This window comes from Phocoena sinus, chromosome 3 (genome assembly GCF_008692025.1).
Source record: "Phocoena sinus isolate mPhoSin1 chromosome 3, mPhoSin1.pri, whole genome shotgun sequence".
Lineage (NCBI taxonomy): Eukaryota > Metazoa > Chordata > Mammalia > Artiodactyla > Phocoenidae > Phocoena > Phocoena sinus.
Window position 1 is genome coordinate 131,442,877 of NC_045765.1, and position 71,092 is coordinate 131,513,968.

Genomic DNA, 71,092 nt, shown 5'->3' on the forward strand with positions numbered 1-71,092 from the left:
TTTCTCTGTGCACTAATTAAGAGGGCTCTATTTAAATGGCAGAGCTGTCCTGATGCCAATGATGACAAATCAGAATCATAAAATTTTGAACCTGGAGGGAATTTACAGATCATTTAATCCAACCCTTGCATTTTATAGGAGAGGAAATAGAAGCTGTCACACATCTAGAGGCAGAACTATCACTCCCACCCACCTGGTCCAGGGTTCTTCAGCCTCAAGAAAATCAGCACGACTATGGGCATTGGGGGATGCTGAAGATTACCAATATGGATAATGTATGTAGTCTTCAGCGGTACATATGGCTAAGGCCATGGAAGGAAAATGAGACAGCCCTCCATCCTGAAGGAAAGATAAAAGATGGCTCATTCTCAGGAGTGTGTCTAGCCAGAGTTGTCCAGAGACTGGCCAGAGAAGCCCTGTGGGCCTAGCTGGGCTCCCAGGTATAACAAGACTGCCCAGTGAGTTCTTAACCATGAGCCAGACACCATGCTTAACACTCAATCCTCACGGGCTGGATAAACCTCACAACCCACCTATGACATCAGCATCATTATCTTCATTTTACAGGTGAGGAGACTGAAGGTGGGACAATTAAGAGATTTGCCCAGGGTCACATACCAAGGTCACTTATTAATATCTGAGCTGGGATTTGCCTTCACGTCTCTCAAGGTACCAAGCTTATGTTCTTAACCAGGGATGACATTTGAGTAGAGCCTCCCTGGGGACACTGGTGACAGTCTGCGGCCTCTCTGGGCAAGCTTGCGCTGCACTTCTTGTGCTTTTACATTTACATTCTCCTGCCAGGAGAAATTCCACATGCCTGGATCGGCCCGGCCTTCCGACACCAGGCACAAGCTACACAGAGCCAGCCCTGGGTGGGGTCATTCTCTGTGCTAATACATTCCTTGTGGAGAGACTTTGCATTTGTTTAGAATTTGAACGTGAGAATGGTAAAGCTGGAAGGACCTTAGAGATTTGGTGAACCCTCCATGTTTTAAGAAGGAAAAAACAGAGGTCCAGTTTGTGTTTAAGTCTTACTCATTCATCCAACACGACTGCCGGTGCCTATGCACCAGGTATGCATTGGGGATTCAGCAATAAACAGGGGCTCACTCTGGTGCCTTAAAGCCGAGTTAAGTTGGGTCCTACCTCCACCAGGAACGCTTCTCCCTCCAGCCTCCATTTCTCAACAGCGCCCGCTCTACACTCAACTCCACTGCAGAACTCGCCCGGCAAGGCGGGGGACGCGTACTCTCTGCTTACCGACCTTGCCTGGGCGCTGGGGCCCCGGAGCGGGCCCTCCTCGGCCGCGCTGCGGACCCCGGAGCCGGGCAGAGCGTGATGGGGCGCAACAGCTGCGGGTTGCAAGCGGCTCTCCCCGCCCCGGCCCAGCCCCCCGCGTTGGTTGGGGGCGGCGCCCCCTGGGTCGGCTCCGGGTCCCGGCCGCGGACGGGGAGGGGCCGGCGCAGGTAGCTCGGCTGCCGCCCAGGAGCGAGCCTGGGGCCGCTGCGGCGGGATGGGGTGGCTCCGGGCCCGCCGCCACGTCCTGCTCGCCGCCTGCCTGGGGCTCTGCGGGGAGCGCGGGGCGCTCGGAGGTACGTGCCCCCCAACCTCCCCTCCCCGTCCCTTCCCCGGCCGGCCACGCGCGGAGCCCGCTAGAAGAGGGGGGGCGAGGGCGGGCGGCTCGGGGGGCGTGGATTCCCCTGTACTCCGGGGGCCTCGGGAGACGCCGCGGCCGGGTGAGCCCTGCGGCGACCGCGACTTGGACTCTCAGGCAGGGCCTTCGGGCAGCCGGGGTCGGGGTCCGCTCGGCTCTGAGCAGTGCCTCTGGCTCCTCCGCGAAAAACTTGCGACTCCCGCCCCGCGAGGCCCGGCCCCTCGGGTCCCGACCAGTTCGCGAGCCTCGGAGGCGGGCCCTGCGCCGACCTCGGCACGGCCTTCGCCGCGGATTGGGGGTTTCAGGGCCGACTCTTGGTGTCCCTCGGACTGGCAGAAGGAAGGCTTCCGGCTGTCCTCCCTTCTCATCCTTTTCAGCTCCTACTCGGGCCCTTTCTCGGCTGCACGTGACTGTCACGGGGGCCTTAAACTCCTCGCCGAAATTCTTGGGTGGCTGGCCTGTTGTTCCCTAGATCCCTCCACGCGTACGCTTATATTTTCTGGACCTGCTTCGCTGGAAGTGCTTTACATTTCCATGGCGCTTTTCAGAGGTCAAAGATGACTAATAAAAGCATAGTTATTGAGACTTTTTACATAACTGAGCTCGACACTTGGACGTACCCCCCTGCCCCCGCTCTCTGAGATTTACTTCAGTTTAACAAAAGACTTTTCGAGACCAGAGAACAGACTCTCAATCAAAGGCCTTGTAAATCTTTGTGGCATTCGGATTCAATTCTGGACGCTTATTTACTTCACTTTAGGCGATTTCACGAGGAGCTTTGGAGTAACATTCCGGTGGTGCGTGGAGGACGCCTCGCTCTCACCCTTGCGCGGCCCTCCTTCCGGCTCCAGCAGCAGCTCTGCGCCAATCCTGATGTTTGGGAGCCCTTCCGAGCTCCTCCCTCTTTATCTTCCTCCTTTCTTCCTGGTTCTTCCTCTGCCCCCTCCCCGGCCCCTTCCTGGCCTGGTGTGCAGGGTGGATCGGGTACTAGGGCCCACGCGTGGGGACGCTGTGACGGTGGCTTTGAGAGGGAAGCTGCCGGTTGCAGGCCGGGGAGATCTGAGAGGGCAGTGAGTGGCATTGGGGGACAGACTGGATGACGATGGGGCCTGAGCCAGGGATCCAAGTGGTCAGTGTAGAGTGATGGAAAGCCCATGGCTTTGGAGTTAGGTGGACTTGGGCTTTAATCTGGGTGCCACCATGCATTCTCAGAGTGACTTTGGAGAAATTACTTTACTTCTGTTGGTCTTGATGTTGCATTTGTAAAACTGGGATGATAATCACTTCTTCAGAGAGACTTGAATAAAATATGTGTAAGACCTGCTAGGGAACTACTTGATAAATGCTCATTTCCCTCCTTTCCTACTCATTACTCTCCTTTCCTCTTCATCTGTGCAGTTAACTTGGGCATGAGGCAAAGAGCAGCAGGTTAGGTATGCATTGAGGGGTACAGAATGTGGTTAGAGGAGAGTTATTGAATAACGAATCACATAGCATATATAATTTAACATATATACTGTTCTTCACCCTTGGCGCTAATAGCATGACAAATATCAGATACCGAGGTCTTACCAAAAGCTGCTTTGGGGCACTTTTCTTGAATAGCCAGTTGTGTAATCTAAATTTAGGTTTCTTCCTCACCTCCTTGGGTGATTCAAGCCGTTGCTTTGAAGACTCTAACTGTCAAAGACTCAGGTGAATGCTGCTTTCAGTCCTTACAGGACACAGGGTGATGTGTCCTCAGGGAGTCTCACCACAGCAGGAAGTCACCTTTGTCTGGTAAGCAGATTGTCTCAGTAAGAATATCTGTAGCTCGCACCCCCAGTATATCTCTATTTGTAAATCAAGTCTCAGTACTACTGTCACTAACGATTTTCTCAAGGTATAATATACTCTTAGCTCTAGACCCATGTTGTCAATAGTTCAATGATTTCTCATTTTTTGACTACCTTCTTATCAGATCTCGTTAGTGTATTATTGCTTTGACCTTGTAACAGGGCTAATGAGCTTGTACAGAAAGAGGAGAAGGGCCACCACCACCAGTTCCTTTGCATTTACTGGTCCTTGCGTTATTTGTATATATCTTTAATGTATGGCTTGTTTGTAGGAATTGTTTTAATCAATTGATCCTTTTTGTGAGGGTTTGTTTAATTACAGTGAGATAATATAATTGTAGACCCAGTTAAGCAGGCAAACCCGCATGTGGTGTGTCACTGAATGGAGAAAGAGAGAGGGAGTGAGGGCACCACTGTCCATCCTTCCACCTTGTAGAACTCGCGCTACTCCCCTAGGGAGACTTGTGTACCCAGCAGACAAGACACACTGCCAGTCTCACATGCCACCTGTGGCGCGATGCCAATCAGTCTGTAAAGCAGAGATGAATAAAGCCTCAGTTCTTATGTTTTAGACTAAAATAACCCATGAAGTTGTAATTACATTTCCTTCTGGCTCTGCAGTGACTACCTTGGCACGCCACTTTGTCATTTCTGCCTGAAGCTGTGGCGCCCAAACCCAAAGGCTTCCGGTGGCCCGAGAGCCACGGTGAGCCAAGCGACGGTGGTGTGGCAGGAGGTGACGTGGAGTGAGGGATCTGGGAGCTGGAGCCTCCACACCCTTCACAGTTGTTGTGCTGTGGGAATAAATAGGTCCCAGGATGGCTGAAGTGGCTGATTTTTCCAGGGAAGTCAAAAAGTCCAGGTTTTTAGTTAAAATGTCTTTTATTTCAATTTAAAAACTTTAATGTAAAAATAGAACTCTAGAGGCCATACAAAGCACAAACAAAACTCATGCCTTCTGCTTCTGGGGTCCTTTCTAATGCTACTGCTTTATTTACCTCTGTATTCTGTATACTGAGTCCAGTACCTAACAATGATAGGTGCTCAATAAATACGAGTGACTGAGTGATAGAGCACCCCTGGGAATTGTGGTAGGCAGAATAGTGTCCACCCAAAGAAGTTCACATCCTAGTTCTTAGAACATGGAACATGTTGCTTTACATGGTGAAAGGGACTTTGCAGATGTGATCAAATTAAGGATTTTGAGGTGGGGAGATTATCCTGGATTATCTGATTGGGCCCTAAATGCAATCATACGAGTGCTATAAGAGGGAGGCAGGAGGGTCAAAAGAGATGATGTGATGGAAGCAGAGATCGGAGTGATGTGATCACTGGCTGGGGCCCTAAGCCAAGCCATGTGGCCGTCTCTAGAAGCTGGAAAAGACAAGGAAACAGATTCTCCCCTAGAGCTTCCAGAAGGAATGCAGCCCTGCAGACACCTTGATTTTAGCTCAGTGAGCTCCAGAAATGTAAGACAATAAATGTGTGTCATTTTAAGCCATTAAATTAGTGGCAATGTGTTATAGCAGCGATGGGAAGCTTATAGAGGGAGTGTCTGTCCTAGTAAAAGAGATCATATAAAGGGCCATTTAGTTCTGATGGTCAGAAGATGGCAGTGCCATCAGAGAGGAATGAGGAGCTGGGAGCTTTAGGGAAGGTTTTGTTCCTGTGCACAGTGAGCCTGGCTCCAGCACTCACTCCAAAGCCTGTGGCCGGGCCTGGAAAACTCCCAGACAGAGGGGTAGCAAACATAAAAATGTATAAATGTCACATGTGGAACATTTATGATAGGACACAGGCTCTGCGGTCACTAAGGAGGGAGTCGTCAGCTCAGCCAGGGGTGGCTGGGGACCAGGACAGCCTCACTGCTTCATTCCAGGAGGTGCTACAGCAATCTACAGCATCTGCAGGAGTAGCTCCCCCTGGAGTTGTGCGGGACGCAGTCTGCCTGACCATTTGCAGCAGGCCTAGAGACTGCCCCATTGAGAGGGGGTATGGGCAGGGCAAGTGCTGGTTTTCTCTTTGCAACCTGAGCAGCTGGCATGGAGACTGATGTTTGGGGGATGAATGGAAAATGAGAGGCCGGTGAATCCTGTTCTACATTAGCAAGGACTCCAGGGCTGTGGATTGCTCAGGCTCCACCTGGAAACCTAAGATTTCCATTGTCACGGTGGCCCTGGGCCTACTACCGGCTTCTCCCACACCCTCCCAACTGTGTCAGCAACACATTTAGCATAGAGATGTGATGCCAGGGACCCCTCCCACCCTTCCAGTCAACTGCCCATCCTGCAGCTGTGGAGCAAATATCTATTCGCTCATTGATTTTCTTTCCCAACTTAAATTTTAGTGGACCTAACCCTCGTGGGAGAGACTCTTAGAACTTTCCCTGTTGGGATTTGCTTTCAGTGAATAGAGGAAGTCGGGTCTCCAGGGCATGTTAGATGTTTGTGCCAATTTGTTTCAAAGTTGTAAGTTTTCTTCTTGGAGTGCTCTGATAAAGTTAGTTATCTCTTGAATAAATATTCAACTTCAGTTTGACAAAGCACATGCCGTCAATACCATAGTAAAACACTGTCGAAACTCTTAAGAAGAGATTTGTGGGGCGAAATGTGGCTTTCCTTTCCAAGTGAAGTTATTCCACTCAAACGATACAGCATGAGTAAGAGCTGTTTTATAACGTTAGCTCTCCTCTTAGGATGTCATCTTAGGAGTTTGTATAATGCAAGTACTCTAGCAGAGAAGTTTTGTTTTTGTTGCTTTTTATTTTAATTAAAAAAAATAAGCTTCTACACTTATGCTATATCATCTGTAGAACACATTTGGAAGAAAATCAGTACATAAAAAGGCACGAAATAAAATTACCAAAAATACTGTATTATGAAAAAGCAATTCTAATTTTCAGTGAAAGCAAACAGTTCTGAAATCTTTCTTTGAAATACTCTCCTAATTAGTTTCCACCCTACTCATGTTTTGCCCTCACATGGTCACCAGACTGATCTTTCTAAAACACAGAACCGATATGTCTTTTCCCAGCTAACACCATAATGCTTCCTTACTGTCTGCAGAGTAAGGTTCAGCCTTCTTAGTACGGTTTGTAAGCTGCCCCCCACCCCCGTAAGTGGGCCCCTGCCCATGGGGATCCAGGTGGTCCGTCAGCCATTTGCTCCCCAAACGTTCATTGAGAATTTCTTGTTATGTATACACAGCAAAACAACGCAAAATGAAAGCTCCCCTCCCAGAGTCCGCCTCTTAATAAGTGGCTACCCAGCCAGAAATCTGCAAATTAATCTGGATTGCCCCCTTGGCCTCTTCTTCCCTCTTGTGACAGTCCCACTTTTTAAATATCTCTTGAACCCACCCACCTCCCCCCTGTTTGCTTCCCCACACCCACCATCCCCTTGAGGCCATTCTCTGTCTTTCAGCCAGAGTCAGCTTCTAAATTGCAAGCTGACCATCTCATTTCCTTGTTTGATCCCTTTACGGCCCTCTTTCGAAAGAGTCTGAACTCTTTAGCTTGGCTTCCAAAGCCATCATTTACGGAGTGCCTAATGTGCCGAGCACTGCTGTGTGCACTGCCAGCTGGGCAGTGGTCGAGACCAGCAAAGGCTCCGGACCTCGGAGTCTTATATTCTGTTTGGGGTGGTGTGGTATTGGGGCTGAATGATAACCCAGAAAACAAATTAAGAAGGTGATCAGATTATAATAAGAGCCTTGAAAGGAGTAACCAGGCACTGGGTGTGTGTGTTTGCAGGCGGGCATGCGTGTGTGTGTGTGTGTGAGACTGTACACACTCACCGGGAGCTGAAAGTTCAAGGAAGGCCTCAGATGGATGCAATGGTGTTTGCCCCTGAGCCCTCTTGCCTCTGCAGCTTCTACCCTGGCTGCCCCCTCCTTATACTGTGCTCAGCCAGACTGGGCTTTTGGTTCCTTGCAGTCACCTCTCTTCTCTCTCTCCCTCCTTTTTTTCTCTCCTCTTCCCCTGCCCCAGCCCTCACCAGCTCTTCCTAGCAGCCAGTGCCTTGCCTGAAGTGCCTTTCCTCCCTCCACCCTCTTTGACAAGGCCCAGTGCTTCTGTTGTGGTCTGCATTTCCCAGTTAATAATCAGGCAACTGTAATTGCTTTACTTACAGTCTTTCTCAGTCACCATTGAATCCCCAGGACGAAACAAGCAGTATATGTGGACAGAATATGCACATGGCATGGGACACTGAAATCTGCCAGGGAGAGACGCTTAATAGTTAGATCGCTCCTTCTCTCATACCGCCACTGGACCCACATCAAGCTTCTGTTCTACCAACTTTCTACTATCGCTCGGATACCCTCTTCTTTCTGAGCAGCTCTCTCCTTGGATAGATTGCAAGCCCCTTTGTCTTATTAATTCTCCAATCCAACCCGTGATAGTACCTGGCACATAGTAGGTGCCAAAAAAACTTAAACACAAAACCAAAATCAAACAAAAAACCAGAAACATGTAGTTTGGAGGAAGGAATGGGAGCCAATTCTAAGACAGATAGAATGAATCATATAATTACCAACCTGGAAGAAATTACAGAGAAATAGTTCTTAACTTTCATGCAAAGTATCTTACCCACCTCACTGCCAAACTCTGGTTTCTATTCAAACCTTTCACCTTTTATCTAAGCACACAAAACCAGGAAGTTGCTCTGATTTTTGTTCAGCTTGATTTGCTACCTTCCCATAAAATGGCCAAACACACCTTTTCCTTCACTGCAGGTCGAGATCGCCTTTCTTTTTCTAGGAACCAGTTTTACATGTGCTTCTGTTGCCCTTTATTGTGATTTGGAGGCATTTACTAGGGGTCACAAAAATTAGGCTCAGTTTGGAGGTTTGTGAGGACCCGAACTGGCTTCAGGCTGTCACACCAGAAGTTTTAACCCTGCTTCCCTGTTTTTCCCCTGAGGCAATGGAAATTTCTAGCCACCAGCTGACTGGAATTGATTTCGTGCCAGAGGTGAAATGTGGGAAAATATAGGGATGTTGTTTATTAAGGTTACTTAGTCATTCTCAGCAGTAGATTTTATGATTTAGAAAACATTTCCTGGTTTTGAAAACTTAACAATACACCCTTTCAGTCTGTTAGAAATTGGAGTGGGGGGATTCAGTAATGGGAAGGCCAGGAGGATAAACTAGGATAGCTAGTGGGTTTGTAGCTGCTCCTTTAAACTGTATGACCATGTCCCTACATTCTAGTTTTATTGAATTTAATTATTAATGGCTGTTTTTAACGAGAGAATGGGAGCTTATACATATCTGAGAAAGTCTGTAAGAGATCATGTTCATCTCTGTATCAACCTCGTATCTTGGTAAACACTGGCTTGGTGATTGGGAATGCTTAGTTTTTGTCTTAGCTCTGTTTCTAATTAACTGCTGACTTTACTAAGTCCATAAGCTTCTTTAGGCCTGAGTTTACTCAACTATAAAATGAGGGTTCACTAGGTTAGTTCAGTTTGGTTCAGTAAATGCTTGCTCGCCACCTACCTAGCTTAAACTGGATTCCCTAGAGAGAGAGGCTTAGGGAGGGATTCTTGTGTGAGTGAAAAACTGAGTGAGTGCTACCAGGAGAGAACTGTAAGGAAGTGAGGGAAGTGGGATAGGGCGGGAAAAGAAACCAAGCAAGGATGTGGTCTCATCTCAGCCTGATCCCAGAGAAAGCTCTAAGTATGAACAGCAACACAGTTTTCTACATACTTTTCTACATACACCTCTTTCAGTCATTGGCTGGAGGTTGTACCCCGGGACAGAGGGTATAATTTCACTGAAATTTCTGGATAACACAGTTAATCAGCTGGAGGATGCATGCCCCAACCTGTTAAAAGGGATCTAAATGGGACACCAACAAAATCCATTATACCACCTGTGTGCCAGGCACTGTTCTAGGTATTGGAGAGAGGAAGGTAAAATAGATATGGTCCCTGATCATAGGAAACTTATGGACTAGTGCAGGAGCTAGATGAATAAACAAGTAATTTTAATACACCTTGGTGAACGCCAGGACAAAGGAATGCACAGTGTTGTAGGAACAAAACTGAGAAGCAGACATTGCAGGTTGGGATCCTCAGGAAGCATTATCAAACATGGAGATGAACATGCAGGAACTTTATTAGGGAATGTTCCTGGGAGCAAGATTTGAGGAAAGGAAGAGAATAGAAGAGAAGGGAACTGGTTTAGGAAGAGGAGTCAACCTGCAATGTAGTCTCAATGCAAACAGCTGAATTTGTGGGGAGCTCTGAAGATGCTGGGGCTATCTGCCAGCAGCATTCATAGCAGCCAGGGTAGAAAGAAAGTCCTTTGTTCTCGGAGGGTAGTGGGTGCATCACGGAATCCACCACAGTCTACCCCTTGCATCACCTGGATCCACTTCATGTAAATCCTGGGAACAGTACCTGAGGGATCATCTTCACGTTCCTCCTTATCCAGTGATTCCTTTTACCCTCAACTGGTATTTCTGCTGGTCTCAGTGGCCACCTGATGATGTGACTCAGACCTTCATCCCCGAGGGGTCTGAGCTCTTGTCAACACACTCTTCTCAGGACAGGGTGACTGTGTTTATTTACTGACTGCCAAAGAAGTACCAGGAGGCATCCAAGGGGACCACATGGACACCCAACCTATTTTTCTGTGAGCCCGTTGTGTAACAATAGTTCTACCCCCTCCTGATGACTCAGGCTCAATTACCTGCCAGATGAGGCATGACTCTTCCTGCCTGCTAGTTCCTTGATATAAGGAGACTGAAATGTCCAGGCAGCAGCTGTAACTTATCATATAGAGAGAATCTTGTTGTGTCCCCTGGTAGAAGCATTCCCCTTTGGAAGCCAGGAGCTTTGAAACCGTGGATTTATGGTTGATGGGGATGGGAACATAGATTCCTTAAGTGGGTCACTGAGAGTGACGGTCGACAAGGCCACTCCTGGTCTGCCCCTTGTTCTCAGACCCACAGCTTATACTTCTGGAGACGTAGCAGGAGGTGTGTAAAGATTTTTAATTTAAAGACCATGTAAAGATCTTTCACTTAAAGTGTAGATTATGTCCTGGAGGGTGGAACCCCACCCTGATAGAGTATTGCTTCTGAGCTGGTGATTCAACCGTACCTTTAGCAGGCTGTTCCCACACTCTCTCAGGCCTGCAGCTTCAGTGCTGCACTATGTGATAGGACCAGCGGGTCTCAGGGTCTTAGGCCCATCACAACACCTCCTTTGGAGTAAAGGGTGTGCCTTGGATTGACGTGATGCTATTCAGCATCCCGTGTTAGTGAATTAAACACTCCAGAAGCTCTCAGAGTGGTGCCTGGTGCCGCCCTGCAAGCAAGAAAAGCAAATATATACCCAGAGTATATGTCTGTTTTTGTTGAAATGAATCACTGGCTATTCCAAGAAGAAAGGGTTCCATTGACATCACCTTGCCACCCCTCTTCAAGGGATGGTAACCTCCTGGGGATTTGGTGTTGGACTCTGTGAGAGGCACGCTGGGCATTCATCAGTAGCATCGCTAGGGAAGCCTTGGTCAGAGGGGGCCCAAGCTGCTGGGTGCAGGCACAGACTCCTCCCTCACCACCCTGGCTACTTCATCACACACCCATTGTGTCAGCATAGGGCTGGCCGATGACAGAGGCTGGCTGATGGCAACTGGCCAAGTCATTTTTTCTGCCTGGTTGTTTTAGTGTCTGTTGTGTGGTGGATGTTTCCTGGTGGGCATTAACATGCAATATAAAGATCTTCCCGCTTCCTGCTGACACTCACGCGTCTCTCCCAGACCTCCTCGGCCCTGCTCTTTCAATCTTTCTCATTCCAGACTCCTGACCATCTGGCCGGGCTGTTTGCTATTACCTATCCGTCTTTATTTATTCTAACCTCAGGCCTCTTCTCTCTCCATATAAAGTGGGCAATTAGGTGTACCACTCACAGTTCTACGTTTTGGAGAATTTTCCCTCAACCGTGTTTTTCATGGCCACCCCTAAGAGGAGCTGTAGTGCAGTTGGAGTCCATTTTCAGCTTGCATGCATGTGATGAAGCTGACTCGGCCACGAACCGAGCTCAGGTGTTTTGCCCTTCCACCAGCTGGTAATAAGGGGTTTCTCCATGCAGCCAGTTGCGTGAGCTGAGGATGCATTCGTGCTGGCACAAGAATGGGGATGACATGGCGCTCCAGGCCACCATCTCGTTGCACCTTCTGGTCCTATTCATGCTCGATCCTGGACATACCACTACCATCCACTGAATCTCTACTTTCACCATCCATCCGTCAGAGCAATTCTGTCGTGTGTGTCTCACTTACAGTGGGTCACTGCACTTTCTATGCTTCCAGGATCCACCTTAGCAGTGAGTTCACACCATTTCCAGCAGTCTGTGTTAGCATGTTATATCCTGCATCCCTCGAGAGTGCCCCCAAATCTAGTATAAACTCTCCCTTTTTCAACTTTATGTTCCTGCCCCCTTGATCAGGTACCCTCAGTCCCATGTGCCTTCCCCCAGCTGCTGGCACTACATTCTGGGTAGGTCCCACAGCTCCATTAGGGTCTCGTCCTTTTCCTCCCATATCAAGCCCAGCATGTCTCCACACAGGTTATATCATGACTTAGGCTTTGTTTTTGGCCTAGTGGTCAGGAAGAGAGATGGCAGTGTATCTTCAGAGGTTACATGTTCCTCGTGGGGAGAGGTTTCTGCATCCGCTTTAAGCAAGGGGAGTATCACCTTAACAGGGGGATACGTCTCTTCTTCAGGCTCAGAGGGTTCAGAGGGGTCTAGGGACCCAGGATATTTGAATGCACCAATCCAGATGTCCCCATTCCATTTGTCAAGTTTCCGTTCTTTACCAAACAAGGCTATAGACTTGTCAGAGGTAGCCTGGGTGGGAGTCTCAACTTGCCCTGCCCACCCACTGTAGGAGATGAGAAAGACTTTATGTACTACCATGGAAGCCCTTTGGCTTTCACACCTGGCTTGTAATTGTCAACTAATCTCTCCTAGTTTTTCCTTATCTTTTCCAAAGCTTCATTCAGACTTGAATGAAGTACTTGCCCTCTATTTCTCATAGGTTGATATCTCAGCACTGGCTAATGTGTTCCCTTCCACCGTGACACCGGTTCACCACCAGTGACTTGGGATTAACCCCTGTGGAAGGGAAGGAAGCAGAATTGGGTAGATGGAGAAGTAGATTTGCCATTCAGTTTCAGTGGAAGCCTCGGCCACCCCACCTTGAGAGTTCTGAAGAGGGGACTGACCCATCAGAGGTCTCCTGAGTTGGAGCAGGAGAACACTGAGACTTTATTTCCCCACAACAGATCTGTGGGCTACCCCAGGAAGCAGCTGTGGCCTTGTGCAAGGCAGCTATCTTTGGCAGGGTCTCTTCTGAAGGGAGATGACAATATAAGTGGAATAGTCATTGTGTAATAACTTTACTAACTTTTTTTTTCCCCAGCATCTTTTTATGGTGAAAGCTATGTGGGGCTCAACATCATAGAAGTTTCCTCTGAGTTATCTCTTCAATTAAAGTTTCAAACCAGCAAACCACAAGGATTACTTTTTCTTGCAGCTGGGGAAAATGACTACTGTATGATAGAACTTCTATCAGGAAACTTACAGGTAAAATTAAAAATAAAATCTTTAAACATGTATAAGCCTTTAGTTACTAGAGGGAAAAACAGTGAGAGAAAAGAGAACAAGATAGCTATCCATTTGATTACTGTTATTTCACTAGAATAAAATCAGGTGCCATATGTAAGTGTTGAGATCTTTTCCAATTTTATCAGCATGTCTTAACTGTTCCAACTCTGAAATTTTTTAACCTCAATATGTAGTCCATAAATGTGGGAAGAGTTTCCATGTCCAAGTTTCTCTCTCTCTCTTTGTGAATGGCCTTGTTTTCTCAATAAAACACTAAGAGATGAGATTGATTAATTATGATTCTTTCTCTTTCAGGTGAGAGTTAATTTGGGGACAGGTGAACAAGGGCTCCTTTCTGAGAAAAGACTTCGTGTGGATGACTTGGTTTGGCATTTAGTGGAATTGTACTGTTTTAAGGATAGTATCTCTCTGGTTACTGACAGACACTATGAGATGACTGGCCAGATCACCGGCGGGATGCACAGTTTGCACTGTCAGCATGGAATCTACGTAGCAGGCCACGGTGGACCTGATGTCCCGTGCCTAGATGGAGAGATCCCCAATTTCCGTGGATGTACGGAGGACGTGGTGTTTAACCAGATCCTTAACATCCCTTAGGCCTTACCCTGGTTGTAAGAAGGTTTATGAGGTGTCACTAGGATGCAATGATGAATTTTTTGCAGCGGACGATGAAGCCATCAATTTCTTTAGCTCCAGGTCCTGTGTCTCCTTCCCAGAATGGAGGGTGCAAGGGGACGGGCTATTTGAATTTGCTTTGCAGACTGGAACTCAACAAGCCTTGCTTTTATTTCAGTCAGGTAGAGAAGGAGATTTTGTTGCTTTGGAAATAGTTAAAGGTTTATTGAAGGCTCATGTAGGAAGGAATAAGAGTAACACTCCGCTCTCTTCTTTTTGCTTAGTTAGTGACAACCAGAGGCACGTTATTCAACTCAGATTCACTGAAACGTATCTGGACCTGATGGTGGATGAACGGGGAGTAAGGACGTTGCTGCCTTTACAAAGCAAACCGTTTGTATCTGAAGGCCCTCTCTTTGTGGGAGGTCTTGATAGCCACAAGGGAGAAGAAGTTAAAAGGTTAGAACTTGCCTCTGTGCCTAGGAAATGTGCTCAAGGAATCTCTTTCAAAGAGTGCTTAAGAGGCTTGGAAGCCAACTCAGAAAAGAAAGCATTAAAGGATGCCCTATTTCCAAAGATATATCTGCTGGGTGTAAAATGAAGAGTGGTGATAACAAAAACCCTTCTGTAACAACCACAGTAAAGCTGCTTCAGGCAGAAGTTCCCCTTTCCACGGCCGACCCTGAGGTAGGCAAGCCTATTCTTCAAGAAGCCAGTAGCTATTTCTTGGTTCTGAATAACTTGAAGGTCCAAGAAGGTGGGCAAGCCTTACTGGCACAAAGGCATATGAAGGTGGATGTGGAGTTGAAGGATTTGGGTATCCATCAGTCTCAGTTACTATTTTAAATAAAGGAGATGCCTATTCATGGGTTCCTTCGATTAGATGTTTCCCCCAAACAGGAAATGGAGAAGGCTTTTACTCTGTTAGATTTGGGGCAAGGAAGAGTTTGGTATGTCTGTGACGGTTCAGAAGAACCTAGGGATTATTTCACATTTTCGGTCTCTTCCAACAGCAAGAAGGAAGTGCCATTATATCTTCAAGGACATGTTTCATATGTGTTTAACATTATTGCCGTTCCAGTAAATGATCCCCCAAATCTTAAGCTCCCCGAAGGAAACTTGCTTCTCGTGTTTGAGAACTCTAAGAAACGACTGACTCCAAATATCATACATGTGTCAGACCCAGACACAGATTCCTTGAGTCTTAGTTTCTCAGTTCTTGCAACTTCAATTCAGATGCTGGGTTTTTAGAAAACACCAATGTCCCTGGGAGAGCCATTAATGGTTTCACATATGGGGATTTAAGAGATGGCAACATTTTGTATGTGCACAGGGGCCATTGGAACTCCCGGATCCTTCTGAGAGCAAGTGATGGAGAGCTGGTTAGCAATACAGTGGTATTACGGGTCATGGCTGTTCCTTGGGACTTTGCAGTGGCCAGTAGAACCAGTGTGGTCGTACGGCAGGGTGGCACGGTTCTGATTACACAGAGCAACTTGTTGGTGGAGGTTAATGGTGAAGGCCCTGAGGTGGACACCCGCTATGTTATCACTCATCCACCTCGGTATGGCCAGATTCAGTGGCAGGGGTCAAGTGGCGAGTGGAAACAAACTAGTACCTTCTCTCAGTGTTCTGTTGATTGGGGTCAGGTCCGGTACTGTAGTAAATTCAAAGAATTGCAGCTAGAAAATGTTACGGATCACTTTAAAGTTAACATAGAAGGAAAAAGCAGTGAAGAGCTGATGTTTCCGGTTATGGTACAATGGCTGAAGTTTACCCTTCTGAAAAATGTTCCTCTTGAGATCAGTAAAATAAACAGGCACGTATTGAATTCTGATCATTTGCAGGCTGTGACAGAGGGTGTGGAAGTAGCTGAGAGGGAACTTAATTTTAAGTTACTGACCCCACCTAAGAAAGGAAAATTGCTACTTGGCACAGAATTTCTAAAAACAAACTCAGTCTTCAGCCAACAAAATGTTACAGACTCTAAGATAAGTTATGAACCACAGGGAAGGCCCAGGGCACATTCACAAGACACTATTAGGTTCTTGATGGTTGCAGAACACATGGAATCAAAAGATTATATGTTCAGAATAAATTTTAAAGCAGATAAGAGGCGCAATTATTGTAACGAACAGAGGATTATTTGTAAAAGGAGAAGAGAAATTAATCACAAAATTGGAGTTATTTGCTCAAACCTCAGACAGTCAGACTTTCCAGTATAAAATCACCAAGAGTCCTCAACATGGGAAGCTGAAACTGACTTGATCTTCAGATTCTCTGGGAAGTCATGACAGTATCACCACGTTCACTGATCAAGACATCTTGGGTGAGCGGCTCATGTACGTGCACGATGACTCTGAGACCCAGTGTGACGAGTTCCTCCTCATGGCCTCCACCGCAGGACCAGGCCAAGAGGGAGTGGCCAGGGATTTTGATACAGAACATCTGTCTACAGAAATTAAAGTCACCATTTCTGTGGAGTTAAGGAACGATGAGAAACCAGTGTGTGCGGTGGATAAGGTCTTCCACGTCGTGCGGAACGGTCAGCGCTTGTTGACCCTAGCTAATCTCTGTTACCATGACCCCGAGGCAGATTTTGATGATGGGCAGTTGCTCTACAGCCGGTGGGGCATCCCGAATGGGGACTTGGTGCAAGCCAGTGACCCGACTCAGAAACTCTACCAGTTCAGGCAAGAAGACCTGCGGGAAGGGCGTGGGCTCTTCAGGCATCAGGGCGCAGACTCGGCCCGCTTTGTGCTGTTTGTGACAGATGGCGTCCACTACACATCGTCCCTCCTCGAGGTCAGTGTGTCAGATCCCTGTGTCCGCATAGCCAACAACACAGGACTGCTGGTACAGAGAGGAAAGGACAGCAGCCTCACGACAACCAACCTCAGTGTCACCACAAACCAAGATGTCAGAACAGACCACGAGATCAAATTCCACACCCCGTGTCCCCCAAAGCGTGGCAGAGTGCTGGTCAACCAGCTCAGGGCCCAGCTCATTTTCCCTGCATGACTTGAAGCAAGGACGTGTGATTTATAGACACGACGGCAGTGGCAGCTTCGATGTGTTCAACCTGACGGTGAAAGTTAAAGACACATATTTCGAAGTGGGCGTGTACGTGCAAGTGGACTCGGAAAGCCAACATCACACCCAAATTCTGCACAGCAAGACCCTTGTGGTTGAAGAAGGAAAACCAGTAAAACTGAGTAGAGGAAGGCTCCAGGTAGGTAGTGGTCCCAGCACCAAGCATCTTCACTCTCCTGGAACCGCAGGGGCAAATGTTTGCTTCTGAAAGGTATTTTTGTGTTGATTCCTCTCCTGGTATTTGGAATGACTTTGAAAAAATGTAGATGCCATTGAGAAGAAAAGCTAGAAGGTCTCATGATTTTGATACTGCTAATTGTGCTATAGGGAGAAATGGAATATAAATAATCCTAAGCCTCATTTTAAAGCTATGTGCACATGATCACACGTGTATGCATGTATGTTTGGTGTAGGATGACCTGAGAAGGAGGACGGAATGTATGTATTATAGTAAATGAAGAGGTCATTACTTTTTTCATTTGTCATGGCAACACTGCCAGTATTTCATTTGGTCTGAGTTACATTTGTAATGTGATGAAGCAGGGTATAAACAAGTAGGGTAATTTAACAGACATAAAAAGGATCCCTAAAATAGAAGAGGATACTATATTACACAGTTTATTTCCTTAGCTGTGAATGTGGCCTTGTGTAATTTCTTGAAATTGATGGATCAAATTGGCCTAGACCAGTGGAAGGCCAGGGGTGAGACCTCATACCAGAAGCTGCCTGGTTTCCTGAGACTCCAACTTGGAAGCTTCCAGTAGCACAACCCTGCTGCTGAGAGTCAGGAGAGAGTGAGTAATCTGTGCAGGGTATGTAAACTGTGATTTATGATAATTGGCCACAAATGCAGGCTCTTCTGAATCTACCCTCAGGACTGCAAACGAGTTTGCCTGCTTGCTAAATACAGCCGATAACATCAAGTAGAAATGAATTCAAATCAGAAGCAGTTTACTAAATAATGAGTTTTGACTAAGAGAATACGTGGCCTACCAGCTTTCCTCAATTCTTTTTCAGGATCTTAGAGAGTTAAAGTTTCACCACAAGGGGGCGTATACAGTTCAGTGACTATAAATCAGTAACAATGACAGTTTTGAGATGGATTTTGCTGAATCCGTAAAATTAAATGTATATTGAAAATACTGAACTAGTTTAAAAATAAGCTTTCCTCTAAAGTCTTGCAATTTCAGTGAGTAAGCTGCTATTTCTTCTACCATCTTTTATTCCTTCTCCTTATACCATTTTATTTCTTTCAGCACAACTTTCTGAGTCCTAGGTTTCTTGCCACTGTGAATGATGCCTTGTTAGTACATTAGTAGCTGTTCAAATGTTGCTTTTCCTTTGTGACCGGGGCTGAAATTCAAAATATTAGCATGGTCACCAGAAGAGACCCGGCCTTAAACTGTGTATCTGCCTGGATGGTAACCTAAGCCATTCGTGGACGTTAATACAAAACAATTTGGTTCATCAGGGGTCTTGACTCTTTCACGTGTTAATGTTTTTCTTTTTGTCTGTGTGTTGTGAATGTGTACTCAGGCTGGGCATGAAGATGATATTCCGTCAGAGGCAATGTTCATTGTTAGAACTCTGCCAGTGCATGGATACCTCCAAAGATCTTTATCAGAGGAGGGCAGCTTGGGTACAGATGAAAAGTCACCTTTGATTTTTACACAACAAGACATTGATGATGGTTATATCCATTATGTACAGACAACTCCTGACCAACAACAGGACTGTTTTTTACTGGATGTGATGAATGGCTTCCAAGCTGTGAGTAGACTTGAAATCTTGGTGGATATTGTCCCTAAGTGGATTCCTCTGGCGGTACAAAATTTCACAGTCCAGGAAGGTGGTTCCAAAGCACTTCCAGAAGACTACTTCAAAATTCCAAGCAAACATTTTGAGGGACTTGACTGTGAATTTGTTCTACTCAAACCACCAAAACACGGTTATGTTGAAAATTCTCATTTTCCAAGAGTAAAGCTAATGAAATTTACCAGGAAACAGGTAATAGCTCTCAGCTGATACGTTTGGTTTTGGGTATGTTAGATAAGAGAAAAATCTTGGCTATTTATCATTTAGATTCATGGACTTTCTGGAGTGATGGGACCTTAGAAGGTATCTGGTCCAACCTCCCAACAGATGGAGAAGCCCTTCCACAGTAACCCCATAGAGAGGTCGTCTAGTCATTGCTTAAAGATCCTCAGTGATGGAGAACTCACTGCTTCCTGAGATGAGCCCTTCCAGTTTAAAGACGCTCCAGTTGTTAGAAATTTCTTTATGCTGAGCTGCCACTTAGAAACTTCTGCTCCTAGGTCCTGGCTCTGGTAGCTCACAGAACAAATTATACCTCCTTTCATAAAAGCTCTTTAAATATTGAAAGGAAAAATTATCAAAGTCCCTTGAATTTTATCTTCTTTAGGTTAAAGAACTCTAGTTTCTTTAGCTTTTGCTTATATGCTGTAGGTTTCTAGCCCCTGCACCATCCTGGCTGCCCGGATCTAGAGGAGCTCCACACCATCCCCTCTCAAAGTATAACACCCAGGGATCTAACACAGGCATGCTTTAATCATTAGTGGATGTTTTAATTCATTCATTCCCTTATCAATCAGTGCTTACTCTGTGCTGTGCCCTATGCTAAGCATAGTGCTGTCAATGGCCGAAATGGCGCAGTCCCTGCAATCAAGCCGCCGGACACAACTGACAATCTGGTATCTGATAAGCATAAAATAACCAGACTTAACTCTGGGCTGCTATCAGGTTTCTTTGCTTTGGGTTAGAATGGTATTATTGTGATACTTTGCTTTCTTATCATGAATAAAAGAATGATTTCCATCCTTTCTTTTTAAATATTGCCAAGTAGCTTGCAGATCCCTATTATTTCCTTTATAAGTTCCTAGGAATACACACTCTTCAGGTTGGAAACCATAAACAGCTACCTAGCATCTTTGGGTGTCCTTGTCCAGTTAGCTAAGAACCCACGTGTGCTGCTTCATTTTGCTTGTGAGGATTTCACCTCATCAAGTGACTTGAATCCATTTACTAAAAACCTACTCTGTTCAAGTTACTGTGTGAGGTTGCCATGATAAGTAGACATATTCCTTGCCCTCAAGAAATGCTGTGGGGGAATCAGGCACATGAACTTGAATATAAGGCACACTCTTCTTATCTTTCATGTAGCACTTTCACAGTGGTACTGCAGGAGTGCAGTCACATTTGACTCTAACTGAAGCCTCCACAGAGGGAATAAAGTTTAAGCTAGACTTTGAGGAGAGAGGGAAAGAGCAAGGACATAACGGAGGTGGAGACGGAAAACAAAGCAACGCAAGCAAAGCAGACTGCAGGGCCAAGGGCATGGAGGCACCGAAGGGCATGGTTCCTGGGGGCTGCGGAATGGTCCACAAGGCTCTAGCACGGGCAGAGGAGTGCCAGAGGGTGCTTGGGGCCAGACTGCGCAGAGCCTTGAGTTACACGTCAACAGGGTTAGACTTAACCAGCTGGTGTTGGGGAGCCATGGGGAGAAGCGGAGATTTGCTGAGGGTGGAAAAGACCTTAGAACTCGGTGCTTCTCAACTGGGGACCCAGGGAAGGTGATTCTTTAGTGACTACGTGCAGCCGTCTCTTAATCATAGCTTCCCTCTCAAAGGCTGGACACACTGTCCGAGATAACCACTGCTCTCGTGTGAGCTGCATTTAATTCTGTTCACCTCGTGCACTCTGGGTGAGAGACTGAGCACTAACTTTTGGTTCTGTCTTAGCCAATTCATTGTTGTCTGTGCTTTGTAAGAAGTGTATATTTAAGCATGGTTGGTTGAAATCTGTGTCAAGCGTGTGTGTTCCCTGTAGTACCCATGTTATCGTGTAGCCTTGTTCACAGTCAAGGCTGTGTGTTCCTGCTCTTCAGATGAGCCCTTTACACTTTCTCTTCCTTTAGGACTTCTGAGGTCTCTAGGTTTTGAGACATGATCATTTTCACTTACGGTGATAACCTAACAACTCGTGGCTGTAACCTTGAGTGACTCAGAGAAGGAGAGCACTTGGTCATTTTTGCCCTTCGTTCATTCAGCAGTAGTTTTTGAGTGTCCATTATGTGTCAGGTATCCTAGTTCTAAGTACTGCGGATAAAGCAGTGAACTAACCCAGCAATAATCCCTGTCCTTATGGATCCTTTCTCCTAGTGGGGGAAACAAGGAGGCAGAGAGAGAGAATAAATAAAATAAATAAGTGAATTTATATAAATAAGATAGTTGAACGAAGGTTAGTGCTATGGAGAAAAATAAACCAGGAAAGGGAGATAGAAGATGCTGGGGACTTGAGTGGTGTGTGTGTGTGTGTGTGTGTGTGTGTGTGTGTGTGTGTTAATGTTCAGGTTCAAATAAGGTGGTCGGGGGGACCCCGCTGAGAAGGCAGCATTGAGCAGAGACCTGGAGGAGGTGATGGATAGTGAGCTCGGTGGGTATAGAGGAAGAGCATTCAGGCAGAGGGACGAGCAAACAAACAGCACTGTGAGGGGAATAATGTGACTAGAGCTGCACACGGGGTGGGCAGGAGGTGAGGTTAGGGAGGTCTAGCATGGGAGGGCTTTCAACTTCACCTTTGACCCTGAGTAATGGGAGCGGGAGGATGTAAACAGAGAGGGGACATAATATACCCTGAACATGACTGATGACAGGGGGGCCAAACACTTTTTTTTTTTTTTTTTTTGCGGTACGCGGGCCTCTCACTGTTGCAGCCTCTCCCGTTGCGGAGCACAGGCTCCGGACGCGCAGGCTCAGCGGCCATGGCTCACGGGCCCAGCCGCTCCGCGGCATGTGGGATCCTCCCGGACTGGGGCACAAACCCATGTCCCCTGCATCGGCAGGCGGACTCTCAACCACTGTGCCACCAGGGAAGCCCAAACACTTTTTAATCTTCTAAGATTTTCTACAAATTTGTTATCTACTTTAATTTCAAGTCAGCAGATGTTCTTCTAGTGTTAGAACTAGGAATAGACAAATTCCCACCAAACCTCTTTGCCTTTAGATTAATACCTACTAACTGATAGTTTAAATAGCAACGTGGGGGAGTACCACTTCATTGAGGAAATGATGTGTTTCTCCAGGAGAGATAGGAAAAGGTGACTTCTATATAAATGCTATCTTTCTAAAGCATATTAGGTTAGAATTTCTCCTGTCCTCTGATGAGTGCCATCTTCCACATTTGTTTTCCAATAGCTTAAAGCAGAATGTTCCAGGAACACGTGGTCAGGCCTACGGTCTGGAATTCCTCTTCCCACAGAACTCCACAGAAATTCTCATGCACCTGTGTTCAAGTGACCACAACTTTCCCCCGAGACTGTTCATGAACTTTTCAACTTTTGTCAGAAACACCTCTGAGAGATCAAAAGTCTTTGCTCAAAGGAAGTGCGCCATAGGACTGGGCAAAGTTGAACTGTTAAAAATGTTGGCTCTATTTTATCAAAACAAACACAACCCCAGAGACTTTCTGAGAAGTTCAACTAGTCCTGTCAGGCTTTAGAAGTTCTCTTCTGTTGTATTTTTGGGTCACATATTCACTGAAGCCAAGTTCCCTCTAGCTTTAAAATTCTCCTTGTCTCTGATTTCAATGCTGAGCTCTTCCGTATTTGCATCAGAGCCTTAAAGACATGGAAGGCGTTCTGATCAAATCAGTGGCTATCACAAATCCAAGAGGGATTTCAGAATGGAAATTAGAAAGATGAAATCTATCAGGGATAAAAAATTAACATTTGCATTTTGGTTATTACAGTGAGAGAAATCTGGCTTGACAGAATAATTCAGATCCAATATATTTCATTATACTCTGTCCTCAGGAGATGTATGATAGCTAGTTATGGGTAGCATCTGTTAAGAGATACACCAGAAATGATTGTATTTTGAAGGAGGAGGGGCAGGGTTAGGAGGTAGCAGGTGTAACCTTGCATACAAAGAGCAGTTAAGGGACTGATGCATGCTTAGCTCAGAAAAGAGAAGTCTGGGGAAACTTCAGAGTTGCCCTGGTCCATATGTCTCCAAAGAGCAGAAATCCAATCAGTGGGTGAAAACTTCAGAGCGTAAATCCGACATTCTGAATTGTCCAATAAGACAATCCACAACTTCAAAAAGTAGTCACTCTAAATAAGTAGAGTCTGAATTTTAATGGGTATTGCTCCATTGGAAGAAAGGGTGGAGTATGTCACTTACAACACATTTTAGGGTTAGAAATAGCCTTTGAACTCAGGTCTTCTGATAACCAGTCCAGCATTCTCTTTACTACCCCACACTGCTTGATCACTCTGCTCCTCAGGAAACTTATTTCTGGGATGCAGTGCTGCTTCATAAAAATTATGCCACCCATCATAATTTGCACTCTGATTGTCAGAATCATACTTCATGGGATGAATACATGCTTCTGTGTTTCAGATATAAAAAAATCAGGATTTCTTTTAAAGCATTTTTTCATATTTTTAAATATATTTCAGTAGTTTGGTGATATTTTGTTGTTGGTTACAGGTAGGAAATGAATTGATTTCCTATGTTCATGATGATAGTGAGGACCTTCTTGACAATTTCACCACCTTTGCAAATAGCTCAGAGCTTGGAAAACAGAGTTTGCCTCAAACTCTTTCTGTGACTGTCGAATCAGTAAATGATGAGGCTCCAGTAATAACATCCAATAAAATCCTCCAGGTAAGTGCTCCATGCTTTTGGATTTATCATAATAACATAGAACTACCAATTTGATTTTCTTTTGTAGTATTTCTACTATTAAATAATGAGATATATGACTTATGTATGTATACTTGGAATATTCCTCCTGGTTTTAAATAAATGCTAGTTATTGCCAAGACATTCTGTTGGTTATGGCTTGTGCTATTCGAACCCAGTAATCTTAAATGCTGTTTTCTAAGTGGCAAAGGATCTAGACCACCAAGCTACAAGATGGTGCAGCACACCCGTGATGTCTAGAAAAAGGGTCTTTGGTGAGAATGGTGGCCAGGTAGGTGACAGGGAGGGACAGGAAGAAAGCAAGGAGAACAGCAAAGAAATAAGGAACTGTAAGCCTTTGACCTTAATTATAAAACACCCCAGCACCAACTAAATTATTGTGCAGGCATACTCAGGAACCCACCAGGGGCTAATCAAACTAGAAAATTTTACATTGTTAAAAATCACTGGAGTTTTTTTTTTTTTTTAATTAAAAAAAATTTTGTTTTGGCTGCGTTGGGTCTTCATTGCCGCGTGCGGGCTTTCTCTAGTGGCGGAGAGCGGGGGCTACTCTTCGTTGCGGTGCGCGGGCTTCTCATTGCAGTGACTTCTCTTGTTGCAGAGCACGGGCTCTAGGGTGCACGGGCTTCAGCAGTTGTGGCACGCGAGCTCAATAGTCGTGGCTTGAGGGCTCAGTAGTTGTGGCTCACAGGCTTAGTTGCTCCGCAGCATGTAGGATCTTCCTGGACCAGGGATCGAACCTGTGTCCCCTGCATTGGCAGGCAGATTCTTAACCACTGCGCCACCCGGGAAGTCCCAATCACTGGAGTTTTTAAAATCTGTTTTTATTCGCTCAAAATAGTTGGATCTCGGAATAGGCTTTTTAGTGCTTTTAGTTATATTACAGCTCGGTTTGTTATGCAGCCTCTACATTTTAAGGGGAAAATTAGTGGTGTTTGGACCTTTGGAATTTGTCCCTTTATCTTTTAGTTTACTTCACAGTCATTACCCAGGTAGCCTGGGGATGGTGTGTTGCAGCTGGTCAACCTCGTGGGCTGCCCCCCTCTGTTTTCAGCTGCCTTTCTCCCTCTCCTCACACTTATTCTTGTTGTATTAATACCTATTGACTCATTCTCAGCAAAGCGATCTAAGAAGTAGGCTGCAGACCAGCATGACGAATTGTAGGTGTCAATTATTATTAAACACGTTATAAAAGTTTACATTTATTACTGAGTAGAGTACTGGACATCTTCCATATTAGTGTCGTTTTCACAGCCCTACAAAGGAACTGCTGTGATTATTAACCTCGTTATAGATGGGAGCCCTGAGGCCCCAGGCTGTCACAAGGGAAGGTGTGGATTTGAAGCCGAGTGTGCCCAAGCCTGACTCTCTTGCCACTGTGCTCTGACACTTCCCCCATTACCTGTGACTGAATCAAGCTCTCTCAGTGCATCTGTGTGATCAGGGCTGTCTTGTTAGAAAGAAAAAGTCTCCAGAGCTGTTGTGCCCTTTGCTTCTACTAAAGTGGACTTAAGGGAATAGGTCTGCAGCGGTTGTACTGACATCTGTGTGTTTGCCCAGGAGCCTCGGCAGAGGATTTGGGCATTTTGCTGCATGACGCAGAACTGCAGGATGAGAAAGATCCAGGGGAGGGACCTAGGATCTAGAAAGATATGGGAGAAGAGCTGGAGTTGGCAGAGGGAGAGGAAGAACAAAGAATTAGGTAGTGAACTCTCAGACTTCTTTATGGAAAGGAATTGAAGCCCCACTGTGGGCTTGGAGGTACCATGGATTGTAAGATGCACCACCAACTTAATAATAGCTTTATTGTATTTAAATGTACCTATCAATTTAAGATGTTCAGAACATTGAATTGTAAGGAGAAAAAAGTGTAACCTAGACTTTGTTTCTGTCTTGCCTTAAAATTAGGGAAATACAGTCTACCAGGAACCTTGAACTCGCTCAGGCAGTCTGCCCCGACCTCTTCCCCCATCCCTGATACCAGAGTGTTTCTCTCAAGAGAAAAAGGAAGAATAGGTCGGAGTAGGAGCCATTTCCTTTATTCCTATCTTCTTCCTAGATAGCCTGGATCCCGGCCAGGAAGGGTACAACTTTTGAGGGATGTGGTCATTTGACACTGGCCCTTTCTGAGCTTATTCGTTTATTTATCTAGTAAGAAATTCACTTCCGTTTTGAAAGTTCTGGATTAAAGTTAGGAGACCAGAGTTTAAGGCTTGCAAACTGCCCAATTTCAGCAAAATTTCTCTGGGTCTCACCTTCCTTAATAGTAAAACCATAAGCAGGTTGCAGGGTAGGGTGTGTGAGTGTGTATGTATATGTGTGTGTGTGTGCGTATGTGTCTATATGTGTGTGTGTTTTCCTTGGTCATCTGTCAGTCCTTCCCAGTTCTAATGTCCTGGGGTTTTTATGACTATAAACCTTGCTTGACACTCTCTGGGTGAAGCTGCACTTAGATGGATGGAGGGAGTGTTGAGCCACCTTTTTTCTATTGGATGGACGTACTCTGGTATACACTGGGGGAACCTTTTCTCTTTGACTGAGAAACATATGAATATTCGGTTTTAAAGTCCGTGTGTCTAAAATCTGGAGGTGACTAGGTACTACGGTAGGACATATTAACTAGTCATGTAAACATGTAGAAATAGTTTCGGTAGGATTTGCTTGACTGTTTTAAAATGGAAGAGATCTCAAGAATTTGTTTCTTCAGTTGTAGGTAATGGTCATCGTGCTCTATCAATGAAAATCTTGCTATATCAAGAAAGATTTAGGCTTATTTGCCAACATGAGTTTTTCTGTTTTTGAATTATGACTGTTGTGAATAGAGGCTTTCTAGATTTCACTGATTCCAGCCATCCGGTACAGAACGTAGTACCAGGGCTCCTTAAGCAAAGGCATGTTACCCCCTCTGGGAATCCTGGCTGGAGTCTGGCACCCCAGGCTTCTAGACGCGCTGCTCTCTTAGATGCTTCCCTGGCCACGCCAGCAGAAAGAGCACCAGGCCATCCTCTGTCCCTTGACCCTGCTTTATTCTCCTTGGTAGTAAACAAATAAACAATCTATTGTTTGTCACCTCCCATAAACGTAAGCTCCATTGGGAAGGGACTTTGCTGTCCTTTTCCCGTGCTGCCCTCAGTGCCTGGCACGGTGCCAGGCCTGTAGTAGGGGCAATAAATTTTGAATGTCTAAGTGCCCTGTGGAGCTTGTTGAGTGGAGAAGACAATAAAAGTATGTGATAAATAGAGTGATGATCTGCTGTATTTTTCTGCAGAGCATTTAAAGGGACAGAGAGTGATGGGGTTAGAGAGTGATGGGGTTAGAGAATGCTGACCTTGCAGAGAGATTGGAGTGAGAGAGGGTTTCTTCGTGGAAGGGATATTTGCATGGAGCCCTGCATGTCAGGGGTCCCCAAGCTCTCTCCAGGTTTGCTCGTTAGCAAGGACTCGTAGAACTCAGCATATAGTCAAACTCATGGCTAAGATTTATTACAGTGAGAGATAAGAAGCAAAATCCGCACAGGGAAAAGGTATGTGGGGTGAAGTCCAGAGGAAAGTCAGTCAGGCTATAAGAGTCCTCTTCCAGTGACGTCACACAGGATGCACTTAATTCCACCAGCAGCAAGTTGTGACAATGCGTGGGAAGTGTTGTCTACCAGGGAAGATCATTAGATCCTGAGCACCCAATATGTTTACTGGGGGCTGGTCAGGTAGGCGCCCTCTGCCTAGTATGACCCAAAGTCCCGGATTCCCAGAAGGAAAGCAGGAGTCCTGCACAAACCACACTGTTTGTGCTGTTTAGATACAGTGAGCCATTCTTATTATTTAGGGAAAGTTTTATATCAGTACAGAAAACTGTTTAACCATCGAGTTCCCAGATGGTTGATGCCAGCCAAGTGCCAACTTGCATGCAGGACTTTCTAAGGAAAGGCAGTCTTAAGCCTGCTTTGTTACCTCTTTTTCTGAATAAAGGCCGGTGTAGGGTTGCTCGTGTGGGGGAGTGAGGAACCATATGAATGTCTGAGGTAAGAGCATTCCCAGCAAAGGGATAATGTTTGGCGTATTTGAGGACATGAGAAGCTCAGAGTGGCCAGAGCAGATGGAGGGAGGATCCAAGGAGTCTGTAGCAGGTTTGGCGTATTTGAGGACATGAGAAGCTCAGAGTGGCCAGAGCAGATGGAGGGAGGAGAGTGGTCAGACATTAGGTTCCATGGTGAGAGCTGGTTTCTGGGCATAAGGACCCCCTACACTAGACCGTTTCATTCCACTGGGCTTCTAGAGGTGAGGAAGGGGAAGTGGACCAGCATTTATTGAGCCTCTGCTGTGAGCCAGGCTCACTTCAAAAAGCACCACATGTGACTTCTCATTCAATTATCTCACAACCCTTGACATAGAATGAGGACTATAGTAGACGTGGGGCACAGAAAGGCTAAGTCCCTTGGTCAAGGTCATACAATTAGTAAAAGAGTGAGTTTTAAGCCTAGGTAGTCTGAGCAGAGTCCACTCTGCTATCCACAATGAGAATGATCTGGAAGAGAGTTTTAAAACTCCAGGTTGCAAACTATTAATAGACTGTGAAATTAATTGAGTGGATCAGGACCAACATTTTAAAAACAAATTAGATAGAATAAAATAGAATAGAACAGGTAGCATCAGAATGCACTGTGTGTAATGAGGGCAGAATTGTTATATGAAACTTCTGCGTCATTTGAAACACACACACATCCATATATGCGTATGAGTAATAGGTTGTTTTGTAAAAAGTATTCCTTACTTTGGGTGTTAATCAGAGAACATTGTATGCCACTGATCTAGCAAAGCTAAATGTTTTTATATGGATAAATCACTTTTTAAAATTACTCTTCCTGTTTCTAGGAACACCTGAGCTTTTACAGGTTGAGTAAACTCCTAGGAGTTCATTTTTGGAAACTTCTATTTAGCAGGGCACCTAGAAACGTGTACTGGAAAGTTATAACAGAGTTAATGCAGGCTGTAACAACCGCCTCCCCCCTATACCCCTTCATCAGGGTACTTTACCACATGCCAGAGGTCTCTGTGTTTAGGGGAGGTGCACAGATTGCCGTCCTCAGCTTTGAAGTCTCCCTGTGTGTACCCATCATCATAGGGCTGCTGGCCAGGGTAGCCCTGCCTGCCCATTCACTGCCCATCTGCCTTGCTCCATCTAGCAGGAAAGGAGATGGGGTGGACGGACCAGGTATATTGTCTGCAAACCTGGCTGATTCGCTTTAGGTACTGCTCTTACGGCCCAAAGTCATGTTGAGGAGGGCAAATACAGAAAAGGAAGAACATAAATTATAAAATTTTAAATATTCGAAGAAAAAGGGATGTAGACCAGGGTATATAATTACAACATTGCTTTCCTGTTATACATAGCATAACGTGAATGGAATTGGTTTAAGGATTTTAGAAGAAGGAAATCTTATGCACTAAAATTTTATGATATAACTACAGTGTCTATTACCAATCTCAGCGTAATTTAGACCTGATGAAAAAGAGCCAAGAGACAGTCAGGAATTGGTTTTGCTGATTTCAAGAGCCTGTATTGGCAGTTTATGACATCTAAGATATTCTTTACTTTATGCCCCTAATTTTTTTTATTGGAGTATGATATCTCTATCATATCCATGAGAATGTGTAATAACAACGGCAAATGAACACAGAAAACTTCCTGGAAAAACTGTGTGTGTTGAACATAATGCAAGTTATTCTCACAAATGGATAACTGTTTATACAAAAGAACTGCCACACATTAGGCTTGTTAACTTTCTGAAAACTAATGTATAAAGAGTATGCATTTCATGAAAATAGCGGAGTACATTTTCCAACAAACAGATAATTTCTCCAAAGCTACAGTTACTAGTTGCTTCTTTCCAGGCAGAAGTTTCAAATGTAGGGGATTATTTCAGACAGTGATGTTTCTTCTTCTAGATTTCAGAGCATAGCAAACAGTAATAACAACTATCATTTACATAATCTTAATGGTAGCTAATTCTTACCTAGCACTTACTCTGTTTCTGGCATTGTTCTAAGCATTTTATATTTATTTACTCATTTAATCTTCAACAACTCTATGGAATATCATTTCTATTTTAAGGATGAGGAATTTGAGGCACAGAGAGGCTCAGACATCTGCCCAAGGTCAGTACTGGAAGAGCTGCTGGTAGACAGTAAGTGGCAGAGCTGGAATGCAAGTTTCTGCTCGTAACCATGAGGCTCTACTATCTCTTCCTTCATTGTTATAGTTAAGAAGCCCAAGGACCTGGTGAGGTAGATAAAGCAAGTATTGCTGTTATTTCCATTTTAAAGAAGAGAGAAAGCTTCAGAGGTTAAGTGACTTGCCCAAAATAACCAAGTTAGACAGTGGCAGAGTCTGGGGCAAAAACAATCCTAAATATGAATTAATAAGTCCTCTGTATTATGTAGGGTTCTCCAGAGAAACAGAACCAATAGGGTGTGTGTGTGTGTGTTTATTTATTTGTTTGTTTGTTTACTATAAGGAATTCGCTTATGTGATCATGAAGGCTGGCAAGTCCCAAGATCTGTAGGGTGAGTGGGCAAGCTGGAGACGTAGGAGAGCCGATGGTATAGTTTCCATATAAAGGCTGCCAGGAAGAGCCAGTGTCCCAATTCAAAGGCAGTCAGGCAGGAAAGGATTCTCTTTACTGCCCTGACCCTAGGGAAGGATCAGTCCTTTTGTTCCATTCAGGCTTTCAGCTGATTGGTGAGGCCCACCCACCTGAGGGAGGACAATCTGTGTTACTCAACCCATTTAAATGTTAATCTCATCCAAAAACATTCTCATAGAAACACCCAGAATAATATTTGACCAAAGAGCTGGGTACCCTGTGGCCCAGTCAAGGTGACACATAAAATTAACCATCATAGTCTTCAGATTCTCTGGTGTCTTTGACTTTCTTTCTTTTTTTTTTTTAAATAAATTTATTGATTTTTATTTATTTTTGGCTGTGTTGGGTCTTCGTTGGTGCGCGCGGGCTTTCTCTAGTTGCGGCGAGCAGGGGCTACTCTTCGTTGCAGTGCGTGGGCTTCTCATTGCAGTGGCTTCTCTCCTTGTGGAGCACGGGTTCTAGGCACGTGGGCTTCAGTAGTTGCGGCACGTGGGCTCAGTAGCTGTGGCTCACGGGCTCTAGAGCACAGGCTCAGTAGTTGTGGTGCACGGGCTTAGTTGCTCTGTGGTATGTGGGACCTTCCCGGACCAGGGATTGAACCTCTGTTCCCTGCATCGGCAGGCGGATTCTCAACCCCTGTGCCACCAGGCTTTGACTTTCAAACAACATTTTCTCAAGACCTTCAGACTATCCCACATGTCTGCTCACTCTCCTTACTTGTCATTGGAGCTTAGAGGAGATGGCATGGAGGGTCATCTGCAGTCTACCTGCGAGAAGGAAGTGGGAGGATAGGGTCAGAGCTGCTAATAGCATCTCAGACTCTGGATGGGAATTCAGAGGCAGAAATCTGAACGTTAACCCCTTGGTCCCATCATTTCAAGTGTACTGAAAGTATTTTAACAAATTGCCTTAAGTCACAGGACTTGTGGCTGGCTGATCATGGCCATTCAGTGGTACAGGAGATCATTCCTGTCATGACCAACTGGAGTTAGGAATTGGAGTTAGACCACGTCAGGTAAATCCTTTGCATTTTACTCTCAGAAGTATGTTCTCCTGAACATACTCTCTCTTGTACTCAAGCATGACCAGTGATTTTCGTGCATACCCGATAAAATGTATTGGTGTCCACAAGGGGGCTTCATTTTTCTATTTTTCAACTTTTGCTTTCAGTGATACTGTACATTTTGTTTTATTATTGTTGCTGTTCATACCAGAAATAGAACTGTTTGCTTGTTTCCGATAAGCACTTGCCATCACTGCAAAGAGCTTTGAGAGCTGGGGACAGTGGAAGAATGAAGGCAGCAAAGTCTGAGCCGGTGACTTGGAGGCCTGAAGGCCTGAAGGGGTCAAATAGTGGGATAGTCAGTTCACAAATATTTCACATCTCTCATATGAAACTCAAAACAAAGGTCTGGGTTTTTAAATATTAAGAGCATAATTTGGATATATTGGATCATAATTTTTCTAAATCTCACTAACCTCCTGTTTAAGTTAAAGGCGAATTAAAAAATATATCATTCCAGGTTCAAGTGTTAATTTTTTCAGATATTAACTCCTTAAACCATTATTTCTTGGGCTTTGGGTCACGTTGAAATCTGAATTCAAGTTTGGAGTCTTTGTTTTTCTTGTCCCCACCCATTTGAAGTTTCCATTACCGAGGACTAGGCATTAAATCAGGCCTCACCGAAAGCAATGGGACTTTTAATTGAACTAAATTCGGTTTGAGTGGAAGTGGAGACCTGAGGTTACTAGCTCTTGTTTTCAGTGGCAGGTTTTACATTTGTTTTGGAAGATGGTGTATTCCAGAGGCAAGAGGAGCAAAAGCAGTGTTTCACAGAAGAGTAACTACAGTGGAAAACATGCTTCATCCAGCTTTCATATGCATGGTGTTGGAAAAAATGAGTATCTGCGAGTCATGGGAAGAGAAATGGCAGTACATTTCCAAATCAGTTCAAGTTCCTGAAAAAATGAGAATAAAATACACAGGTGGATTTAAAAATGTAAACAGTGAAAAACTAGAATGATTGGACTTGGAATTTTGTTAAGCAGTCCAACTTGTGTATTTTATAGAAACTATAGGCTTTCCATGGATTAACTGAAGACCAAACTTTATAATTTGAACATTAGGTTGATTAACATTTCTGGTAGCTATTAAAATATTGATGTCCTTAGAGTTTAGGGCTGAAAAATCCTCAGTGGGCATATTCCAAATGCCAAGATATAGGAGCATCCATTGACAACACAATCATTAAATGGATAAACTATTTACCTCAAATTATGGAGGAATGCTGTGGGATTAAACAAAATGTACAGTACTTATTATAGAATAGCCAATTTATGGTTACCAAAAGGGAAAGGGATGGGGAGAGGGATAAATTAGGAGTATGTGATTAACAAATACACACTACTATATGTAAAATAGATAAGCAACAAGGATTTACTATGTAGCACAGGGAACTATATTCAATATCTTGTAATAACCTATAATGGAAAATAATCTGAAAAACTATATATATATATAAAACTGAATCACTTTGCTGTACACCTGAAATTAAGTTAATATTGTAAATCAACTATACTCCAATTAAAAAAAAGTTTAAAAAAAGAATAGCCTTAAAAGTGGTAATCAGGGTCTTCCCTGGTGGTCCAGTGGTTAAGAATCTGCCTTCCAATGCAGGGGACATGGGTTTGATCCCTGGTCAGGGAACTAAGATCCCACATGCCACGGGACAACCAAGGCCGCGTGCCACAACTAGAGAGCCTGCACACCGCAACTAGACGGAAGCCCGTGCACCGCAACTAAGACCCAACACAGCCAAATAAATAAATATTAAAAAAAAGAAAGTGGTAGTCATTAAACTCCAAATGACTTTTAAGTAATGTGAAGGAATCACATCTATGCTCAGAGCCAAATCTGATGAAGAAGATGGGTAACACAAAGGTAATATTTATTGAATGCTTACTATGTGCCAGATAAAGCTTTTCCTAAGCACTTGCAGATCTTAACTTACTCATTATACATAATAATTCTATTATTCCTAGTTCACTATTGAGGAAATTGAGGCACAGAGAAATTGAGAAATGTGCCCAGGGCTTCATAGGTGAAGTGGCATGTCATGTCTGGTAGGTGAATGTAGGAATCCTGTGTACTTTCTAATCTCCCTATCTCAAATTCTGTTTAGTTACAGGTAAGTTATTTTATAAACTGCCTTTTCTACTGAGAAGAACAGCCCCTTAGACCAGAGTGATTACCTAGTAAATTGCTTAGGATTGAATTTTTAAGCAAGTTGGTAACACGCGTAGAAGATGATCAGGGTCTAGTCAGAGAGCAAAGAATGACACATGAGCTTGGGAATGTGCACAGAATTTCTGGGGGGAGGACGTTTATAAATACAGAGAGAAATGAGAAAATCTAGTTAGTGATAAAGCCGCCATCTTTAGTTTTGGTGAAATATCACGTGACTGCAGGATTAGAGAAACTCGAAACAGCCTAATTCCATCAGACCTGGTGTGACGTCTCAACAAGCACTTTAGACTCAGCATGTTCAAAACTGAACTCCTGCGCTTACTGCCAGACCCACTCCACCCGCAGCTGCCCTCGTTTCGGCTGACGGTGGCTCCATCCTTCTAGCTGCTGAGACCCAAACCAGGTTCTTCTCACCGCCTTTCCTTCCTCTGCCCCTCACCACACCTAGCTCGTCAGAAACTGTTGGCTCTGTGGCCAACACACACCCAGAATTTCCCCGCTTCTTACCTCCTCTCCAGCTCCCCCCACCTCTTCTTTCATCTCTCTCCAGGATCATTGCAGTCGCCTCCTAACTGTCGTCCTGCTTTTACCCTTGGCCTTCCAGAGTCTGTCCTTGACACAGAAGCCACAGGGATCTGTTAAGACCTAAGCCAGACCAAGTTACGCCTCACCTAAAGCCCCACAATGATCCCCTGTTGCACTCAAGTGAAGCCCATGCTCTTCTGGTGGCCTTCAAGGGCCTGTGGGATTTGACCTTCCAGGTTGTGTTTGACCCGCCACCTCCTACTCTTCATCTTGCTTGTTCTGGTCCCGCCACCCTGACCTCTTTGCTGCTGCTCAGACAGCTGAGGCCTGCTCCCACCTTAGGGCTGTTCTATCTGCCTCATGTTCTTCCCCACACGCCCACGGGGCTCCCCGCTCGCCTCCTTCCACGTTTCCTCCGACGAGCCTCCTATCTAACGCTCTCCCACTCCTGAGTGCCTCATTTTGCTTCATTAAAAATTTTTTTTCACAGTGCCTGTGACCCTCTAACGGACTATGTAATTCATTTCTTCATTATTTCTATTCTTTGTTTCCCTGTATTCCCTTCTGCTCTCCTGCTGGAATGTATGCTCCACAAGGACAAGACTCTGTTTTACTGACGTATTGCAAACCCCAGAACATTGCCTGGAATGTAGTAGATGCTCAAAAAATGATGAATTGTTGAATAATGGGAATAGATTTTGAATGTAACTGGAAAAATAGAGACTATTAATCAGAAGGAATTGCAGTGAGCTACCAGCACAGCAAACATTATAAGGCCGTAGGGACCAGATACTTGTTTTCCTGCAAGACAGGTAGGATAAAGGAGAATAATAAAAAATGTGCAGTGTGTGCTTTGCCCTCAAATATTTAAAAGCTGATGAAATCATTCGCTTCTTAATGAATAGAAATCCTTAAATCGACCCTTTGAGGTAGGTTCTGTGATTGAGATTCCACACAGAGTATTAGCACATGCCAGCCACACAGAAGGTACTTAGTAACCATCAGCTTTTATTGCTTTTATACTTTATATAAATGCATATGCAGTTTAAATAATTAATTTTGAATAAATAACGATGAATCCTATTTTTTATTGAAACCTTGTAAACCTTATAAATCTAATAAACACTACAACATGCCCTGCATTTCATCTGGCATTTAATTATGTGTCTGTTTTGAATTAAGAATCTTCATGCTTCAAGAAGTCGGTGAATGGCTTCAGTTTTTAAATCTTTGTGCAAGGGGCCAGGGTCTCATAGCTATTCAGTTTACTAGTGTTATATGATTGGAATTGGTCCTTTCAAGATCTGTGATTCTCTTCTTTTTAAGGTGTGGTGAATTCTGTCACTGAGATTATCAGCGGTGAGCTCTGTTCAGAAGATGGGGACTCCTCCCCGCAGGACCTTGCCTACTTGGTCTCTCCACCCAGCAATGGGCATTTGGCTCTCAAGTCCTTTCCTGGCCTAAGCATGTATAACTTCACCCAGGCTCAAATCAATGAGGGTCAGCTAGTGTTTGTACACACTGGTATGTCACTGAGAAAAACAACGTGAAACTAAAATGTGTTTCAATCAGAGGTTAACATGTAGTCAAACCTAATAGCTGCTGAAGGAAAACCACAAGCCATCTAAAAACTTTGCAAACTCTATAATTTTTTAAAAAGTGACACAGTTTGGTGAGGTCCATAATGGCAAACATTAGAGGGTACCTGTAACTCACACGTGGCTTACTCACTCTGTCGTGTAAGGCCTGCGCTCATATATATGCTTCTCAGAGAGCCTTTTCCTGACCACACACTAAAATAGCATCTCTTCCGTCACCCACTATCCCTTACCCTGGCTACCTGACATTGCAGTATAGATTGATTTGTTCATTTGTTTGTTGTCTGTCTTCCCCACTAGAGTATAAGGGCTAGAAGAATAGGCTCTTTCTTTTGTTTGCGCTTATATCTCAGCACAGTGACTGGAACATAGTAGGTGCTTAATACAAACTTATTGAAAGAATGAAATCATATCGAATACCTATTATGTGCCAGGTAATGTTCCAAATGCGAGGGATACATTAGTGAACACAACAAATGTTATTTGTTAAATGAATGAACACACGAATGAATGAATAAATATAACTGTAAATTTAAGAGACCCTGACATTAAAAGACTTTGTTTTCTTCTTTCTGGTCATCAGTAAATCAGTAGGCCAAATAGCCACTGTAAATCTGCAGAAGGGGTGACCTAACCTACCTTTGTTTCCAGGCCACCCTTGTCAGTGGTCACAGAGAGGAAGCTACCCATTCCCAGCCTGTAGGAGGAAATGGGGGGGGGGAGCGTGAGCTGGGGGTGCATGATGGGAAAGCTAAAAGCCATATCTTTCCAGCCATTTTTAATTATGTTCTTTGAAAATGCAGTAAAGAAAATAAAGATTAAAATCTTCTAAATTCAAATGTAGTAATTTCCTGATTATCTTTGCAGTTAAGTACAAAGAATCCCCAGATAATCTGAAAATCATTTACTGTGTGACAGCTGTCATCTAGTGGTACCAAAACCTGTAGCCTGGGGACCTGTTGGGGATTAGTTTTATTGCAACAAGATCCTAAATCCACCCACATATGTACCAAAACATTATTTCTAGACTGAATGATCTTTCCCACATATGTATGTTTTTATTTTTTAATTGCGTGCAGAGGCGCTCATTAGTAAAATACAACTTACTTAAAGGGGCATTGAAGTGACAGGATGTTTCTGCCAATTATGTGTGGTTTTGATTAGTAGATACTAAAAACCCAGGTATTATTAGGCAAGGGACTAGGAAGTTTTTTATCTCTATGAAAGGAATAACTTATTTTCAAAATGGTGAGAACTACTCTAGAGACTTGCACAGGGGAGGTTTGGAATTTCTAAAGCGATGCAGTTTGCAATGGAAGGGAGTTATTGACTCTCTGACACATGCTAGGCACTGCAGAAGGTGCAATCACATGATCCATTTCATTTAACCTGCAGAAGTTCTCTGTGTGAGCGGAAGTGATGATCCTGTTTTAGAGATGAAGAAACTGAGGTTCAGAAAGATATAAGTTGGTCTGACCATAAAGCTGGGCTTTCTTCACTAGCTGCCACCCATTGAAGGCTAGGGTAGGTTGAAGAACTGAAGTTACCCTTTGCAGTGAAGGATTAAAATATAAATTAGCTCTCTGGATTGATTTATTTGTTAAACTACCAGGTCAATATTTGCTTTTGGCAAGTAGAGAAAATAATTTCTCCTTAAAAAGCAGGAAGGAGGATTATAGTCAAGCTCTTTGAGAGTGAATCATTACATTTTGTAAATGGACTTGGAGGCAATAATAGCCTTCAAAGTGGCTGGAGCCCAGCTGCGGATGAGTCTCTTGCTGAAACCAGCTGGTTCTCCCTGCTACATCTGTCCATCAGCAGACCCAAACAAAGGCTTAGGTTTAATTAGTCTCTCTTAGCATTTATATTTGCAAAGTGCTCTGCCATTAATCTAATTCATTATTCCACATAACAACCTAAGTAGGTCGATAGAGCCGAGAAGTGGTGGAGCTAAGTGATTTCAGGTTGCCCTTCTGAAAGTACAGTCAAGTCAGGAAGATCTGAGGTTGTACAATAGAAAATCCACAGGTCACAGCTGCTTTCATGTTTCCCTCCTCCCCCCTCTTTGGTCATAATTAGTATGATAGTTAGGGCATACCCAGTACACTATTCTAGTATTTGTTTTGATATAGTTCCTTCCGATTCCATTTCTATTTTGTTTCCAGATTCATGAAATGTTCAAAGTGCCTAATGGCAGAAAGCATTCTCTCCCTAATTTCACATTTAATTAAATACAATTTTCAAAGTGCTATTTCTAGTCAAAACGGGCAGACAAAGAAAAATAACATTTCGTTGTGGGCTTCTGCTCTGAATTAGGCAGACCCAGAATTCTCTTTCTCTATTTTTTTGGGGGGGGGGGGTTTTTTTGCTGTTTTTAAAAATATGACTCTTGAGTGTTTTGGAAAAAATTTTTTAAAGGCTGTAACCTTTTTTTGGTGAGGAATCAGAACTCCCTGGGTTTGCTTAGATAACAGAGACTTGAGAGACCATTAAGCCATCAAGCAGCCCTTTATTAAATCATGTTATTACGGGAATAGTAGGTAATTGCAGAGTGAACCATGCCTCCTTTGTTCCCTGCCACATGTCCCTGAGGGCAACAAAGAGGACACTTCTACCCATTACATGATGCAGAGACCTGTGGGCCTGCAGATTTATGCTAGATGAACAATTTCAAAGGGTGAGGGGATTGTGATCATCAGGCTGTCTGTGTGGTGATCCTGCCTGGTGCTTTGGGAGTCAGATTGGTAAAGCACTCCCGGGAACGGGATCAATAGGGGGGTCCGACTCAACTTCTGTTTCACACATAAGTTAATTTAGAACTTTTCTGATATCACTAATTGATCCCTTGACAGAAGTGTGGGAGTAGAATTCTCTTCTTGCAGGAATTTAACAAAACTGGGGCTGAGTCTTTCTCCACTTTTCTCTTTCCCCTCTTAGCAGGAAACAGCTAGTTTGAAACAGATGAATAATGGGAAATTATTTGGGGGGAGGGGCTAAGTGTTATTTACTTCCCTCTAGTTTTCATTTTTCTTATTATCAAGTAAGTGTTATCAGTAGTTCAGAAATTGCTAAGGGCTGTGTGTGTGTGTGTGTGTGTGTGTGTACATTGCATGCATGTATTACTTTTATTGGTATAAATTGATGCCAAAATAATAAAATGCAGGTGATGAACATGTTTTAAATTTTTTAAAAAATTTCTTGGAGGTAACATCTTTGCTTTCTTTTATTACTCTCAGGAGGGCGTGAGGCAGGAATATGCATTTTAGACCTTTATCGATGTTCTTTTAACTTTGTGTTTTGGCAGTATTTGATTTGGTGAGCTCAGTGACTGTTAACATTCTCTCAAATTGATAGGGGTCACTTTGCAGGGGGATCAGGTGGGAGAGAACGTGGAAGTGGGTGGCTTTTGCAAAACAACCAAATTGACCAGAATGTAATTTCTTCTTTTAGAGGAGCAATGTCAGGAGGCTTTAATTTTCAGGTTACTGATGGTTTGAACTTTGCACCACGATAAAATTTTTAGTATCACAGCTCGAGCTCTGATCATTAGTTTAGAAGTAAACAGAGGACTGAGCATCTCTCCAGGAAAGATTTTAACTTCATTGAGTGTTTGGGTTTAAGTGTTTTTCAATTTATTTAGAAAGTTCTACCTGAATGGTATAAAGTGTCATCTTTTACTATAGAGTGATATCAACAACAGTGACAAAGTCCCAGAAAGAACTATCTCTTTGCAGGAATTTAGCAAAAGCAAGGCTGGGTCTTCCTCACCCCTCTCTCTCCTATCTCCTGTTCCTCAGAAGAGGGCGTGTTGGTGAAGGGCAATGGGGGGAGGAATCTTTATTTCCATGTGCACTTTCTTCCTGCTCTCTCCTTAGGGTCCTTAAAGAAGCAGGAGAGCCAGGCTCTGTCCTGACCATCTAGATCTTGGGGTTTTCATTTTTGAATATAAAAACCCTGTGTATCAGGGGGACCATCAGGATTTCACTGAGTTCCTGCTTCGGGGCCCTGAAGCCTTTGGACTGCTTTTTGCCAAGAACGGAAAGATCTAAGGTAGAATCTCTGGCTCAGTACCCTCACTGCAGGAATAGAAAAAGATTTACCCAATGGCAGGGGTAATGAAAAAGGAGGAAAAAAATTAAAACTTGTTATTTCACAAAAAAGGCACTGAGGTAGATGGCACAGGAAATAATAAAATTTTATATTTCAGTTTTTTAAAAAAACCTGTGCATTGTAACTTGTTTAATTGATATACATTTTCAGTCAAATATAGATGGAAAAAGACACTAATCATTTTATTAATTATGGCCACTCCACGGTTACTCTAGCCAGTTGTTCTCAAGCTCTGGGAAGATTTAAAAAATACCAGTGTCTCAGCCTCACCGTACACCAATTGAATGGGAGTCTTTGGAATGGGTCCTGGCCATCAATATTTTTTTTAAGTCCCAGGTGGTTCTGAAGTATAGCCAGGACCGAGATCCATGGGGCTAGCATTGTACTAGTCTTTTAATCCTTACATCTATGCGAAATAGGTGATATATTCACAGCAAGTTGTCAGAATTTGTGGCTTAAAGAGATGATATAACTTGGCTATGCAACCAGGAAATAGATAAAGCTTACATACCTCTATTGTAACCCTAGAGAAAAAGGTTACTGTTTGTAACTTAAAAAAAAAAAAAAAAAGAATTTTAAGGAGAAATTTTGAAATTTTTAAGGTGCTTTAAGCATTTGAGCTCACTAAAAGAAACCTTATCAAAATCCAATTGAAGATATGTTAACCCAGATTCTTCTCTTCTGAAGCCTTTTTATGTTCCATAGTTTTTCTCTGAGAATAAGTGTGATGCTTCTATCAGGTTTTTCAAGGCAATTAGGGTGCCATTTAGTGTTTTAAAAAATAAGCAAACTACTGCACCCTAAAATTCTGAAAAATACAGCAATCTGTTAAAAAGAGGGTCTAAAATCAGAGTAAATCTGGTTGCTGCAAAAGATTAAATACCTTTCATCTATTCTGGCTAAACTCTGGTTTAGTAATTGAAGACAGTTTTATTAGATTAAAGGGGAGTTATAGCCGCTACAGCTTAGAAAGTTTTGAGTTTCTGGCACCTGCTTTACTGAATATTAGTTTAGCAAGAAAAATGTGTTGTCACCTTTGTGGAACTATGCAAAACATAGTTGTCACCTTTGGGAAACTATGCAAAACATATAGTTTTCTTAGCCTGTGTTTAATATTTGGACTCAGCCCTGAGCCACCATCTCATTTCCCTTCCCAGCATGCGCTGTATCTGCCCTGCCCTGTCCTCCCTGTATCTTGTATCCAAGAACGCTCCACTAGAACTTGCATGTTATCCTCAGATTCCAAAGTGAGCTATTTCACTTTCCAGCTCCCTCTAGCTGGTTAGGTCTGTTATTCTTGGTTTCTGTGTCGCCTTTTATCCCCAGACTGTGACTTATTTCCAACTCCAGCTCCTGGCCAGTAGGAAGGAAAATGGATTTTTATTGTATGTTTCCATCAGGTGGTTCTTACATTTGATCTGAGGTTGGATGGGTGTGGAATGAGAACAATAGAGCCACAGATTTTAGAGATGGGATGGACACTGTGGGTCACTTGGTCCAGTTGTTCTTGGCATTCTTCCTACCCTAATACCCCCAAGTAGCAGTGGCCCCCTCTGTTCTGTATCAGAATTCGTAGGTGTGGACATGCTTCTGAAGACCACATCTCCTCATCCTGTCTCCAGGACACAGTTGAGCCTTGCTCAGTCTGGCCCAGCAGCCTCCCCAGGATGTTGGTCCCTGATGCTGTGTGAAGCTGCAGGGATGATGATGACAGATGCCCCAGTCTTCTTCCCTCAGGACCCCCCATGTCAGGTCCTGCTGGGAGCAGACCCTGAGTGACCTCTGCCGCCCTCATCTATGAGCCAGCCCCTTGGTGGGGGGATGGGAGGCACTCTGTGTCCCACCTCTGGGGTGACTCCAGCTGTCAGCTGTCCACTGTTGCTGCTCTTGTCAGACTCGAGTTGACCTATATGTTCTGAAATATCAGGGAAAATCTATCTCTTTTTATAGAGCTATGGATTTGATAGAACTATAATAGGAGCAAATCTATTCCTATTCTAGAATAGATGTTCAAATACTATTGATATTTATGTTTTTATAGTGTTTCATATTTTTTATCTACTGAACTGAGTTGTTAGAAGGATTTAAACAAAATAATGTGTTGAAAACCAAGTTTTGATCATCAGTATTTGGCACATAAAAAACACTGAGGCTTGGACAGTTTCAAAGTCATGTAACTAATAGGAATCCTAAGCCCCAAGACCGAGCGGCGATGCCAACCCCAAACCCTGTGCTCAGATCACAACTCCTGTCCTTTCTGTACGTGCCTGTGTTCCAGGGCTGTCTCTATTTTAGAATATCAGTTCCCTGAGAATGAGACCATCATGGTGGCTATTTAGTTTGTCTCCTTCTTAATGTTATTGATGGACTGATATACACAACCAGGAAAAGATACATAGCAATTTAATAAACAACAATGATTATACGGAAATTTTGTGTGTTTCACTTTCTTGGATTATGGAAATACTGCAACCCAGAATTAGCCAGCTTTTTTTTCACCTTCAGTGATCCCATGCCCATTGGGCTTTCCCCACCAGCCCAGCAGCCCGTGGCCATGCTACTGCCTCCTTTGCATATACTGCCCTAAAAAGTGGCCCTGGCTCTAGACTTGTAAGAATTTGTAGCGTTAGACAAGGTAGTGATAAGGATACTTAGTGGGTGAATGTTTTAAGGTTAGTCATAACTTGTATGCCCTGCCAAATTTGAGAGTCACTCTTTAACTCAGTTATTTTAAAGCCGGAAGAACTATAGTTGTAAACAAACTTTGTGCGTGTGAACTAAGAAATTCACTCGATGTGTATTTTCATTTTGTTATTTTGTATAAAAACACATACATACATATATATGTGCATATATATTTGTGTGTATGCGTGTGTGTATTTATATATATATTCTATTTCTTTCAGGAAAATTTATTCCCCGGAAAGGAATTCTGTAACCAATTTTTTTCACCTTGAATGCCACCATTGAATGTGTTTGTTTATCTTTAGTGATGGCATTTTGGAACAAACTATGGCCTTAGGTCCTAGTCTTTCTGTGTATCCAAGTTGTACTTGGTTCTTTTACATAGAGTGTTGAGGAGGGGTTGACCTTGAGAGCTTTGTCAAACTAGTCTAGAATATAAGCTTACACAGACCTAGAGTTAAGTAACCGATTAGCAAAGGGTATTCATAGCAAACTGTGTGACTTCAATCCCCTTGGGGTTTGGTTATGCTATAGAGGGAATCATGTCTCACCAATGGGCCATCTATCCTCCATGGTGGGAATTGAGGGAGAGAAGAAAGCAGAAGGAAGTCACAGCGTGTTGCTAAAGGGTTTAGAGCAGAGATTTATGAAACCTTTTAGTCAGATGGTGTTGAAACACTGGATTGAATATTGTAAGGCTTAGCAGGAGGTAACCGAGAGCTATAAGAAAAGATTGTCAATCTTGAAGGAAAAAATTAAAGGCTTACTAAGTAGGGAAATAGACTTATACTCGAGAGTACACTAATCATGCAAAATATATTATGCTAAGTGTCCAGTGAGGGCGCAGACTGGGTGAGCTACTTGAGTTCAGGGGAGGAAAATTTCCCATAGACTGCAACGCTGAGGGAGATCTTGTTGGCCAGATGGGTCTTAGGCTGCCCCTGCAGAGTGAGTAGCATTATGATGGGTGACAACAAAGAGGGGTGAGCATACCAGAGGAGACAGCATAAATGCAGATGTGAAGCCCAGGGAAGAGGCAGGCTGTGTCTGGAAGGTGGAGAGCAGAATCTATCAGATTACTTGCATGATTCCTCACGTTTCCTAACTCAGATATCATTTCAGCACTGAGCTCAAAGTAATATAGTGTAGGCAATATAGTGTCAACTTTTTAATAATACTCATTTCAGAGTCAGTGAGACCTACGTTTGACCATTAGGCAAGTTGCTTAATGTCTCCGAGCCTTATCATCCCTTCTTAGTGATGAGGAAACAAATACATACTTCTTAGGATTACCATGACATCCGAAAAAAAAGACAGGACTGTGTTTGTGCTATTTCCTGGTATATCTCTACTCCTTATTCTAGGGCTTGCCACATACGAGGCACTTGATAATGTCTGTTGAAGAGATGCACAAGACCTCCTAGCCTGGTGACCATGAAACTCTTGCTGTTATGGTGGTGGTTGTTTTTCATGAAATAAACACAATAGGTGTACCTAAAAGAAGGGTGAAAAAGATGTCTTTACTCCAAGACTTAGAGTCTTTAACGTGCTGATTTGCTCTTCAAATCTCCAAGAGTTACATATGGAGTGAGAGCTTGCCAAACAGATGTGCTTAGAGTCCTTTTATTACCACACTCCTTGTAGGACAGTTCTTCTGTGGAATATAGATTTAGGTGGGACCTTCGTGAATCCTTTCCCAAATAAAGTGCTTGAAGCTCATGGATGAAAATATCAATGCTTGGATGAAAGGAGATGGAGTGGGGGCGGGGGAAATGATGGCTCTTGGTGAACTGGGCTGCGTTGCAAGAGATGCTCATGGAGCAGTGGCAACGTGGGGCCAGCTAGCCTTTCTGACTGAGCATGCTCCAGGTGACCGCTGACTAGCAACTAGACACTCTACTGGGTTAGGAAGCTCGACAAAGGAATGAGGGATTAATATAGCCTGGCTGAGAGAAAAGTACTCTTGGCCTGGAACATCTCTGGTGGCCTCTACCCCAAAAGGCTAAATAAGATAATGAAATGATTCTTTTAAAGAGTCCCTCCCACCTACCCCACACACACACCTGCCAAAGGTAATCCCTGAGGTGAAGGAATAAATGAAAAGTAAAGAGTCCTTTATAAGAAGGAAATAATTAAGAAGGCACGGTGGGGAAAAGTTCCAAAGCAAAACTGAAGAAGATGAGAAGTTGGAGGCTGGGGAGCCCAGAAACTGCACACAAAAGAGGTATAATCCACTTGACAGGATGGGGGCCACCTTGGCAAGCAGCAGAGAGTTGGCCTCAGTTATGACTTTCTGTAATGTTGACTGAGCATACAGAATAATTCCTCTTGGCCTCCCTGGGGGGACCTCACATCCTGGGTCCCCAGCTCCAGAAGCTAGAAGGTGGCAGTGACCACAAAACTTTCAGCAGCGAGAACTAAGAGAAATGTGGGAGGGAGTTAAAGCATCTTTGTGTGTGTGTGACAACCGAGGTTGTACCAAGGCAGTCCTGAATCTGGGGCAGAACTGTGTTCCTGAGGCTGATATGTCCAGGTACTCCTGCCTACCCCTCAGGAGCCCCAGGACCTAGTGCCTATCTCAGGAGCTCCAGTATTTTATTTTATCTTATTTTATTTTGTCTTTTGTTTTTCAGCTTTATAGAGGTATAATTGACAAATAAAATTGTAAGATATCTGAAATATACAACCTGATGATTTGATTTATGTATACATTATGAAAAGATTCCCCCTCACCCAGTTAATGAATACATTCATCACTTCACATATTTACTTTTTTCTTTTCAGTTCTAGTCTCTTCGCAGATTTCAATTATACAATACAATGTTAATTGTAATCACCATGTTATACATTAGATCCTCAGACCTTATTTATCTTATAACTGAAAGTTTATACCCTTTTAGCAAACTCTCATCATTTCCTTCACCCCCAGCCCTATGGCAGCCACTTTCCAATCTCTGTTTTCATGAGTTTGACTTTTTTTTTTAAAGATTCCACATGTAAGTAATACCATGCAGTATTTGTCTTTCTCTGTCTGCCTTGTTTCACTTAGGCTGGTGCCCTCTAGCTTCATCCATGTTGTTGCAAATGACAAGATTTCCTTCTTTTTTAAGGCTGAATAATATTCCATCGTGTGTGTGTGTGTGTGTATCACATTTTACAACATTTTCTCGATCCATTCATCCACTGGTTGACATTTAGGTTGTTTCCATACCTTGACTATTTTGAGTGATGCTGCAATAAACATGGGAGTACAGATTTCTCTTTGAGATCATCGTTTTGTTTCCTTTGAATATATACCCAGAAGTGGGATTTCTGGATCATATGGTAGTTCTACTTTTAATTTCTTGAGAAACCTCCATACTATTTTCTATAAGGCTGCACTAATTTACATTCCCACCAACAGTGCACAAGGGTTCCCTTTTCTCCACATCCCTCACTAGCATTTGTTCTTTCATGTCTTTTTGATAATGGACATCTTAACAGGTGTGAGGTGATAGCTCACTGTGGTTCTGACTTGCATTTCCCTGATGATTAGCGTTGATGAGCACCTTTTCATGTGCCTGTTGCCTATTTGTAAGTCTTCTTTGGAAAAAAAATGTCTATTTAAGTCATTTGCCCATTTTAAAATTGGGTTATTTGGGGTTTTTTGCTACTAAGTTGTATGAGATCCTTGTATATTTTGGATATTAACCCTTTATCAGATATGTGGTTTGCAAATATTTTCTCCCATTCCATAGGTTGCCTTTTCATTTTGTTGATGGTTTCCTTTGCTGAGTAGATGTAGTCCTACTTGTTATTTTTGGTTTTGTTGTCAGGTATTTTAAAGGGAACCTCTAAATTAAAGGCTCAGAACAATCTTTGCATGTTTGAAAATCTTACTGAAAATCTTACTGAAAGCTGTGTATTAGCTGTTGTCAAGGTCCTGCCTTTAAGCACCTGATGTGGTTTAAATACTGCAGTCGGTGGCCCTCACTCTCCAAGGCTATAATGGTTCAGTCAGGAAAGCAAAATGAATGTCATTTAGGAGGCTTAGTTATTGGGTGATTGGCTCAACTTCATAGACAATTTATAAAGTGCCGACTCCAAGAGCTAGTGCAAGGCCCCTGTGCGAGACCTAATGCTAAAGCCCTTTAGCAAGGGCTAAAACAGAAAAGAGAAGGTGAGATTGGGCCAGGATGACTGTAAATCTCTCTCAGATCTGCCACCTTATCAGGTTGGGGATATTCCCTAAACCCATGCAAAGTAAAGCGATAGAAACTCTAGCCCTATATTCCTCAAATTGTGGTCCATGGACCTCTAGTCTGTGAACTGATAAGAATGGGAAATGAAAGGAGGTGTTCAGAAAATTTTATAGCAATTTGACATTGTTGTGACATTTTACTGTATTTTATAAAATTATTGGTCCACAATGGATTTGGTGGGAAACACTGATCCTTCACTACAGAGTATTTGAGAAGCACTGCGCTAACCTGAATGTCCCCAAGTCACTCTGGCCCTTAGTTATCAATGAGATCACATTAGCACACTGACCACTCACTGGTTCTTCTTCTCTTAACATCCACACAGGCCCTTCCCTCCCCACGTTGTCCACGCAACCTGCACATCTGGGGGCTCCTCTGGAGACCGCCACCATTTGTTTCAGAGCCAACCTCTCCCCCAGGCATCCACAGATGGACACTCCATCGATCACCTGCAGCCACTGTCAGGCCAGGATGCTTTCTGTCCTCCCAAGTTTAGCCGGCGCCCCCTTCCTGTGCTCAGAGCCGAGCTGGGTGTCACTCGCCTGGCATTGCCTTCTTTCTCTCGAGATCAGTTAGACATGCAGGACTGCGGGGGCTGAGGGGCTCTTTTCATGGGGTTTTCCTCCTTCATCTCTGGCCCCCATAGCAAAGCACATCCACAAACAGCAGCCGCATGGATCTGTTGGCCCCTCACAGCCCAATTTCAAGTTCGAGCTAGCCAGCCCCCCGTACATAACTACGTGTTTTCCAGTTTTCAGGGGTCTGTAAAGATCATTTCATTAACCATAGCCTTCATATGCTTTATACTTACATGCATGTTTCAGTCTTCACTTAGGTCCCATAAAGCCCCTTTCAGCTCGTGACCTGAGAGCTGTGACCAATGACATACATGGACAGTGCAGGAGACAGAACTATAACCTTTACAGTTGTAAGTTCCCCTAGTCTCGGGAGGTTGGTGCGAGTCAATTATGACAACAGCACAGAGGATGTTTCCATGTTTACACAGCATCTGGTGAGTCCTGACATCTGTCCGTGCATCTGGGCAGGGCTGGGCGTCTCTACAGGGCAGCCCCCTCGCTTGTCCTCATCCTGTGAAACCAAGCAGACGTGCCCATTTGCCCAGGCAGTTACTCATTCCCGCTGTGCTGGTTTTAAAACCGGACACTTTGTAGTGAGCACAGGATGGAACACAATTGTCAGAAAGCACCAAGCAAATTCAAACGCTGTGTCTAATAAATAAGAAGGGATCCTTTTATCACTAAAGATGAATTTAAAAGGAAACCCAAAGCAGAGTTGCAGGAGTAAATCCTACAGGATATGTCTGTCCATTTATGCTTAATATGTAAAATTATATACATAATTTCATGTATTGCTGTGTTTATATAAATATGTGCGTATCTAAAGAGAGGGTGTGTATTTAAGCTGCACCCAGAGCCATCTGTTTCCAACTTCACTGGTGCTTTACCACTACCACCATCCACATGCCCTCTTTATATGCATAAGCCTTCAAGTCTTTTTATTTTATTTATTTATTTATTTTTACTTTTGCATCCTAGGAATCTGACTGACTGGTCGTGTTTGCGTCTATGTGATTTCATTTTCTAAATGTCTATGTTCCCAAACCATCTTCCTGCATATAACTTTTCTTGCTTGCCATTCAGCTTTCTTTTTCCATTCTTAAACTGTGTGTACAGGGATCTGACAGCTGATCTGTCTATAGCTTTACACGATTAAGGAATAAAAAATCCAAGTCAAGTTTAGAGGAAATAGCCGGAGTAAACCCCATGTCGGCCCTTTAACCGTTGAGCCATTTTTCTCCAGGGTGATGTGGCAGAATTGAATCTAGCTTTTGCTCTGCTATCGCCTTTGTCTGGGGTGCATTTAAGGGAACGGATCGTGAGGTTAGCAGAAGTTCTGAATGTGACACTGAAAAGAGGAAGTATAAATTCTCTAGCTCACAGATGAACTCTGGAGGAAGAAAAAAGGGATTAGGGTGAAAACTGCATTGTGTGTGGGAGCTTAATGTGCCCAAAGGCATCAAAACCTGCCCAGGTTCAGCTTACATTTTGAATACTAGCAGGAATGATGTCAGTCATATTAAGATGCCTTACGTCTAGCCCTAGTTCTTTAAAAAAATATGTATTTTTTGATGATGATCATTTCGAGCACTAGTTTCCACTACTTTTCATTGCAAATGTATAATATTTTAGATTAATATGGTCTAAATAGGCTTTAGTGGACATGGCAGCCGAGATCCACTAGGTTACACTGCAGTACCAAACAACTCCCCAGTCTCAATGGCTTACAATAGCAAAAGCTTGTTTCTCACGTATGTTGTACATGGCCTGTGGGTTCCATCTGTCCCTTATTCCAGGGTCCACATTGAAGGAGCAACCCCTCTCTTGGGCATTGCTGTATTTGCAGCAGGGGGAAAAGAAGTGATGGTGGAAGCATGCGACCAACTCCACACGTTTATGCTCGGAAGTGCCACGTATCACTGTGCTCACGTCTCATTGACTAAAGAATGTCACGTGAGCAAGCCTGGTGTCAGTGGTGTAGGGAAGGAGAACCATCTCATAGGGAGGAGACACTGAAACAATAGAACAGTCCACCACGGTGGGCTAGCCTGGTAATCACAAAATAGTTGATGATACATTGAGAGTACATTTTCCTGTAAAAACAAACCTCCCTCACAGACAGCACATTTGTCAGCAGGAATTAAAGCCCCTAGCTAGTTATGAGGTCATAGGGCAGGCAAAGTCTTGATTGATTGGAATCCAATTATTTTAAGGTTTTACTTTTCCTCTCATTATTCCTTCTACTTGACGAACCAAGAGGCGAGTGTCAAGAAAATATATCATCAATGGCAGGTGGTAGTCTGTGGGTGATGTGTTGCCTTGGGGCTCAGGGCTGTAAAGGGCCTGCAGAGGGGTGTCTGGGATGAGGGGCATTAGAACCCACTGTCGGTCCTCGTGGAGGCATGGGCAGGCTCCAGTGTGGAGGCACAGCCTGGGCAATGTCACAAGCCAGGCGTGGTGAGAGAGGAGTGTGTTCTCCTTCTCGAGTGGACCAGGAAAGCAGCCCTTCTCACCACACACACAGCCCTTTCCTCTCCAAAGCATGCCGTGCCAGCGGCCTGGCCCAGTGCTTTGACTCAGGACACAGAGGAGAGCCCCTTTTGTGGTATACGAGGCATCAGACTGTATATCGGGCCGTTTATGCAAGTGCATTCCTGGATGTGACAACTCCTGTCTCCCCAAAGCAGCGTCTAAGATATATTTCTTCGAGTCTGTAGGAATTCAGCACGGCAGCCCACGCTCTCTGCCTTTGGTGTGTGAGTGTGGAGAGAGGATATCATTTAGGAATTGGGCGCCCTGTTGCTGCTCATTGATCCACTGCTGACCATTGATGACTGAGGACAGTGCCTTGGCTGGCCTCTAAGGTCAGAAGATCTGCATTAACTCTGTGAGTTATGGCAAATGACATATCTTTTAATCCTCAGTTTCCTCATCTGTAAAAGGGGGAAAATAGTAGTAATGACAACTGAAATCATTTTGAACATTCCGAATGTCCCAGGCGCCATTCTAAGCTTTGTTCTATACTACTCATTATGTCACTTTACAGGCCTGGATCCTAAAGCACAGGGAAGTTAAGCAACTCACCCGCCGCTACACAGCTGAGAAGTGGCAAGAGTCAGAATTTGAACTCAGGGTCTCGACTACTTTCCTCTTGGCCATAATGAATTAACACAGAAAGTGAATACAAAACGTTTAGCACACAGCCCCACATGCAGCAGATGTTAAATAAATAGTAGCTAAGGCTGTTGTGATTATCTTTTTGCCCTTGAAAATGTGAGAGATTCTTTTCCTCTCATAGTAGCCAAAGGACTAGTTTCACGGGGCAGGCAATTTTCTGGGACACTGGAATTGGCTGCTGTGTTTACCCTAATGTGCTGCAGTAATTTAATGAATGGAAATGAGGTCATTAGAAGAAAATGACATTTACTTCACCCTGTAACCTGCTTACTGTTTCCCTTTGCTGGAGAGTCCCTGGTGTTCTGGAATACATTTCCTTGAGTGATGACAAGAGGAGGTGGCTGAGGAAAATGTCAGGTGGCCTCATGCCTGGATTCAGCAGTACTTCATCCTGGGGCTGAGCACAGGCTGGAGACACAATGAGGCCTGGGGCTGGGGCAGCTCCAAATATCCCACCCCAGAGGGTCAGGGCAAGGAAGACCCCGTGGCAGGACTCCATACCAGAGCAGCTGAGAGCTGCTGTACAAAGTTGAGGTGCTTTTGCAGGATATGTTTGGCTAAATTTCTAAACTTCTATGAATAAATTTCATTGAAATACCCTGTCTTCCCTTCCACTTCAGTAGTCATGAAGAACATCAGTAATGTGGGGAGAGGAGAATGTGCAGAGGAAACTCTGCAGGGATATAAACGCAAATGCTAACTCTGGCTCTTTTAGTGTGTGTGGTTTTTTGAGTACCAAAATATCACGCATTTATTGTAAAAATAAAATTAGAAGACAGTAAATTCATATTGAAAAAGACTAGGGCATCATCAATAAATTCAGTACAATTGATGTTCACCTGAAGGCATTCCAATTCCGTTTAGCTTGTGTGTTCAGAAGGCACATTTTAAGTTGTGACTCGGGAAGAAGAAGAAAATTATTATCTCCCTGACTTTCCTCTTTTCAGGTCCTGTCTCCTTCTTCACATGCAAATGGAATGTGAATCTTTTCCTAAAATCTGCAGTTTTATGGCCTGTGTCAAACAGGACCTTGGTCAAACTCTCAGCCATTTTATGATGGCTCAGTTTCCTCCCCAGCAGCTCCAGAACATTTTGGGAAGTAAAAGAAAGGGTGGGGCAGGTTTGGGAGGCAGTGAAGATGATGAAGACATTTTTTCTGAACTTACTTAACAAGGACATTTATTGAACACACATTATGTGCTTTGACTAGTCCTCTTTAGTCTAGTTGGTGAGAAGAGATATTAACAGAGGAAACAATTTTCATTGTAAAAGGAGCTCAGAGCTCTTCAGCCATGCTCATGTAATCAGATGGCTTCAATTGCTTTTTAGCTTTCTAGATCAGTTTTTCTAATTTCAAGTGTCAGTTCCAGCCCATAACGTGCTAAGTGTCCAAGGGGGAGGGTGCTTTAGGCACCTGATGGTTGAGTCCTCTTTCACTTTACCTTAAAGGACTAAATTCTTTCCAGCTCTCTACCACCCTCAGCTGGGGGAGGCAAGACACCATATCATTTGCACATAAAACCTATACCCTTTTTTGCTTTTGATGGATAAACAAAAATGACCATTTTTTTTTCCGCTCTAGCTGTTTTCATATTTAATCATAATTATTTTTCTTATTGAAGTATAGTTGATTTACAGCGTTGCACCAATCTCTGCTGTACAGCAAAGTGACTCAGTTGTACACATATATACATTCTTTTTTAATATTCTTTTCCATTATGATTTATCACAGAATATTCAATATAGTTCCCTGTGCTATACATTAGGATCTTGTTGTTTATCTGTTCTAAACGTAATAGTTTGCATCTACCAACCCCAAACTCCCAGTCCATCCTTCTCCCTCCCCCACTTCCCCTTGGCAACCACAAGTCTTTTCTCTATGCCTGTGAGTCTGTTTCTGTCAAAAATGACCATTTTAATCAGTGGATCTGGATGGTTATAGCTTGTGAAAGAAATCTAGATGTTCTCCATTATGCTTAATATCATCCTTTAGCAAAGTAATTGTGGGGAAAACATTTGTTATGTTATTGCTCAAACTACTTTCTTAACCTGGAATAAATTCATGATTTTCAAACCATACCATATCAACCTACCAAGATAAACATGTAACATCTTGTTTTTCACCATAATATTACATCTGCCTAAAAGGGAAAAAGCTAAACCACAAAAAATTGTGCTGAAAATCTTATATCCTGAAGAATTAAACATACAAATACACAGAGAAGGTGAATCATCAAATTTTAAAATGAAATGAAAGCTTTTTACAAATTTAGAGAAATTATTGTTCATTTCAAAGAATGTATGAACAAAGCACATACATTGAATTCTCTAAAGCACTAATCTCTTCCTTGTAGAGCACAAGGCTAATTGAGTGATTTTTATTCCAGCACTTGTTTAGATAATTTAGAATCATTAAAAAGCAAAGTGTTCTGGTTTTGAGGTTTATGACGCCTAGCCGTTTTGCTTTTCCATAAAGCCAGTAATTGCATTTTAGCCATTGTGCTGTTGTGGGTAGATCATCCATCTTCGTCTCTGCCTGCTGCTGCAACACAGATATAGGTTTCCAGGATCACATTTAGAAAATAATATAATCGATTCTGGGTTATGAATTTTGTCTAATTACCCCCTCTTCCAGATTCTGAAGACAACACGTACATTTTAAGAAATTGCAAACACATTTCCCATAGGACAGAAGCTGATTTATTACAACTTAATGGAGAGTGCAATGGGATCATTAAACTTTGGCCCTTTATTTTTCTGGACAGAGAAGGATAAGTTTCTTTGTGTTAGTGATCACTCCTGCCCCACGTCCCCGCTTTCTTGGGGTCTCTTCAGTGACAAGCTCAATGGCAACTAGACTCAGTAGTCATTTTGAACATTTTCCACTAGGTTTTTGTTTTGGCAGTTTTGTTTTGGCCCTTACAGTTCACTGAATTATGTGCTAGCATATTTTTCCATGTGTAGAAATTAGTGTATTGCACTGTCACTTAGTTACCTATTCATTGTTCAAACAAAATTGGCTGATGTGTCCTAGTCCAATGGCTTTGAATACCCAACAATGTTTCTTTCTCTTAAACTGCTGGCTCTTTCTTTGAAAAAGCAGATAGAACCAAATCCCATTTCAGTGAGTGTGGTTTATCCTTGCTCCTTGTAGTAATTTCCTAAGGCTGCTGTAATAAATTACCACAAACTTGGTGGCTTAAAACAGCAGAAATGTACTATCTCATAGTTCTGGAGGCCAGAAGTTGGAACTCCATTTCACTGGGCTGAAATCAAGGTGTCAGCAGGGCCATGCTCCCTCTGGAGGCTCTAGGGGAGAACTCCTTCTTCCTTCTTCCCTCTGCCAGCTTTTGGTAGCTACCAGCATCTCCTGGCATGTGGCCCCATCATGCCAATGTCTGCCTCCATGGTCACGTCGCCTTCTCCTTTTCTGTCTGTATCGTGTATCTCTCTGCCTCCCTCTTGTAAAGGATGTATGTGATTGCAGTCAGGGCCCACCTGGATAATCCAGGATACTCTTCCAATCTTAGGAACCAATCTTAATCACATCTGCAAAGTCTTTGGCATGTAAGGTAACATTCACAGGTTCAAGGGATTCAGACCTGATATCTTTGGTGGACATTTTCAGCCTACTACATTTATATATAACAAAAGCAAGGTGTCCCATACTCTTTTATAATGAATCACCTCTTACATGATCTCACTTGGTAGATTTTAAAGAGCTCCATGCTTGTAATGGTATAAGGCCTACGAGAATCTACTTTCACATAAATGTGGATTTGGACCTCTCTGCCAGGTAGGGCTGTAGATGGATATATTGCTAGGCTCCTTGAAAAGCTTTTTGTTCTAATATTTTTATGCAGAGACTGACCCAGTATGGAGGGGCATGGATAATTATTTGGACCTGGTTTTCAATTGCCCATTTCTAGCTGGAGATTTCCAGATATCACCATTTAGGAACTTAAGTTTCCTAAAATGCCTCTTCTATCCATTTCCACTAAGGGGAAATTATTCCTGGGACTTACCCCAGTCCCATTTTGTTTAGCCTGATACCTGGGCACCCTTTAACCTGTGGCACGCTGGACTGCCCCGGACTTCTAACCTCTTCTGGGAACCTTGAACTCTCCAGGCCCGGCTGCTCTCTGCAAACATGGTGGTACCAGTCCTGGTGGAAACAAGAAAGGGCACATAGAAAGGAGTCATTTCTCTGAGCTCATCGTTCAGGAGCACAGGAGCTTGTTGTTTTCCAAATCTTAGCCTTTAGGACTTTTCGGTTAACCTACACGGAACCTCAGAGACTTTATCTTTTTGAACTGTTTGGCTTTCTGTAGTCTCCTTTCCCCATGATTATCTGCCCAAGATAGAGATTTTTTGGCCAGCTCTCTTTCCCTTGCTCCTTCTGGCCAATTATTGTCCTGCTAGAGACTTGGCCCTTTGGCAAAACCATCACGTTGTGGAGAATCAAGCGAGTGGACTGCGTGTCCCTCCTTCTCCCTCCCTTTTCACCCAGTTGACCCTAAGATAATTTGGTTACTCTCTTCTCCAGTGGGAATTTCAAAACTGTGATTGACTTTTAGGCCCCGCTCTGGGATAGATCAGTGTAAAGGACTCATGTTCTGGTTTTCTTATCAGGATTATGGGGGGTTATATTTAGAAAGACCCCTGGAATGAAGATATAATCCAGAGCTTTCTAGCCCCGCGTTTTGGCCAAGCTTGACAATTTTATTCTCCAACACTCAGTTCTGACCACATGTACTTTTAGACAGGAATTGTCCTCAGCCTGGAGCCAGATGGAAACTCCTTTCCCCTCATTCCTACCCTCTTTCCCTCAATGTCCTATGAGAAAGTCTACCTGATCTACAATGGCAGTTGTGAAGAACTGGAATACAACCTTCCCTTAACTTGCCATTTGAAATAGATACTATATGTGGAGCTATTTCTTTGAATCCTTAAAAGCTCTGGCCAATAGTGACTGTGTCCTAGACAGGCCAGACTACAATGGCATTTGTCTGCCCTAGTCATACCTACCAACTGACTTTCCCCATTACTAGACTCCGTGGGGTTGGAGAGCATGTCTTGTGAATTTCTGGTTGACCACAGTCTCACTGAGCTTTCCACACATAGGTACAGAGCAGTGGAAAAAGTATGAACTCTGGAGTCACACAGGCCTAGATTAAAAACTGGGTTCTTGCACCTATTGGCTAGAGTGAATTATTTAAATTTTCTGAGCCTCAGGTTTTTTAAAAAATATGTCAATGGACACAACAATTCTTGCCTAAATAAAACGAGTTACATAATGTGCCTAGCAGAGCACAATTAAAGTTAGGTATTGTCTGTGTTTTTGTTAAACAAATGGGTAAGAAATGTCTTGGATTGCCTTATTTCTACAGTTCAGGATGTAAATGTATACTTTATAATTAAATTTTGTAAAGTACTTTTCAAGTAGTTTATTTATTCATTAAACAAATATTTATTGAAATGCCAAATGTAGAAAGGTGAACTAATACTCATTTACAAAGCAACTGTAAGTAAGCTTCTGAACTATGTGCCAGGATTCCAGCCTACAAAGTCCTTTGTTTTGTGGGAAAATATTTAGTTTATTAGGCATATTTTAGAACTTTCTGATTGCTTAATATTCTCATGCCATGATTCACTGTAAAAATGAATATAGCTTTCCAACTGTAAGGAATTGGTTAGTGAGGACTTAGATCCTTTCTTGAAAGACCTAGAAATGCCCAAGGCCTGCCATTTTGAACATTGATATGGCAACAGACCAATTAGGTCAAATGCATATCTACAAGTGAGATATTATTCTATATTTTAGTGCATAAATGGAGGCTCAGTGAGATTAAATGACTTGCATAAAGGCCACAGAGCTGACAGTTGGTAGCATTTGTATTTGACTTTAGGTTTGATCAATCCAAGGTTCAAATTCTACTACACTCCTATACTTAGATTTTTATATTAATGAATGTCCTTTTCCTTCTTGGAGGAAGAACGGTAGTAATTCAAGCAGTTGGAGCCAAAATGGCCCCAGTAATGTGCGCTAAAGAAAGAGCTCTTATCTACAAGCCTGAAGATCTGGGTTCTGGTCCCATCTCTGCTCCCAGCTAACCCTGCCATTAAGTGGAGGGAGAGGAATTGAAACCGAGAAGGACCCTTGGGGCCCCTGGGCACGGAAGCCTTTTTTGTCCCCTGTTTCTTGTAGGCAAGACTCCAGCCTCCATGACCTTCCCTGAGTTCCAAAGGGCAGATTCAAACAGTTGCTAATCAAGGGAGGAGCAGCCAAGAAACCACCTGAGGCCAGATTAAAGGGACCAGAGAAGCTCATCCAGATTAGGAGACGAGCCCACCAGAGACAAGATTAAGGCATCACAGGCCCTGCACACGCCCTAATCCTGTCAGAAACCCCACCCTTGAACTATTGCTATAAAACTCTTCATCAAATCCTCCCAGGTTAGGACACATAGTTTTCGAGGGCAGGAGCCTGCTGGGTCCCCCTTTGCCTGGCAAAACAATAAAGCTATTCTTTTCTGCTTCACCCAAAACTCTTTCTCTGAGATTCATTTCAGCACCAGTGCAGAGAGGCTGAGCTTTCAGCATCGGAATTACCTGGAATCCCAACTTCTCTGAGCATCTCAGTAGCCTCTCAGCTGTAAACTCTGACCCATCACACAAAAGTCAATAGGGTCCCTGGCCATCTGAGAGCCAAATATGTCTCTTTAGCCTCAGACAAATGTTTTTCTTTGTGGTTCTATAGGAATCAAGGGACGATCCAAGGGATGTTACCATATTATCCCTTCTAGTAAAAGCACTACTCTGAGAAGGTCTAGGACTTGGAAACACATATCCACCCATTCATAAGTCAGGTAGGAATACAGCCTCATTAAAGTCCTAGAGAAATGGACCAAGCTGGAGGTCGTAAAGAGTGGACCATGTTGGGATAGGCAATAACCACTTCTTGATTTCATAGTGCCCAAGGCATTTGTGGGTTCCTTCTCCCATTCTGCATGTACTGAGTCATCAGAGAAAAGGGACTATTGGTCCGTTCTTGAAGTTGGTATAGTAAAACACCATGGGGTTTACTTTTTTAAATTATTATTTTAACTTTTTATTTTGAAATAATTTCAGACTCAGAACAGTCGCAAAAGAATACAAAAAATTCTCTTATACTATTCATCCATATTCTCCAAATGTTAGCATTTACTGACTTTTATCTAACTTAGCTTTATCATTCTCCCTACACACACACACACAACTTGAAATTTTGAGAGCCAGTTGCAAACATGATGCCCTCTTACTACTGTATTTAGTAATATATTTATATTTATTTACCTCTATACTTAATACATTTATATTTAGCTCTGTATCGTTCCTAAAAACAAGGGGCCATTCTGCTATATATCCACAGTATAATTTTCAGCAGCATGAAATTAACACTGATACAATGCTATTTTATAATCTATAGACCTTAGTCAAATTTCACAAGTTGTTTCAGTGAATGTCCTCTATAGCAAAGGAGAAACCCATAGCATAAAACACAGCATTTAGGGGTTTCCCTGGTGGCGCAGTGGTTGAGAATCTGCCTGGCGATGCAGGGGACGTGGGTTCGTGCCCCGGTCCGGGAAGATCCCACATGCCGCGGAGCGGCTGGGCCCGGGAGCCATGGCCGCTGAGCCTGCGTGTCCGGAGCCTGTGCTCCGTAACGGGAGAGGCCACAACAGTGAGAGGCCCGCGTACCGCAAAACAACAACAACAACAAAAAAAAAAAACCCCATAGCATTTAGTTCTCAGGAGCCTTTGTCTCCTTTAATCTGGATCCATTCCGCAGTCGTGTTGACTTTTGTGACCTTACCATTTACTGAAGAGAACAGGCCAGTTATTTGTAGTAAGTCTCTCAGTTTGGTGTTTTTTTGTTTTTTTTTTTTCAGTACGCGGGCCTCTCACTGTTGTGGCCTCTCCCGTTGCGGAGACACAGGCTCCGGACGCGCAGGCTCAGCGGCCATGGCTCACGGGCCCAGCCGCTCCGTGGCATGTGGGATCCTCCCGGACCGGGGCACGAACCCGTGTCCCCTGCATCGTCAGGCAGACTCTCAACCACTGCGCCACCAGGGAAGCCCTCTCAGTTTGGTTTTATCTGATGTTTCCTCATAATTCAGGTTATGCATTTGGGGCGGGAAAGCCCTGAGAGAGGCTGGGTTCTTCCCAGAGCTTCCTGTCAGGAGGCACTGGTGCTCTCTTTGCCCTGTCACTGACGGTGATTTCTTTCATCAGTTGGTCAAGTGCTGTCCTTTAGGTTTCTCCACCGTGAAGGTTGTATTTTCCCCTTTGAATTCTATAAGTATCTGTGAGGAGATACTTTAGAGCTATCTAAACATCCTGTTTCTCATCACAAGTTAGCTCACTAGTTTTAGCAGCCATTTTAGGATTCTTGCCTGAGGCATTTATTACTACTTGGTTGCCAAATGGTGATTTTTCTAGTTTTCTGTTTTTCCTTCTACATTGGAATTCTGCCCCATTGAATTGCTAATGACATTCCAGAAAGACTCTGTAAAAGAGAAAATATCTGAGCTAATCTAAATCCATAGGAAATAAAAACACCCCTCTCCCCTCTCCTTAATCCCAGAGCCCAGGTATTTTGCTAAGTGGCTTATCTGTCTATATTTAACACAGTGGAAATACGCAGAGCTGTTGGAAGTTGTTCCTAAGGCTGCTTTCTATTTAAGGTAACAAATAATTCCTAATCTTCTCTGAGAACCTTCTCTCCTCAGGTTGACCCTATATTTTTTTCTCATAAAGTCTTGGTCTTATTATTTTCCCTTTCCTGGCCCTCTGCCAGTACACACACACACACACACCATAAAACCTGACTCTTAAAGCTGGTGAAGTTAAAGCTGTTTTCTAAACATTAGAGACTCTACTCACCTCAAATCTCTTTCAGGGCATGACTGGCAAGTTGACATTCCAAAGGCGCCCTTACTCCCTTTGAATTCTAGCTCAGCACTTTCAATTACCTGCTATTTGGTCTTAAAGCGCAGACACTCAAGGTGAATCTAATTCATTTCTCTCTCACACTCTCCCATGTGAAATAAGTCACTTTGTTTTCCACAATTTCTCACTCTCAAAATGACTTTTCAAAAACAGAACCTAAAACAGATCTCTCCTCCACTAGGCTCCTGAAATACAAAACTATGTTTAAGACTCTTCCCCAGTTACTTCCTTCAGAAGATTTCTGACCTTCATCACCACTCTTCCCATCTATGAGAACCATTCTTTCCCTGGGACAATCATTCTCCTTACAGTAGATATCAGAAGACCTTAGATTATTCTAATAACTTGTTATATTTTTTTAGGGAAGCTAATTTTCACTTAACACCAAAGGAGCAATGAGCACGAATGACCTGCATCCAAGAAAACCTTCCCTCCTGGTTAATAGACGCTGTTACTTTTAATATTAAGAAACTGGATCGCTTTTGCCTTATAATATTTTGACTCTTAAGTATAATGGGAACCTTTAAGGAACCATCCTCTGGTCTGAAATCCATGGCACAGTCACCCGCTTCTAGGAGGAGGAATATATTTATGATTGATCTTTTGTCGTAAATCTTAAGCTAGGAATAGAAATGGTAGATCTACTAAATAAAACTGACTTTATTCCCCAGGAGCTTCTGGGGAATTAAGTTACTAGTTAGTACCAGAAATTACTATCTTTGGAGAAACTCCAATTTCTCACGAGTAACCTTGCTTTTTCTGTTAGGAAATATTGAGAGATGATATATTCTTCTCCCCACTTAAAATCCCCAAGTGACAGCACTTCCTTGCTTTATCCTTGAATAGGATAAGAAACAAAAAATCTCCTCAACAACAGTTTTGGCCACTCTGGGAACATAGATCTTTTCAGATCTTTTCTTCCATGAAACTCACTAGTCAAAAGCCTTTCTGGTTCTAGATACATCCACTGTAACAAGCAGAGAGTCAGAGCAATGCATCACCAAACCTCTGTTAATACAGTACAGTCATCGCTACATATCTGCAGGGGATTGGCTCCAGGACAACCTCCCCCTCCTCCCCCACCGCCATGGGTACCAATATCCGAGGATGCTGAAGTCCCATATGTAAAATGGAATAGTATTTGCATATAACCTTCTGTATACTTTAAATCATTTCTAGATTACTTACAATACCTAATACACTATAAACGGTATGTAAGTCCTTGCCAGCATGTGGCAAATTCCAGTTTTGCTTTTTGGAACTTTATGGAATTGTTTTTCCAAATATTTTTGATCTGCGGTTGGTTGACTCTGTGGATATGGAACCTGTGGATATGAAGGGCCATATTTCCGATACTGGCTGATGAAACAAACTCAACTTCTCTCTAAATTACGTGATAACTTATCCTCGGCACGTTTGACGTGGACACTCAAGTATTTTGGCAGAACCTACCTGTAAGTTCAGCTATTATAACAGATAGCAGGTCAGAAAAAGATGTGACCTATAGGAACTAAGGGTCGAATATTTTCTCTCTAGCCTTCCCTTCTGTGGTTGCAGTTTTAGAACATTCAATCACTGCTGTTGAGGGAAGGACTGCCCACATGGTATCTGGACAACACAACACTGGGTAGAACCCATCTCCATCCGATGAGATAAAAAGGACACTGATAGGCCACAGGCATTAGGGACTTGCATTACATCTTGAAAAATATCTTAAGCCAGGTGGGGCAGTTTGAAAATCAATGAAAATAATACTTGCAATGGAATGAAATACATCATATATTAAAATTCATGAGTTGATGATTCTTAAACAAAGAGAACAATGTTTGGAGATTGGAGCCAGGGGACTCACCGTCTGAAAAATGATATATAAAGGATAAGAATCAAACACTTAATCCTGTCTTTCCTGCATGTACTGCACAACCAAATAGCTGATAAGAGAAAGTTCTTTATAAATAGAAGAATTACAGATAAGAATGAAGAAGGAACGATAAGATAAATAATATCAGTGTTTTGCCACTGCAAAAATAATGAGTTTAGGCAATTGTATCAATGAGTATGTAAAGCTATTAGTTGATAGGCTTATGGGGAACCTTAAGGTAGTTGGATGGCAGCACTTGAAGCCACTTATCAATCTTAACACATCCTAAAGAGCAGCAGCCCAGCATTATTTTGCCTTGCGATGCAATGCAAGAGGAAATATACAATACAATGTGTAAAACATTCTTACCAAAAAATTGAACCTGATTCTTAAGCCTCTAGATTTAACCGGTAGTGTATAGGAAATATAGGGACCAGAGGAACATGCCAAACAACACCATATGGATGCAATCAGCAAAATCCAGAATGTAGGAAACTCAAAAGACAAACAACCCAAGTTCTTCAGCAGATAAATTACAAGAAAAAAAATTAGAGAAAGGGAACCTGTAGATGAAAAGAAACCAATGAGAAGTACCAAACAAATGTGAGGTGTGGATTTAGGATCCTGACTCAAAGCAACTATGTTAAAAAAAAAAAAGACATGTACTAGACCACCAGAGATATTTGAACACTACACTAACTGAATATTTGAAAAAAGTCATCTTTTACTAATACTAGAGCATTTACAGATGAAATGACACGATGTCTGTGATTTGCTTCAAAATAATCTCGTGGGCAGAAACGTGGGTAGGAGTACATGTGAAGCAAGATTGGTTGGGAGCTGGTAGTTATGATGCTGACATGGAAGTGAAGGTTCATTATAAACTTTTTATAATATATATATATATATATATACCTTAGGCATTAGTCATCTCAGAATCAATGTACTTTTTTTTCTCTGATAAGTAGATCATTTTGGTAATAGAATCACTTAGGTTTGACCAATAAGCACACTTTTAATGTTCCTGAATTTGCATGGAAATGTGCAGAAGTTTGAGGAGGGGTAGAGTAAACCCTGAAAAGACATGTATCTCCTCCAATTAGGATATACGTTAATTCTCGTATTATCCCTCAAACCAGGCGCTGATTTTTCTTACTATCTGGCCAGGTCAGTGAGCAACTGGTATTATACCAGCATGTAGACCGGGAAAATACAGGCTGGACTGCAGAAGACTCTTTCATGTTCACAGTGTCCTCCCCACCAGCAGCTCTAGGCCCTGAGGAGTTTCCTATAACTATTTCATATGAAATTAATGAACCTGGTCGGCAGAGTCGTCTGCTTGCAAATACAGGTAATTCCACCATGATATAGTCAGTACCTTATCTCTAATTATTAAAGTAGGGACAATTTGGAAATACATCTTTTCCTTTTTAATTGTCAATGCCAATGTATCCACCTTTGGAAAAAAACTTATATGGCTATAAAAATTTGTTATTTCTTTATGTGTGCTCTTTCTCTGGGCCTCTGCTCTCTCCTCTCATATGCCTCAGTAGATGTAGTGGGGAAGGATGGCAAATTAGCTTTACAGAATTCTTATTTGTACCTCCAAATGGGGACTTCACCATGCCCATGACTGAAAACTGTTGATGGAAAATGAAAATAACAAATAGGGCAAGTTCTTAAAAGGAAAGGGGTATTGAAAGCTGCACCTGTTTCCATGGCAAAAGAAAGTGCGGTAGTAGGTAAGTTAGGAGATGAATACGTTATAAGTGAATCTCAAGGTTTTAAAACTCTCTTACGTGAAATATTGACTTAACAGTGTGGGTGTGTGTATTTAAAATTTACTTTTTTCGTATGCTTTGGGTAGCAGTGCTAATTCAGATACCAAGGTGTTGTGAATTATCCACTAGGACAGGCAAATCTGAGGGAGAAAAAGTCTTACAGCTGTCATTTGAAAATTCTAACGAGATGTCACTTTGGTCTTTACGTTTGTTTTTAACAGGAGCTGTTGTCAAGGAATGAGACAAAGTTCTCATTGGCCAATCTAAGTCGGATGCTTCCAACCTCTTATTTAAATTGCCCAAACCTCAGCATTCTTCATATGAAACTTGGTTCCAAGTTACATCTCTTCCTCACCATGGAACTATTATGGTTGGATAGAGGAATATTACCAAAAGCAAACCCAATTTCTCTCAGTATGTAATTAATAAACTTGGAATCACATACCTTCACGATGACTCTGAATCACGAGCTGACAGTTTTACCTTCGCCGTTTGGCCCAACCAAAAGAGCAAGTCCACCACTAAGCCAGAGGCTGACTTTCTTGAAGAGATGTTTAACATCACCATCACTCCTATAAATGACAAGGCACAAGAATTAAGGACAAAAGGGCTTCGGTTGAAAGTTCTGCAGGGCAATAGGTTGGTTTTAGGACCTGAAAACCTAAAAGTGGAAGATCCAGACAGTCCTCCAGAGGAGATCAGATATATGATCATCCGTAAACCTAATAATGGCTTTTTGGCAATGGCTCACCGTCCACACATACCTGTTGAGCATTTCACACAAGCCCACATTGATAACTCTCAGGTGCGGTTCATACGAGGTGGAAGCCCATTCTCCGGAGTTTTACCTCAGTGTGACCGATGGCCAACACCGCCCACTCTACAAGCTCTTCCACCTGGATGTCATCCCCATCTCCATCATCCTCGTGAACCTCACTGACCTACTTCTCCCACAAGGCCAGACAACCGTTCCCATCACCAGTGCTCACCTGTCAGCAGTGACCAATGGGAGGAGCCCCCAAATCACGTACAAGATAACACGGCCCCTCCAACATGGGTATCTGCTCGTCGAAAACCAGGTGGTCATCAGCTTTGGACAGGAGGATCTGAATTCAGGAAAGCTCTCTTACCACATGACACACCTCACTGCCTCAGAGGACCAGCTACGGTTCTCGCTGTTTACATCAGGACAAACACCGCGCAGCAGGGTGCAGCCTTTCCTGCGGGTTATGTCAGATCTGACAATTGCCAACAGAGTGGCCCATCAGCTGAGAAGAAAGGACCTTGATGCTACTGAGCTTGCTAACAGGACTAACAGTGATCCCAAATCTGAAGTGACAGAACCCCCTGTCCATGGCAGACTTGTACGAAGAGTGGCCCGGGGCACCACAATGGAAGACACGACTCTGTTCACTCAGAAGGATGTTGACCAAGGACTGTTGATGCTCGAGCCACACGCCAGTCTAACCGGCACCGATAGGCTGAATGACTCCTTCACGTTCCTGCTCAGGGCAGCCCACGTACAGCCAGCGACAGGTTGTCTCCCCTTCACCATAGTGCTGCCTGACCCCGTTCTTTTGCAGACCTTTACCCCTGATGTTTCTTTACTAGTCACTGCAGATAACCTTGTGACTTCAGGTCTCTCTCAGGAAAAGCTTGTGGTTTCCTCAGGACCTACAGCACAGACAGGAACTCTGGGGAAGCTGACCCAGACCAGATGGCAGGAAGCAGATCCCTGGGGACGACACAGTGGTGAAGAGCCCGCTCTGGATGCCAAGGCCTCTCCCACCAGAGTCATTTGGCTACCAGATGCCACCAAAGCCAGCCCTGGGCACCCACCCAGGCCAGGGAGGGCAGCCTCCTTCTGATAACCATACCATTGGAACCCACACCCCCAGGTCCTAGGCCGGAAAGGAGCATAGCTGTTCCCACTGTCACAGTGATGGCTCTTCTAAAAAGCGCCAACAGTCCTCCGGTCAGTCTTTTCAGGGCCCAACAATGCGAGCACATGGAAAAAATCTCCAGTCATTGAGCCAGTGGAAAAATGTGCTCCATGGGAGACATGTGTGAATCTGGATCCTGACATGGTCAAGCTCTGTCGACAAACCAACCCAACATTGAAGCACAACCAGTACTGGGTGTAGACTGAGGGTGCTTGTTCCTTACTGACCGCCTGCTGTGTGTCAGGTACTGGGTGGGATACAAAGACAAAGAAATGCTGGTTGGATCAACTGAGAAAAGCCCAGCCCTGCCATCCCTTGGTGTTCTGTAGTAGCTCCATGGTTAGGTGTTGGCAGGTGTTTACTGTAACTCTTATACAACACTCATGTTATGGGCTGTCCACAATGAGCTTTGTGTACCCTCTTCTGGACCTGATGCTCTGAGGGTACGTAAGATTTTGCCACTATTTAAACCCTTTACCAAGGTGTGACAGAACATGCTGGCCCGACTGCAGATTAACATGGGAGCTAGAGTTAGTGGAGGAAGGCTTTGACTGTTTTTCACTGAGGATTCACTCGGAGTGATTCAACGAGGAAGTACAAGAGCTGTTTCTGCAAGTAGGAGAGGTAATGTGTCATATCAGTGAGTTTGTTTCTAGTGTTCTTCTGTAACGACTTTTCCCCCTTGGAGTCTCTAGCTTTGACTTCTTAATGCAAGAAATGCCTTGGTGCTCCAGATAGTACGATAGCCTGGCCCCCTTTGCAAGTATTCATTGAATACATTGAGTTTCATCAAGAGGCTGTGTCTATTCTGATTTGTAACATCAAGCCTACAGTACAAATATTATTTGAAGCCCTAAAGAATAGGTTTAATGCTTTTGTGATACCTCAATTTGGCTTCACTTTACAATGAACTGAAATAATGGCAAATTTGTATTTGACTTGTCTAGTCGAGCCTACCATTGGCCGACTCAGCTTCAGTTTCTGTCATTGTAAAATGGTGACATCAGTACTTCTATTAGTTAGGAATGCTTTGGGTAGCAAATCACAAGACATCTGCCACGAGTGGGGTTTAGGTTGCAGATTGGCAAACTTGCTCTGTGCAGGACCATATAGTAAAAATATTTTAGGTTTTGTGGGACACATATGGTTGCTTTTTAAAAATTTTTAAACAACCTTTTAAAAATGTAAAAACAATTCTTATTTCCTGAATGTTACCCACAGACCATAGTTTGCCAATCATTGGTTTAGCTAAGCAATAAAAGTGTTCAATTATTTCTACGAACAAGCAGCCTGAGGTGGACGTTCCAAGGCTGGTTCAACAGTTCAAAGATGTCGTTGAGAACTGAAGCCGTTTTGTGCTTTCTGCCTTACCTTCCTCAAGCTATTGGCATTTCATCCTTTTGTTTAGCTCCTTGTGATTGTGAGATGGCTGCTGAAGCTCCAAGCAATACAGTCCCACTCAAAGGCAGAAATCCTAGTGGGGGAAAAGGAGAGACCTTTTTCTTAGAGAGGATCTTATTTATTATTATTTATTACTATTTTTTAAAGTCTTGAGGCCTTCCCAAATATTTCCCCCACTTTTTCATCTCATTGTCTAGAACTGAGCAACAAGATTCCCATCCTTTGACCAACCATTGGCAAAGGGAAATGGGGTTCACATAACTGACATCTCTTCTGGGGCTGGGAGAGGATTCTGCCAGGTCAGAGATCAATGAATCAGCCCACCGTGTAATTAGGGAAGGCTGGGAAATGGCAATTAGGCAATGTGTAGAGTCTACTCTTCAAGTATTGAAATACTTGGGAAATTATTTAATCTTTCAAATTGGCATCTACTTTAATATCTCCTTTTCATATTTTAATGATTTTCTTAAAGCCAGTGTTTCTAGTGTGGGGGGAGGAACTTCCCCCTAAGGGGCATTTGGCAATGTCAGGAGACATTTTTGGATTTCACAGCTGGTGCTGCTGGCATCTAATGAGGACAGGCCAAGGATGCTGCTAAATATCTGTACAAGACAGCCCCCATGGCAAAGAATTACCTGGCCCCAAATGTCAATAATGCTAAGGTTGAGAAACTCTCGTTAAAGCCATGATGTAGAGTTTTCTTGTATACCCAGTGAAGGATTAATAAACCCATTACCACGTCTAGGCAAAAAATTGTATTCTAAAAACAGAATGGAAGGGTGAACATTCCGTAGTATGTTTGAAATTGTTATTGGCTAATGGTAAACATGAACATTTTTTAGAGAAGGTATTAAAAATCAAACAAAACTTGAACAGACTCATTTCTTTATATTCCTTGCCTAAGGAAAAATATTTGCCTTGTGTTAACAGGTGGAGCACATCAGGAGAAAAAGAAAAAAAGCAGGGTAGGATATTTACAAAGGTAAAGATGAGGTCAAAGTGTCCCCAAAATTCTGATGCCCCTGATGTGTTCCATATGGAAAAGGCCTTTTTCTCACCTTCTCCCTTTCTGCTCTTCTAGGTTGCTTTTCTCTCCCAACCCAATTTTAAATGTTCTTTGTGGAAACAGATTTCACGGTCTACAGAATAAATGGAAGCATAGCCTATGTGGGCCTAGAGACAACTACCCTTGTCTTAGATCCTTGGATGTAATGCCACAGACAACTGTTGCCACCATCCCTGGCCATGGACAACTGTTGCTGAAGAAGACTTCTCTACTCCTGTTCCAAAAGTGATTCCCTCCTGCATTTCTGGATTCCTCGATTTTATATAGCCCCCTCAAGTGTTTTTTGTATTTGATCCCTTTAGAAAGGAGGAGGAATGAGAGTCTTAACCCAAGGTTGGCTTGATCACTGTACAACTCAGAATTGTTCTTGGGCCTGTGCCAAGCAGTTGGGCACTCAGAAGAAGCAGCATGGCGGTGCTTGAGCTTATACACAGAGAGAGAAGGCTGAGGAGCATCTTTGCATCTGGTAAGTGGGCCTTTGCTCTCCCTTGACTGGGCAAGGAGAATACCTGTTCTTTGCGGAAGAGCCAGACATACTTGGCTTTGTGACCATGTTGGCCTCTTCCTTGCTTCAGCCATAAAATCTCTGGAGCTAGGACTACCAGCCTGGCCAAACAAAAAAGTCTGATTTCCTTCCTCTTTTTCCTGTTAAATCTGCAACTCCAGGCCAATAAATTTGGTGTCCATATTGGAATGAGACACACACAAATGCTTTAAAATGATAATTCACATTGTTTATGAGTGTGCCTGCTACAGCAAGAACATCAGTGTGAGACCCAGATGCCAAGAATCACTCATTAATCATGTAATTCATATGGAGCTTGGGCAGATTTCTTCCAGAGGATCTGGGATAGTCTACCGATTTGCATATGCGTTCAATTTAAAAGGCAACAATGCCTATCATTTGGTGCTCGCTCAAATAAAGCATGAAATAAAACATTTTGGCAAAGCCTTGTTTAGTGTTGGAAATGGAAAATCAGTCCGAAATGGTTTCTCCCATATGTAGAGCTATAACTGCATAGTCTCAGTTCTGAATTCATAATGAATTCAGTGCTTCTTAACAAATGACTGGTGATTTAATAAGTGGATACTAAGGGGTACTATCAGAAGAGTAGCTGATTTTGCTTAAGAGAAGGTATACTTTGGGGTGGGCTCGGAGTGGAGGGTCTAATGTTTTTCCATATCTGGAGACTTTGGCAGATTCTAACCTTTCAGAGATCCTGCTCAGACACTTGGGGGTGCTTCCTTAGAGTCGTGCATTAATTAGGTAAAATCGAGATGACACAGAAGCTGTTCTTCAGATTTCTGAGGCTGAAGTGGACACATCTGGAGAGTGGGTGGTACGTAATGGGACGTGATGGAATATATCAGATGACATTCCCTGAATTTGGGGATGGGGCTATACTACACACCTCCTGCATCTTTCAGAGGTGTTGTAATTAATAATGAGGTTTGATTTGGACCTGCGTAGGGAGAGATGTGGGAATAAAAGTGGGCATGGAGCCCACTGTGTGGCATGCTGAATGCTGGAGACTTCGCTAGCCTGCTCAGGAACACCACTAGCTGTTTCATGGGGACCTGGAAGAGGCTGCCTTCTCGTAGTGATCTGCAAACATTTATTATTCACCTACTGTATGTGAGATGCTAGATAGTTGATACTGCTTCTAGATATTGAAGATGCAAGATTTTGTCCTGAAAGGAGCTCTTTGGTCTGTTTCCTCTATTGGCTCCTCCAGAATCACACAAGGAATGCCAGGAGAAAAGAGGGTACAGAAAGAGGACAAAGGGAGACAGAGGTTAGGAAAGGGCTTTGTGTTTTTACTTGAAGCACTCTTAGGTAAATGCTGCCTACCCAGTGGTGCAGCAAGAATCAGGAAGCTCACTGGCCCATCGACCTCCACACTTCTCAGCCCGACCTTGTATATTCTCAGAAGAAGTGACATGGCAGTGTGGTTAAACAATAGACTCTGGGTCTGTTTTGGATCCTGGCCCTCTGCTCCCAAGCAGTGTAACTTTGAGTAACTTATTCAGTCTCTCTGAACTTTAGTTTCCTCAGCCAAAAAATGGGGATAATATTAGCACCTGTCTCTTTGGGTTTTGTTAGGATTTAGTGATATAATCACTTGATGTTAATATCATCATCATCATATATGTACAGCATTTTCAATGCATCAGGCACTATACCAAGTGCTACAGAGGAATTTTCTTACCTAGGGTTTTAATGCATTTTAAAAGAATTAACACATTAAGTCACTTGAGTAGACCAGAGGCTCATATTTTTAAGAAGAGGAGCTTCCCAAATGCTCACGCTCTACCTACAGGCAGGGCTTTCCCCTTCATCCTTACGCAGAGCCTTGGCAAGAAAATGGATGAAGGAAAGAGCACGCCAGGAACACTCACAAGGGGCAGACTTGAGCTTGGAGGTATTGATGGTTCTCTATCTTGTAGGGGCTGCTGAGCTGCTGATAAAATACCCGCACTGTTCTCTGCCTATCCAAGTGGCCTCCAATCCCTACATCAACCAGCCTCTTGATTTTGAACACCTACCTCCTCTTCTTCCTCCCAACCCAGTATCTTCAGACATTCATGAGCCACTAATTTTCAAGTCCAAAATTGGCAAAGGACCGACACTGAAAAAAAATTAATATCCTTCCTTGGCAGGAAAAAAAAAAGTACTGCTTACGATCACCATGATTTCTAAGGTAAGGAAGGAATCTTATAATAAAGAAACTTATGGAAAAAATAAGCAGCTTTATGAAAAATTCTCTCCTTTTTCCAGACTTGACCTTGGCCTGGAAAAACCTTAGCACACACCAGCAGGGTCAGGAACCCCCCTGCCTTGCCTATGGATGTGTGGTCAGAGCCGAAGGAGAGGCAAAGAAGAGGGAACTCAGCCCCTCAATGTCAATGTGTCTTATGGAGATGTAGTCAGGAGTACGTGGTGTGTGTGTGTGTGTGTGTGTGTGTAGGAGTGAGGGTGAGGGTAATTTGCTACTTTAGAGTCCACACGAGGCCAGCTTCATGGCCATGTACAACCAGTGCAGTCACACAGGGTCCACTCTCAGAAGGACCCTGGGCTTGGCTTATGCTCTGCTGTCACCACCTGGAAATTCTAATAATTTTGGAACAAACACCCCACATTTTCATGTTTCATTGGACCCTGAAAATTCTGTACCTGATTCTGAGACCTCACAGAACTTAGTTGATAATTGCATCAGACACCTCTTAAGCATTGTTTCAAATTTTCTGAAATTGGCTTCCTCCTCTAACTGTGGCTGAAGCTACCAGTTCCAGGTGTGTTCACAGCTATAAATGAGTGTATGGTGTGCCTTGTGCCTTCTACCCTGGGCCCCTCTGTCTTCACAGCATGCCTGTGGGAACTTTTGGTTGCACACCCCGGAAATAGGGAGAGTTAACTCCCCACAAAACAGCCCTTAGCCAGTGGCAAAATGGAGCTGACAAATAAATACTTCCCCCTTTCATCCCATGGGTAAACAGTTGTAAAATGCATTCTGTGAGGCTTCTCAGAGTGTCCAGAAGATTGAGCATAAAAACATTGGTATGGACACTTCCAGTCCTATTTATTATCCCTGTCTATCTCACAGAGGAGCCTTTGCTTAGGAGGAAACCTAGGCTAAAATAATAGTTCACATTCTCCTAGTATTGTGTGCTCCAGGACTAT

General features: G+C 43.3%; 3 protein-coding genes across 6 annotated transcripts; all 3 read left to right on the forward strand.

The window, feature by feature from the left end:
- The first annotated feature begins 1,516 nt into the window (after window positions 1–1,516).
- Window positions 1,517–14,480, forward strand: LOC116751100 (chondroitin sulfate proteoglycan 4-like). The gene is made up of 3 exons (XM_032626561.1): window positions 1,517–1,595; window positions 13,042–13,091; window positions 13,428–14,480. Exons 1-3 carry the CDS (start codon window positions 1,517–1,519, stop codon window positions 13,728–13,730), a joined length of 432 nt encoding a protein of 143 aa, XP_032482452.1. The 3' UTR covers window positions 13,731–14,480.
- A 1,013-nt stretch (window positions 14,481–15,493) lies between these two features.
- LOC116750454 (chondroitin sulfate proteoglycan 4-like) lies at window positions 15,494–36,338 on the forward strand. Of its 2 annotated transcripts, none has more exons than XM_032625122.1 (4): window positions 15,494–16,980; window positions 18,378–18,848; window positions 23,351–23,527; window positions 35,305–36,338. In XM_032625122.1, exons 1-4 carry the CDS (start codon window positions 16,666–16,668, stop codon window positions 35,311–35,313), a joined length of 972 nt encoding a protein of 323 aa, XP_032481013.1. In that variant the 5' UTR covers window positions 15,494–16,665; the 3' UTR covers window positions 35,314–36,338. The 2 variants fall into 2 exon arrangements, with proteins under 2 accessions (XP_032481013.1, XP_032481014.1); XM_032625123.1 differs by having other exon boundaries at window positions 18,378–18,611.
- A 27,373-nt stretch (window positions 36,339–63,711) lies between these two features.
- LOC116752329 (chondroitin sulfate proteoglycan 4-like) lies at window positions 63,712–68,359 on the forward strand. 3 transcript variants are annotated; one of them, XM_032629210.1, is made up of 3 exons: window positions 63,712–65,567; window positions 67,275–67,326; window positions 67,426–68,359. In XM_032629210.1, exon 1 carries the CDS (start codon window positions 63,729–63,731, stop codon window positions 64,866–64,868), a length of 1,140 nt encoding a protein of 379 aa, XP_032485101.1. In that variant the 5' UTR covers window positions 63,712–63,728; the 3' UTR covers window positions 64,869–65,567; window positions 67,275–67,326; window positions 67,426–68,359. The 3 variants fall into 3 exon arrangements, with proteins under 3 accessions (XP_032485101.1, XP_032485102.1, XP_032485103.1); XM_032629211.1 differs by lacking the exon at window positions 67,275–67,326; XM_032629212.1 differs by lacking the exon at window positions 67,275–67,326 and having other exon boundaries at window positions 67,713–68,359.
- The last annotated feature ends 2,733 nt before the right edge of the window (window positions 68,360–71,092 follow it).

What these genes read in the sequence shown, in the direction of transcription:
- LOC116751100 (XM_032626561.1), top strand. Translation starts at nt 1,517, where the DNA reads ATGGGGTGGCTCCGGGCCCGCCGCCACGTCCTGCTCGCCGCCTGCCTG. An exon ending in GGAGCGCGGGGCGCTCGGAG is followed by an intron (nt 1,596 to 13,041) that starts GTACGTGCCCCC and finishes TTTTTCTTGCAG; the next exon opens with CTGGGGAAAATGACTACTGT. An exon ending in TTCTATCAGGAAACTTACAG is followed by an intron (nt 13,092 to 13,427) that starts GTAAAATTAAAA and finishes TTTCTCTTTCAG; the next exon opens with GTGAGAGTTAATTTGGGGAC.
- LOC116752329 (XM_032629210.1), top strand. Translation starts at nt 63,729, where the DNA reads ATGGCTTTTTGGCAATGGCTCACCGTCCACACATACCTGTTGAGCATT.
- LOC116750454 (XM_032625122.1), top strand. Translation starts at nt 16,666, where the DNA reads ATGTCAGAACAGACCACGAGATCAAATTCCACACCCCGTGTCCCCCAA. An exon ending in TGAGTAGAGGAAGGCTCCAG is followed by an intron (nt 16,981 to 18,377) that starts GTAGGTAGTGGT and finishes ATGTGTACTCAG; the next exon opens with GCTGGGCATGAAGATGATAT. An exon ending in TGAAATTTACCAGGAAACAG is followed by an intron (nt 18,849 to 23,350) that starts GTAATAGCTCTC and finishes TGTTGGTTACAG; the next exon opens with GTAGGAAATGAATTGATTTC.